Source organism: Pipistrellus hanaki (genome assembly GCF_964339955.1).
Source record: "Pipistrellus hanaki genome assembly, chromosome: 1".
Lineage (NCBI taxonomy): Eukaryota > Metazoa > Chordata > Mammalia > Chiroptera > Vespertilionidae > Pipistrellus > Pipistrellus hanaki.
Window position 1 is genome coordinate 44864070 of NC_140503.1, and position 72089 is coordinate 44936158.

The window sequence follows — 72089 nt, forward strand, 5'->3', positions numbered from 1 at the left end:
GTTTCACTTAAAACCCAGATTCCCAGGCACATCCTCTAACTCTCTGATTCGGCTTGTCTGGGGTAGGGCCTGCTGGTCTGCCGTAGAAGTCTATGAAAATTGTTCTTAGACCACTGAAACTTTAGAAAACATATAATCAGTGTGTTGGGCAGCTTTGTTGTATCTGAATGTTTTGAGTTGTGGGCAGGCCTTAGCTGTGGTCAGATCTTCAAGGTTAACTCAAGGTTAAGGCCTCTTCCACCCAGGAGAGAGAAAAGCCCGTTGTTTTTTTCCTTGCAGCTTGAGCCTGCATGAGGGTGAAACGATGAAGCACCTTGCTGAGACCCCCAGAGGTGTCTAAGTGCAGGGCACTTTGTCTGAGGCCTGCGCTTCCCAGACCTCTTCCTGGCAGTTGCCCAGGCTCCCACCTCTGCTGAGGCAGGCATTCCCTCCCCATGACCTCATCAGAGACATCCCTCCTCAGGCCAGGACTTTCCACCTCACATTCTTCATCAACTGAGAGAGGGTGCGTTACAGGTGGCGGGGGGCCTGCTTCTGGCATGAGTCATGCCCAGAAGCAGTCTGGCTCGGAACAGGTTTCTTAAATGTTTGGAGATGAAAAACAGCGATGTTTTTTATCCAGAACACCTGTGAAAATTTTCTTAAAACAAATTAGCAGAATAAAAAAGCAAAATGATTCTTGCTTCCACCTCTTCCCCTTCAAACTGGTGCATCTAACAAAAACAAAAAGGAATTTATTAAATCAAACCTTGCTAAATGAAGAGATAACATCGTCCCTTGTTTTACTAGGAACATATGTCTCGAAATTATTTCTTTTCTTACAGCATACCCGGGCATTGTCCTGGGAACCAGCATTCTGCTCAATGATAATTCGAAAACTGACTAGGAGGCAGAGTGATCTGGGACGTTGGTGTGAGTTTGTCATCAACGGGTCCAATGACCTTGGGCAAGGCCGTCCCTCTTGGTTCAGGTCCCTCCTCTGTGATAAGCGGTGGGAGGGTGACCCGGGTGGGTGTAATGGCTTTAGTTTATTGATTCATTTCTCTCTCCTTATTTATTTTCTAATTACAGTTGACATTCAATATTATTTTATATTAGTTTCAGGTGTGCAGCACCATTTAAATTCTATAATTTATGACGGGATCCCCCTGATAATTCTAATACCCACCTGGTATCATGCATAGTTATTACAATATTGTTGACTATATTCCTTATGCTGTACTTACCAGTACAGGGTGGGATTAGTTTAGAGGTCTGTTGTTCAATGCGGTACCACTAGATGCAAATGGATATTTAAATGTAAGTCCATTAAAATGAAATAGGATCCAACATTCAAAATTTCAGTTGCTCTATCGACATTTCAATGGCTCAAAAGCCACATGTGGCTCGCGGCCACCATGTGGGACAGTGCAGATAGAGGTCCCATGTGGGACCTCCATCACTGTGGAAAGTTGTACTTGCTGCAACTGGCCTAGGTTGGAAATACGCAATTCCATCCCACCACTCTTCTCCACAGCCTGCCCTTGACAGACCTTGCCAATCCATCACAGTATTCTTTCCAGCTGCATCCTTCACTAGCCTTCACAGGGATTCTGGAATATGTGTGCGAGACAAACGATGTGCCAGGGACTAGATTTGAGTTCTTAACCTTTTTTTGTGCTGTGGCTCCTTTGTCTGTTGAAACCTATGGATTTCCCTCTCAAAGAAAGGTATTTAAATCATAACCAAGACACCAAGAATTACAAAACAAACCAATTATGTTGTATAGTTTTCAACATATCAGAAAATGAATAAATGTTTGATATAATAATAGATATATTTCCTTATTAATATATCAAATAATAAGACCTGGTGGCAGGTGATTTTTACTTATAATGTTACTAGAGGCCCGGCTCACGAAATTTATGTGCTGGTACAGTCTCTAGGCCTAGCCTGCGATCAGGGCCATCTTCCTCAGCTTCCCACAGCTAGCCCTCCCCTCCTCCCCCCGACCCCCAGTTCCCTGTTTGCCATCGGGTGATCAGTGCCTGACAGCCAGGGGGAGGGACTGAGAGGTCAGCTGTTCCCACCCGCTTGCTGGCCCCACACCTGCAGTGGGTGGCCATCAAGCAATTGGAGCCTGCTGGCTGGGGAAAGGGACCAAGAAGTGGTCACTGCACCTCATAGTGACTGGTCCAGCAATCATTCCGGTCGTTCTGCCATTAGGGTCAATGTGCATATTATTCTTTTATTATATAAGATAATTTTACTGTAATTTTGAAGTAGTGTTGAAAGTAAATTATAATTTGAAAATTTTGCTCCAGTTATAATGAGATATAGAAATGAGTAATGAGCTCGGCCGGTGTGGCTCAGTGATTGAGTGTTGACCTATGAACCAAGAGCTCACTGTTGGATTCCTGGTCAGGGCACATGCCTAGTTGTGGGCTCATTCCCCAGTAGGGGGTATGCAGGAAGCAGCCAATCAAAGATACTCTCTCATCATTGATGTTTCTCTTTCTTACACTAAAATAAATAAATAAATAAATAAATAAATAAATAAATAAAAAATGATTTCTTTGGTGAAAGTTCACATATACTTCCAACACTACTGTGATGTGTTGCATTCATTTATAATTAAAGGGAATGCTAAATTTCAGTTAGTAAAAACAAAGCTATAATCTTTTTCCATGTAAATTCATGGATTCATTGAATTCTATTGACAGATCCCATTGAGTTTCATGAGCACTGGTGAGGAACTCTGAACCAGGTCATCTGTGAAGTCGCTAAGTTTACCATATTTCTCCAATTTGTTTATACATTTGTGGAGTGTCAGTGTGCCAAGACTGAAGTCCTTAACCATGATCCTCCTTCTTCAAGAGCATCCCATGCAGATAAGGAGACATAGTGTGGGATGATGGGGAGGTCTGTTAGGAATGAGGCAGGGAGAGAAGAGTGGAGAATGAAGAAGGGACCAGAGGATATTGGAGAAATCTCTGCCACCTCTGTAACTTCCTGTGGGGAAGATAGGAGGGGTTATTGTCACCACTGACTGTGGCTGACTGCAAAACCATTTCCTCCACAAAGAGTGCAAAGTTGATACCATGAACTCAATATATGACACTAGAAAACCAAAAGGTCAGCATTTGGAAAAACCCGCACCCCTCAGCCCCTTCCTAAAGGCCTTTTATATCATGACCTCAGTGCTTTTTGGAAAGTTTTATGTCTTTTTCAAAATAAATGGAATGCCCATTATTATAGAAAAAGGAGTTTCTATAAATATCAGCAACAGTGTGGGAATAAATATTTATAGTCTGGGCTCTGAGACCAACATATTTTCATTTCTTACAGAGCTTGGAGCCAGGTCTATGCCAATGAAAATTAATTTACACGAGAATTTCTTTTCAGTTTATAAGAAACATGTGACTGATACTTTCTTCTGGGAATCTTGACAGATCACAAACTCAGTGAAACTTACAAACTACTGGCAGCAGCAGAAATACCCAGTTCAAATGTGATTTGCAATGAATCAACATTTCATGATTTTGAAGCCAAGCAGAAATCTTCTACAGTTTTCCAAGCCAGCCAAGGAAAGGCCCTCTGCATCTCTGGCATGGCCACTCTCATGTGTTCAGAAGGCATTGTTTTATTCTTTCAGTCCTTTGTCATTCACTTACTCATTCATTCATTCATTCATTCATTCATTTCCAAATAATTACTTGGTAGTTAACTATGTTTTCAGCTCAGGATTAGATGTTGGGAGGATGGATGGGAGGAACTAATATTTATTGGGTACCTTCTATGTGCCACGCACAGTACAATGCTTTTTCTCATCTGTTATCACACTTAATTCTCATAACCACCCTGTAATGTTGGAATTATTATCCAGTCCTAGCTATAAAGAGTTTGCTGCTCTTAGAAGTAAAACAATTAACTAGTCAATAAGCCAGCTATTAACAAGGAAATATCTACTTAAAATAATTCCTTAAAAAGGGAAAAATGTAGAATCTGATTCTGACTCTCTGGGGGTTAAGTCTAGATGGGAAGACAGTATTGATATAGCTGGGATAGCTATAGTCAGAACTATAAATATGAGACATAATGAAATAGTAAGATAAGATAGGTTGATTACATTTTGAAGTAAGAGAAGAGATAAGAAAGGTATAGGGATCTCTGTGGACCGGGATGGTCAGTGAAGGTAGGCTAGGCTTACATCAAATGATGGAGAAGACTTGGCTATTGAGAAGGAGGTGGTGGGGTGGTGGGGAGCAGAGGCCCAGAATCAGAAATCAAATGCAATTTGGGAGGTGGGGTGGGACATGCCATGAGTGTACAGGCTTGTTTAAAGTGAGGACATTCCTTAGCACAATGCCTTATGTGTAGTCAGTGCTAAATATATACTTCATGAGGGAACAACAGATGCATGAGAGAATGAAAGAGTGAGTGGATAAATACTGGCGTGTGGGTGGGAAAGAGGCTGGCTGGATGTGGTCAGACAGGGTTACGGAAGGCTTTGATTGTCAGGCTGAGGAATGATGTGTCCACTCACAGGAACACCCTGGAATCCATTCCCTTGGAATCTAGACCACACAGGACTCTGGAGATAGATTTGGTTTGTATAAAAGGAAATCAGATGATTATTCCTGATTTTTTATTTACAAAGCATACCTTATAGTCAAATATATTAACATCATGACATTAAAATCCAATCTAACAAATAAATTTACTCAAGTAACCAATTTTTTTTTTAAAAAAAGTATAATCATGTATGAAAACCTAAATATCCCATGATGGAAGAGAGGTTAAGTTAATTATGGGGTGAGACTGTGGAGTGGGAGATTAGTTAAGAGCTGTAGAGTTGATGATAGTGAATGGTATTAGAGAGCTGACAACAGGAATGGAGGAAAGTGGATGGATTCTAGAGATGTTTTAGAGGTAGAATTCCCAGGACATGGTGAACAGTGGATGTGAGAGATGAAGGAGAGGGTGATGTCAAAGATAATTAATGCTTGGGTTTTAGGCTTAGACAGCTGAGTAGATAAAGGTACCACTCAATGAGATGGGAGGATGATGGAGGAGAAATGATAAATGTGTGTGGGGAAATGATAAATCCGGTTTTCAACAAGTTGAGTTAGATATCCAACTGAAGATATTCCTTCCATTGTTGATTATATGGGTCTGAAGCTCAGGAGCGACATCTGCACTAGAGACAGAGATTTAAAAGCACTAGCTTATCGCTGGTATGAAGACATGGAAATGGATAATATTGCTCCGGCAACATGTGTAGAGTGAGAAGTGGGTCTAGAGCACAGGCTTGAGGAATCCCAAACTTTAAGGAGTGGCTAGAAGAATAGGACCCCAGAATAGAGACCGGCAAGATGTGGTCAGAGAAATAAGGGAAAAACAAGGGAAGGGAGACTTATGGTCAACAGCATTAGATGGTGCAAAGAGGTCAGGCAAGAACAGGACTTAACAGTCCACCAGATTTAGCCACAAGGTTATTGAAGACTTTGGCAGGGACAATTGCCATGAAATAGTGGAGCCTGGAGCCAGACCAAGTGGTATGAGGTGCAATTGGAAGGTGAGGAGTCTCGCCGTGTTGTGAAGGAGATAAAGAAAAGGTTTCATTTAGAATTGACAGACATAACATTTCTACTTGTTAGGAGGGGAGCCAGTGGAAGGACATAAAAAAATCTGGAAGGACCTGCCAAAATGTTAACAGTGGTTATCTGAAGGTAGTGGAATCAAGAGGCCTCTGAATGTTCAAAAAAAGTCCAAAAGATTTTGATGGAGTTTTGGTATTATCTATACTAGTGCTACAAAATTCTCTCAAATGGTTCCAATTATTCATAGTTTCACTCAAATACGCAGAGATTTGATGAAGGGGGATATCCTGCCGCCTGCCTATGTTGGTGAGCAGAGAGATTAGCTTGAAGCTAATTCTCCGTTTGCGATGAAGAATCCTGGTGGTAGCAGCATCCAGCATGGCCTCTGTGAGCTACACCTCCTGGTACTCAAGCTTTTGTATAAGCCCTCCCACATTGCACCAGTGCTGCCTGTGTAAGCAATAGAATAATGTAAACATGACCATTAGGACCAATGCTAGGTCTTAAAAGGCATGGCCCTGTCAATTTGGTCTCTTGTATTGTTCACTCTGGAGGAAGCCAGCTGCTGTATCTTCAGAACACTCACAATGGCCGACAGAAAGGCCCACTGGAGAGAAACAGGCCCCTGGCCAATCGCCACCACCAGCGTGCCACTCGTGTGAGTGAGCCACTTTGGGTGTGGATCGTGTAGATCCAGTCATCTTCAGGTGCAGCCCCCCCGCTCACAATGGACTCCAAGTTCATGAGAGACTGAGCCAGAGCCTCCAGCTGAGCGGTTCCCCAATTCCCGACCCACGGAAATTGTGGGAAATATCACATGGATATTGTTGTCTTAAGCTGCTACATTTGGGGGTGACTTGTCATGCAGCAATAGACAACCAATGCGGGCACCTGGCATACCTTATGGGGCACATGAGAGGCTTCATTCACTAGGCAACAGTCTGGATGCAATGGTACTTCAAGACGATGGACCAGTTGTGCTTTCGACTGGGCTACGTGCTCAGACATCCTTCCGTGTGTGGAGCACAACCTCACAATACACACACACACACGCGCACACACACACACACACACACACACACACCACTGTTTGTTCTGTAGATAATATTTCGTATGTACCCATGTGTATAACTCAGATATGAGTCATGTATGTGAGGAGGCTTTCTGATGCCATAGTTTTAGGATGGAATTTTGGTGGAAGTTTCAAATTGTATAATTGATGATGTTCCATTTCTTTGATCACTACAAATTAATCATGCCTCTTAGTGTGGACTTTTAGCTTGTGGGCATTTAGGTCCTCCTAGCTCACATGGGAGGGAAAATCATGTTAGGCTTTCATTTTTAATAAAATGATTGGCGATGGAAGGTAGGGCTAGGGTGGGGGTTGGAATGTTTTCCATGGGAACCAGCTGAACATGAATTCAGCACATGGGCTTATCAAACCTCTGAAAATCATGGGTTAGCTATTTCACATCTGTTTTTTCTATTGCTGGCACAGTACCTGGCACATTATATTAGTTCATTAAATATTTGTTGAACAAATAGCAGTTAAATAAACAGTAGTTCCGGTCCTGCTCCCTGTCCCTGTCTGCACTCTTAGAGTTTAATAAAAACCCTTTAGAAGGTTTCATCCTTTGCAGAGGGAATCAAGGAAATGTGTTTCCAATGGGAATTGAAAGAGTTGACTGGAGCCACTATAACAGTATTCTCTCTTTCTCCCTTCCACCTCCTCAAGCCAAGGGGAAGGGAAACTGGAGAATATGAAATTGGGCTCCTCCCAGAGACCCCTCCCTGTGTGTGAACACAGTGCCTGGCACACCGAGTGCCAGATGCACAATCAGCGCCTGAATGAATGAATGGAGCATCAGAGAGAAAGTAGGCCAACAACAGTCATGGTGGCAGAGACTTGGGGGTGTCTGGAACATCTGAGGAAAGGTCTAGTGGACATCCAAGTGAGACCCAGTATCATCCAACTAGGCTCTCTGATTTGACTTTTGGTTTAGGGTAGAATGTGATGCTGGAGACTCCTGAGTTTCTCAAACAAGGTTGGCCAAGTCCCTCTCTGTCCTCCAAATGGAGGCAAATCTCCCTCAGAGCAGTCAAAGGGTTTGTGCCTGGCCAGGCAGGCCATTTCCAGAAGGAAACAAAAACATTTCCCCACCCCCACATCCTGGCCACTGTGAGGCAAGGAAGCCACTTGCCAAGCCAGACAAAGACATTCCTGGCTCACGCGGGCATTCTTTGAGTTTGTCACCTGGACCTGATGACAAGAGGCAGGAACTGTGGGGCTCGTGGGTCAGGGAGATCTGACCGCTCAGAGGAAGGATTCAGGGGCACCAGCAGCTCTTCCACTCCCACGGTGCTTTGTAGATCTGCCTGGGGAGGTGGCCGGCTGGAGATGGGCAGGAACACTTGTCCTGGATTGGGGTAGACTGGGGACACCAGGAATTGTTGCTGGAATATTTGTAGCAAAAACACTTGTTTCTGAAACGAGATATCTTGCAACAACCTTCTCTTGCCTCTCCACTTATAAATGATGGAGGCAGCTGGTCCTGAGAGAGGACAACATACGACAGGGATGGGAGCAACTCTGTCTGGACCAGAGGCTCTGGGGGAGTGTCTGGTGTTCTCAGGTGCTCCTCTGTAGAGCGCATGTTCAGCTCACAGAGGCTCTGTACTTACTCCTTCCTCTGCTCTAGCAAAATCTTCTCTCAAAAAGGATTTGATGTCAGTCATGTAGACTGAAGTGAGAATTAAAGCTGTGGAAGCCATGTCTCTGAATGTGGTTCCAGGGAGCTCAAGTCTCATTTGCAAGAGGTGGTCTACTTTGATTAATCCAAGACCACAGCACAAATCTTGCTTAATTCAAAGAAAATCTGGTCTTGGTACTTCAGAAAAAAAAAAAAAAAGTAAGTTAAACAGTTTTCACTTTTTCAAAGGACTTTCAAAGTATATTAATTAAAAATTTTTACCTTCTTGTAAATTTGAGAAGTAAGCTAGGTAATTATTTTTGTCCTTGGGTTGCAGAGGGGAAACTCAAGCAGAGAGCTTAAATGATGAGCACAAACTTTAAGATGAATTCATGGGCTGGCATTTGCACGAAAGGACTCCTGACTCAGGACAAAGGGCTCTCCAGGGACCATCCATTCCTGTGAAGGCCAAAGACAGCTCCATATTGGCTCCCTCTCTACCATGTGCTAAGTGCTTCACATCCGACTATCACAACCCACATGATGGTCCTAGGAGGTGGAGGTGTTGCCCAGAGAATTTAAGCAACTTGCCCAGTTTCTCACAGTCAAAAAGTGGCATCAACCCAGGTCTCTAACTCCTAACTTCTGTTTTTCCCTCTCAGTGGGCCATTTGGAGTCCCCGCTCAGAGTCTGAGCAAGGCGGTGGGAATGACACATGAGGCCCTAGCTCCCAGGTCTCTGGCTCCGATCGGGACAGTTGATGGGGGCTCCTGGGGACCTTCCCAAGTGTCCATGGAACTGTGAGTTCCCTTGGATGTGAAGACCTGCTGAGTCGGCTGGAAAAATAAATGCACCTTTGGCATTTTGAAGCCACATCACATTTCAGTGATTTGTCATCTAATAAAGGCAGAAACAAAAAATGTGAGAACAAGTGATTTCCTATGGAGAGAGGGGGCTAGTCCCTGCTGTGCTGTTTATTTGTATAGGATGGCAGATGGAATTCCTCTCCTGAATGCCTTGAGTCAGGGTCTCTGATCATCCGAATTCCTTCTTTGTGCTGTCACAAGACAGGGAGTCTTAAAAAATCAAGAAAGTCAGTGTCCACTTCCCCACAGCCTCTCCCCACTTGCATGAGCCTGTTAATTAGAAAGGAAAAGTCATAGCCTCTCTTTCTGGCAATTTATTGAAATAGTCAGAGCTTCTCCTATTCATTCATTCATTCATTCATTCATTCATTCATTCATAAAATACCCAGTGTGTATTTGTATGAGGTGCCATGTCATATACATATATATTTACATATATTATACAGTCATATAAGTATATGGATGCACATATCATATACAAATCATCATTGTCATAAGTGAATATTTGGTAACACTATATCTGCAGGCACTGTTCCAAGAAATTTACATGTAATAACTCATCTCATACTACCCCTATGAGGTAGGTATTTGATTATCCCCCATTTACAGATTAGGAGAATGAGGCACAGAGAGAAAATATCTTGGCCAAGGCTATCTACAGGTTTGAACCCAGTCCGCCTGAATGCGAGAGTGTACTCTTGCCCATCACAGAAAACCAAAACCATTTCCGCAGATAGGAAAGCCTGGGAAGTGCAGAGGGTGGGTCTTTATCGGGAAGAGACCAGCGGTGAGAGACGATTTCACTGAGGTGGTGGCCTGTGAAGTGAGAGCTCATCTCAGCCTTGAACATAAATGCTTTCCTGCCGTGATGATCAATGGCTGCTCCTTAGTTTCTCTCCGTGGACATGGAATAGCCACAATGATAGTATTAGAGGCAGCTTAGCAATGGCGATGGTAGAAATAATAATGGTGCGATACTTTTATTTGCTCAGCATTGTGGCGGGGACCCAAGGCCTTAGATCTGCAAGTTTCCTTGATAACTGAGACCTAATCTTTTAGGGCGATACCTGTGCTGGCTGCAGTCTATGCTGTGTCATGAAGCCACTCAACAATTCTGTGAGGCAGCTCTTACTGTTCCCATTGTGCACATAAGGAAACTGAGGCTGAGAGGTGATCGTTGCACACTTCGATGGCCTGGTTAGGATGGGGTTGACTTTAATACAGGTCTGCATGATCCCCCCACTTCACCTTGCTACCATTTATAGCTAATGTTTTTCTAACACATGCTTTACCCATACCTTCCTTAGGAAACATAGCACAACACAACGTAGCCTTTTCTAGTTGCCACAAGGCCATCCCTGTACACAGAGCCATTGTCTGTGGTGTGTGCTTACACACTAGGGAAGGACCTCGTCATTGGCTTGAGCCATCACTGACTTGGCTGGAAGTGCTCTGCTGCTCTCTACCTCCCCAGAGACACTTTAGAGGTTGTTAAGTTTTATGTGGCGAGGGAGCTTTATAGCCCTATAAATAGCTCAGCCTGTTCTGAACACAGAGTTGTTTTTTTTCAGATTCCCACCTTATGACCTTCTTTGTTCTCCGTCATGACTTTCTAAAGCCAGTTGCCTGTGCTTCTATTTCCATAACCTCCGTGCAGCCAAACCAGGCCTTCCCCACTCTCTGTTGGGAGTTTTGGGTGGAACAGAATAAAAGCAGCCCGAGGAGACCAAGGACTGTGTTTGAAATGAAGTAAAATACGATCTGTGCTCAAGGAAGAATGAAGTGCAGAAGCTCGGAGACAACTCTGAGGGCGCGTCCCAGAAAGCTTCCCAATAACACGTGCTGCAGGCGGACACAGCACGTCCCGTCCGCTGTGTGACAGAGCTGAAGGCAGAACCGCAGCTGAGTAGGTGGCTTGCTTAGGCTCACACAAGCTCATCAGCTGGCATCAGAAAGCAGGTCACTTTAATGCCGAGCTTCCTGATGTGCTCAGTCAGCGGCACTGTGCGACAATGATCAGACACTTCTAGCCACGCACTGCACGGTTGGTTTCATTGGGACAGTGACTTACCCACTAAGAGAGGGCTGAAAAGGTCCTTGGAATTAGGACCCATACATTTAAAGAGCCCCAACTAACTGCCTCAGCTCAAAAGTATCTCTCTCCCGGACCCTGAGGCCACTCTCTGAGACACTGTGGGTCATGAAAATGTTTTTTTTGGGGAGACACTAAGCCACTATCATCCATTAACATTTTAGCAATAATTAATCTATCATTCATTCGTTCATTCATTTGTCAGATACCAAGTATCCTGGCATTTAAGATTAAAATGAAATATCTTCAACCCCATTCCGTATGTGGTGGGAACTTCCTCCTCCCTTTCCTCTCAGTCCTAATTTTCCCATGGAGTCTGGTGGGGAGGGGTCTTGAGTTTCCCTCATTACTTTGGGCTCTGAGTGCCAGCTTCTGTTAAATCCATTCTATGAGTGGGCCCATTGCCCACACTTATTCTCCCTGGCTTCTCTCCAGATGTGCAACACAGCTCCATGTCTTTGATTTCCCACAGAAAACATGACTCATAGAAGGTGTAACTGCAGCATATTTTATTGATGATCGAGGATACAGTGAGAGATGGTTCCATCACACCCTATAAAGCACAGGTTCAAAGATCAAACTCTCCTGCTCTTAAAGGGTCCCTTGCCATTTCTATCTGCTTGGATTCCTGGCATGTTTACTAGCTCTCTCCCTTCCTCCTTCTCTCCTCTGTGCCTCCAAAATTGTAGTTTGTTTCTTATACTAAGCAAATGATTCTGTCCTCTCTAACCCGTATCTTGCCAGATAGCATTTTTGCTTTCCATTACTCATTCACTTACTCAATTAAGATGAAGTAACCTCCACTCTGAGACATTGTGACAGGTACTGCTGAGGATGCCAAGATGAGTTCCATATGAATCATAAACCCCTGGGGCTGATAATCTAGAAGAGGAGATAAGATGCATACTGGAGAACGGGAACATCAGGTAGAATGTACTAAGAAATGGAAGCAAGTGTGAAGAGAGGCCACGCCGAAGGTGACCAAGTGAACAGGGCTCAGGAGGGCTCTGAGTCTCCTTGGAAGAGGGAGGAAAAGGTCCAAGTCTGAGTTAGGGTAACCTGGGTTGAAGGGTTATATGCTGGGAACCTAGGAGAGCTGAGAGGGTGACCAGAAGGACCTGAGAACCTGGGGTTTCACAAGGAGGGAAGGGTCAGGCACAGGAAGTCCTTGGATTGATATTTCTCCCTTTCATCCCCCACCTCCAAATCCTGATTCTCATATCAGGCAGGGCTAGAGCAGGGTGAAGAGGGAAGTGGATACCCTCTCCTGGAAAGCATGGCTTGGACCACTTGAACTCTGATAACAGCAATGGTCAATAGCAAATCCCCTCCACCTCTGTGTGTGTGACTAGTAGGAGAAGCACCTGACACACACTCACCGTAGGTGCTCAAGTCTGCGTGTTAAATGCATAAATGAATGATGAACAGGACTGACAATGGCTATTTGGGTTTGGTACAAGATACAGTTTTTCCTAGAGGAAGGATACAAAGATACAAGGACTGGGATGGAGGTCATGAGATGGGTTTTAGTTCTGGGTTCAGCTCTCGTTTACCTTCCAGCTTGGTCAGGAGGTCACTGACCCATTCATTTATTCACTTACTTGTTTATTCAGTGGTTCAGTGACCATAGAAAGTACCACTCTATGTCCAACTTTAGGCAATAAGAGCTGGATAAGGAGCTCAAGTATTGTGGGAGAGAGGCATACTCAAATGATGAAATAATTGTATACATTTTAGATAATAGAGTTTATACAGATTAAAATAGAGAGGTGCTGTGAGATCCCCTGTGACTGTTGCAGGATCAGATAGAATGAAATGAGTGTCTCAGCCTCTCTTTGGCCAGCCTGTCCGGGCAGTCTAATTTAAAACAATATCCTTGGCCCTAACTGGTTTGGCTCAGTGGATAGAGCATCCGCCTGTGGACTGAAGGGTCCCAGGTTTGATTCTGGTCAAGGGCATATACCTTGGTTGTGGACACATCCCCAGTTCGGAGTGTGCAGGAGGCAGCTGATCAACGTTTCTCTCTCATTGATGTTTCTAACTCTCTATCTTTCTCCCTTCCTCTCTGTAAAAAAAAATCAATAAAATATATATAAAAAAAAACAAAACAAAACAATATCCTGGGAGTGCATTTAAATTATTTATGTCCCATGACACTGGAAATAGTGAACTCTGCTTCATTCTGACAAGTACAATAGCATTGCACCAAAGTGTAAGATGTAGGACATATGGGTCACATTTAATGAAAAAAACATAAACTAGGTTTTCTTTGATTCTGTCCACTAAATTGCCCTCAAGTGAATTTAGAAGGCACTTACACCTTAACGTGGGAGGAAGGCTCCAGTCTGATGGCCAAGGAGAGGCATGTGGTGCTGTGTGTGGGACTGAGGGTGCAGAGAGCAAGCCAAGCTCTGTTTCCATGCACTGGGTTGAAATAACGGCATTCACTTCTTATTCTAGATGCATACTGGGACTCAGCTTCCATTTTTGCCCTGGGTATTTGTCTGTATAATGTATATCTGATAGAGGAACAGACTGCCAGGACACATTCCAAAACGTTGTTAATAATAGCTGTCCACTGAGTTCATACTATGTATTAAATACTTTATAAATATTATTTCAGTTAATCCTTATAACAAACTTATGTGATTAAGTAATATTTCTGTTTTATGTATGAGAAAAATTAGGCATCCAAAGGTGGAGTTGCCAAGAATTAAAAAAATGAGCAACCCTGTTAAAAAATGGGCAGAGGACCTGCACAAACACTTTTCCCAAGAAGACATACAAACAGCCAACATATATGTGCAAAGATGCTCAACTTCGCTAGCTAAAGGGAAATGCAAGTCAAAACCACAATGAGATACCATTTCCCACCTATTAGGATGGCTGTTATCAATAAAACTAGAAATAACAAGTATTGGAGAGGATGCAGAGAAAAAGGAGTCCTCATTCACTGCTGGTGGGAATGTAAACTGGTATGAAAACAGTATTCCTAAAATATTAAGAATAGAACTACCACAAGAGGATTCTTCTTCTGCGTATCTGCCCCCCATGTTTGAAAACATTTATTCATAAAGATATATGTTCCCCTATGTTAACTGAGGCATTAACATAGTAGCGAAGACATGGAAAAAACCCACGTGACCTTGGGTAGTTGATTGGATAAAGAAGATGTGAGATATATATATATATATATATATATATATATATATATATATATATATATATATTACTACTAAGCCATAAGAAAAGATGAAATACTGCCATTTGTGACAACATGGATGGATCTTGAGAGTATCATGCGAAGCAAAGTAAGTTGGATGGAAAAGGGCAAGAACCATATGCTTCCACTCACATGTGGGATATAAAACAGAAAGCAATAAAGGAACAAACTCATAGACACAGATAATGGTAGGGTGATTATCAGAGGGAAAGGGGGATGGGGAAGGATGAAGAAGGTAAATGAGGTCAAATATATGGTGATAGAGGGATTCTAGACTATGGGGGAGGGGAGTAGTGAACACATAATACAATATATGGATGATGAATTATAGAATTGTACACCTGAAACTTATATAATGTTATCAATCAATGTTATCAAACTTATATAATGTTACCATTTAATTAAAAAGAAAGAGATAGAGTTGCTTGCCTGACATCACACTGGAGCAGGCAATGGAACTTGGTTGTTGACTCTGAGCCTGGGCTGCCATAGACCTCCTCCCTAGTGGTAGGGTATTGAGTGGCTTTTAATCTCTGGATAGTGGCATGTTTTTCATTTTTACTTATCCATATTTTCTAAATGTTGTTAAATGAATAAATGTTGCCTCTGTAATAAGGAGAGAGAAATGGAATCATCTTTCTTTTCCCAGTCCTTCAAAACTATTCGAGGGGACTACCTCAACAACTTTCCCTGCATCTTTCCTTTCAGTGTTTCTGGAATGCCAGCTGTGCCCGGTCGTCTCCCAGGCATAGGGAGCCAGAGTCCTCACCAGGAAGGAGCTCACAGCCTCCTGAATGCTTCAGCCACAGCGATGCTGTTATCTCTTCAGATGGAAGAGTCAGGACCACTAAGGAATGTGTCAATCAAGGTGAGTCAAGATGAAAGAGAGGCCGCAGTACTTCAGACATTAAAATATATATGTAAGATTTAAAATAGCATTTTTGAAAAAGCCCCATGAAAGTAGAAACAAATGTGACCAAAGAGAAAAAAAAGAGAGAGAGAGCAATTGTATAGAAAGGCAGTCTTGAGGAAAGGTGTAATAATAGCTATAGAAGGAGTAACTATAGCAACAAATTTAAAACTAGGAGAAATGGTGAAGCATATATAGGTGTACTATAGGGACGAAAAGTTTGAATAGATCACTTCCATAGACATATACAAAACCTGATAAATTTAGTACAAAAAAATAACCAAATCCTCTAACAGAGAACAGACACATCCTTAGATATTTGGGATAAACCTTTTGAGTCAAAGTGTATTATTGTTTTGATATACTGCTAATATTTTATTTATGTGTCTACTTCTGCATTCATTATATAAATGATCAGAATGTGATCAGATCAATAGGGATTAACAAGGCATTCAGTGGAACTCAGCAATCTTTCCTAGTAAAAGTCTTAAGAATAGGAGGAAATCGCTGAATATATAACTGCTATTTATCAAAAACCAACAGTAAACATTACAAATGGCGACATGTTACATTTCCATTTAAGTCAGGAACAAAGTGGGAGTGTCCACTATTCCCATTATTATTCAACATTGTTTTGGAGGTTCCAATGGGTGCAATAACACGAGGAAGTAAAATAATTTGTTTAAAAATTTGGAAGAGAAACAACTGACCCTTTTGCTGATGCTACACAACTGTATAAAAAAAATGCTAGTATTCTTAAGTTAGTAAAAATACCAACCCCCTCCCCCAAAACCCTCTCCAGAATTAATAGGGAAATTTGGCACTTGATACTGAAATAAATATTTCAAAGTATAGCTCTTTTTCCCTATACTAATAGTAGTCTAGCCATAGGGGAAAAAATGGAAAATAACTTATTCATAACAGCATCAAAACTATAATATATTTAAGAATAAATTTTAGAAGAAAGAAACAAGAATTATAGGACGAAAACATAAAATCTTATTAAAAGTCTTAAGAGCTGAACAAATAGAAAACCATCTCATATTCTTGAATAGAAAAGTTAATATTATACAATAAGAATGTAATAGAATTCTAATTCGAATCTCACTGGCTCATATGTATTCTGAAAAATAAGACTAGAGAACTTTAGTAAATATTAAAACACTAGAGGCCCAGTACATAAAAATTCATGAACTGGCGGGGGGTAGGGGGGTGAGGGGGTGGGGGGGAGGGGTCCAGCCTGTGCCCTCTGACAGTCCTGGAGTCCTTGATGTCCTACTGACAGCTTAGGTTGGCCGATCAGGGGACAGCGCTACCCCCATCATCCCGCCATTGCGCACCCCCCATTTCCTCTGCAAGAGGCTATTGGATGACTGATCAGGGGATAGTGCTTCCCCCCCCATCATCCCTCTGCTGACGCTGGTCACTGACCACCCCCCATCACCGTTCACTTCTTCTACCTGTTGGCACATGCCTTGCTGGCCTGGCGCTGCTTGCTTGCTGGCCCTGCCCCCACCTACTGATCGTTTGGTTGATTTGCATATTACACTTTTATTATATAGGATACCTAGAGTTTCTGTAGTCAAAGCCCGCAGAGCATTGATATAGAAGTAGATGGATAGAATCCTGGACCAAAAAGAAAACACCAGAATAGTCACATTGTTCATGTGACTGTAATACATGGCAAGGGTGGTATTTTATATTTGTTGAAAATGAATGTTTCTTTAATAAATGATGGCATTAATGGCTATCCTGAAAGAAAATCAAGTTGAATTTCTATCTCATATGTATTTACAAATAAATTCTAGATTAATTAAATGTAAAAAATAAAACAAAAATATTGATATCTAGGGAAACATATGTATAATCTAAACAATTTATTTATTTTTATTTTTCCCATCACCATTTATCCTCTCTCTATGCCCTCTTCCACCTCCACCCACCCCCTCAATCTAACAATATCTTTAAGACTAAGACAATAAACACAAAAGCTATCAATGAAAAGATTGACAGGTAGCCATTAATTTGAAATAAATGTATGATACTATAAGCAAGATAAAAAATAAATGTTAGCCCAGCCGGCGAGGCTCAGTGGTTGAGTATCGACTTATAAACCAGGAGGTCATGGTTCGATTCTGGGTTATGGCATGTGCCCAGATTTCGGGCTCAATCCCCATGCGGGACATGAAGGAGAGAGCTGATCAATGATTCTCTCTCATCATTTATGTTTCTATCTCTCTCTCTCTCCTCTCCCTTCCTCTCTGAAATCAATAAAATATATTTTAAAAGTTGGGGAATTTGCATCACATTTGACAGATAAAGGATTGAAATCTATACAAACAGGATTTTTATATTTATTTGTTCATTTGTTTGCTTATTTATTTGTTAATCCTCACTCAAGGATATGTTTCCATTGATTTTTAGAGAGAGTGGAGGGGAGAGGGAGAGACATAGAGGAAAATCGATGTGAGAGAGACACATTGACTGGTTGCCTCCTACATGTTTCCTGACCATGTCTGGGGAACCTGCAACGAGGTACATGCCTTTAACTGGAATCAAAGCCAGGATCCTTCCATATGCAGGCCAGTGCTCTATCCATTGAGCAAAATTGTCAAGGATGAGACAAAAAAATCTTATTAATTTAATTTTTTTTTTTAAAGACGAGTATCTCAATGGAAAAATAGAGGATCAAATCCAAATAGAAAAGTAGAAGAGCAAATCCAAATTGATTGATAAACATATGAAAAGATGCTCAGCCTCATTACTAGTCTAGACAATGCAAAATAAAGTAAAAATAAGATATTGCTGATGATGGGAATAGGGATTGGTGAATATACTGTGAATAAAAAATGTAAGCAATCAACTTTTTTATTTTTAAAGGAGAGGGATGTAGTCTGGCAACACCTATTACAAGTAAAACACATATATCTTTTGACCCAGCAATCTCACTGCTGGTGTGCATTTTACAGAAATAAAAGCACCAGAATGATAACATTAAATCTAGCTATATGAAAATATTAATGGCAGCCTGGGCTGCAGAGTAGTATAGTTATGTGAATGCGGTCCATGGAGGTATGTGCTTTGCACTGGCATTGACTGAAATGTGAGTAGTGGACGAACACAGGAAACCAAGCAACAGTCTCTTACTGGACAAATGGCTGAGTGAATAGGATACATGTATACCATGAAATATTGGGCCATCATTAAAGAGAATGAGTCATCTCTGTACTAATTGACTTGGAGGGACTTCCAGGGTGCATTATGAAAAAGAAAGGCAAGGTGCAGAGAAATGTATAAAAGAAAGTCCCAGTTTTTGTGAAAAAAACTAAGCTCCCACTCTTCTCATGTTTGAATGAATGTGAGGGAAGATACTCAAGGATACATGCCAAAGAGTGAGAATGAGGAGGTAAGCCCAATCCAACCAAACAAAATCAGGCCAGATCAGACCAGACCTGACCAGTCAAGATCATATCTAAGAAGATGAGACCAGATCAGATCAGATCAGACTAGACTAGGCCAAACTAAACCAGACTAGACAAGACCAGGCCAAATCAGACAGACAAAACCAAACCAAACTACTATAGTAAATACAAGTAAACCCAATCAAACCAACCAGACCAGACCAGAATGAGCCAAACCAAACCAAACTAAACCAGACCAGTCTAAACTAGTCCAGTCCAGATCAAACCAGACTAAACCAAACCAAATCAGTCAAGTCTAGAGCAGACCAGACTAAACCAGATCAGACCAGACCAAACTAAACCAATCTGAACAAGAAACAGATTGTCAAAGTGTCTGTGGTGAAGCAGCATGTGTGATATCCCATTTATGTTGAGATATCTATTATCTATCTATCTATCTATCTATCTATCTATCTACCTACCTACCTACCTATGTATCTATCTATCATCTATCTATCTATCTATCTATCTATCTATCTCTATGTGTAGATAAATATAATGATGAATGAAATGATAGTCACTAAATTATTAATGTTCAGCATGATGGGACCTCAATTGATTTTAAATTTCCTTGTACTTTTTGTGTTGCTTGAATTTTAAAAATAGAGAAAGTATATGTTATTTACACAATTAGAGAAAAATTATAAAGCTTTTCCACCGTGTAAGAATGCTTTTTGAAAAAAGAGTAAGGAGTCGGGGAGAGAGAAACCTTTTATTCTGCACGTTAGCAGTGTGCCGTCCTTGGTGGCTCTTCCTGCCTAGTAGCACACCGACCCACTGCCCCCTCTCGGAGATGAAAGCAGGACCACTGACTGTTAAGACCCCCGAGGAACCTGGGGCCCACAGTGTGCTTCTGGGCTCCCACTACATCTTCTACATCCATTTAGCTCCTGCTCTGAACCTCTTCCCAGCAATTTCAGGAGAGGAGACTCTGGGAAGCAGAGTGAGCTCACAGGTCCCCTTCTGGGGCAGGAAAGCAAGCCCCTTGGCGGCTTGCATAGAAACAAGAAGGGAAAGAAGGGAAGTGCCCGGGGCACAGGGCTCAGTCACGCAGATGGATGAGGAGGCCCTCTCTTTACATGGGCGAGATTACTCATGGGCTTTTCTCTCTCCGGGCCCCAGAACATGTGGCTTTCCAGGCCATGCGACTGAGAGTGGGCTCATGACCTTGTTTGCAGTTGCCTGATATCGAAAGACAACCCAGGCTCTCATCTGGATCTCTGTAGGCTTTTTTGTAAACGCTACCCCTCTCCCTCTCTCCCTCCCCCGCTCTGTAACTAGGGATTGAGTACATTCAAAACCCTCATTCTCCCCACAATGGTTTATGTTAGAAGGGAATGAGTCCCAAAGCCACAGCTCAGTGTTGTATCTCTCCTCCCAACCCCACCCCCACCACAAAGCTTGGGGTTTCTGTGTGTTTTTTTGTTTTATTTTTAAAATATATTTTATTGATTTTTTACAGAGAGGAAGGGAGAGAGATAGAGAGCTAGAAACGTCAATGAGAGAGGAACATCGACCAGCTGCCTCTTACACACCTCCTACTGGGGATGTGCCCGCAACCAACGTACATGCCCCTGACCGGAATCGAACCTGGGACCGTTCAGTCCGCAGACCAACGCTCTATCCACTGAGCCAAACCGGTTTCGGCATCTATGGGTTCTTTTTACTCTTGCCTCTGCTATCCTTTTGCTTGTGTCCTCCTGACTTTGAACCTGATGCCAGGAAAGGGTTAGGTCTAATGGCCAAAATATACAAACATTTAAAAAAAAAAAATCACAGACATGAGAGCTAGGCCTAGGGAATGCATTTTCCAATCTATTTCTCAAGTAACCTTCTCAGCATTGGGGTACACTGACAAAGTCCCCGTAGGGCCTTGTATCCAATAGCTGCTCAGTAAACACATTTTAAAGTAAGGCCCTGGGTCTTTCCCGACACTGTGCGTGAGAGGCCAAGGATGAACCACCTGCCTCACTCACCTACCAACACGGCTTTGTTTAGCTGATTCACTCGCAGAACCACCCATCCATTCGGAAAGGTCTCCCTTCACTCCCAGGGAGTCCTCAGGCTCTGATGGAACAAAACAGGGAAGCTATAGTGTGAGGCCTGGGCAGTGGGCAGAGGGGAAGCCAGGAGGGAGCGGTAGATCCAACGAGGCCCTGTTCCAGAGAGGGGTGGAAGAGAATGCAAGTGAGGAAAGGGGAAGAAAGCCATTCCAGAAAGCTCGGAAGACCTCAAAGATGGCCAGTAACAGTAATAGTATGACAATTGCCATGGGTTAAGTGCTTCCAAACGTCTTGGGAGGAAATTCACATTCCTCTTGTGCTGCAGGGAATGTTGTGGGGCTATTTTTATTTTACTTTTCAGCCCCCAGACCCAGGAAGGGATCGGTGGGCCAATGCCACCTGCCCTCAGCCCTGACTCTGAGCTGTCATGCCTGGAGTGCTGCCTCCTCAGCAGGAGATTGGTGGCCTCATCACTGCAGGAGGAGAGGCCCTTCACACCCAGCGGGCAGGTGGCTTTGTCAGCCAAGGGCAGGGCCAAGGGAGGGAAAGCTTTCAGGAGGGCTGGGGCAGAGGAGTCAGGTGTTGTAAAACCAAGAAATGGGCTCAAGCCAGCCCCACGCCCTAGGCCAAGTCCTCTCAGCACAGCTCTACATTGGCCTGAGGAAATGAGTTCACTGCTGGTTCCTGTCCAGGTCTGACCAGTCTAGGATCAGGGTGGTTCAGGATATACTGCCTGGTTTCCTGCCCTGGGCGTTCCTGGCCCCCTTCTCTACGCCCTACAGAGGCTCAGGCCTGCCTCCTCTGAAAAGCTTCCTGGGCTCCCTAGGGTCCGGGCTCCCCCAGACCTGTGGATCTCTATGCATCTTGTAAGCTGTTCCTGGGTGGGGCCTGACATCCATCCCTTTCCCAGTCTCCCCAGCACTTGGCAAGGCATCTCCCACACTGGGGGGTCCTCAGGGAATGTTTGAGAACCAGCTTTTTTAAATTGAAAAAAAAATTTTTTTAACTGATTTTAGAGAGAGGAAGGGAGAAGGATAGAGAAATAGAAACATTGATGTGAGAGAAACATTGATTAGCTGCTTCCTACACACTCCCTCCTGGGGATTGAGTCCACAACCTGGGCATGTGCCCTGATCTGGAATGGAGCCATGACCTCCTGGTTCAAGGGCTGATGCTCAATCATTGAGCCACACTGGCCAGGTGAGAACCAGCTTTGAGGTCAGATAGACTTGGGTGAAAGTCCTGCCTCTCCCTCCAATCAGCTGTGTGCCTCTGTGCTGGAGGCATTCTCTGAGCCTCATTTTCCTCACATGTAAATTGGTGATAAATATTTTTAGGACGTTTGTGAGGATTAAATGAAATAATACATGTGAAGTGCTTATAGGTCAGTGTCAGGCATGTACAGATCGGCCGCCATGTCTGGAAACAGGCTACCATATTAGTTTGCCATGCATTGTAATGCAACATCAATAAATTATTTATCATGTTTTTCCCTGGGTTTGCAGACTTGATGCCCACCATGTTGAAAGCTTCAATCCATAGTCTTCCATCCACAGTGTTAACTAGGGACAGTGGTGCCCAGATGCTTGCTGTCTCCTGGAACCAGGATTTCCTTTGGTGGTTCTCCTTTAAGGTCACCCTTCCCTGCTCCCCACATCTAGGATGGGCCACCTCCCAGATCTGGTATTGGTGACTAAGGAGAGTGTTTAGAAGCAGGCTGGGCTACTGGGATGCCCCAGGGAAAAGCCAGTTCATGGTGTCAGCTGTTTTGTGGGGGGACAGGCCCAGAGTTCATTAGAGAACAATCGAACACCTGTTACTAACTTGCTGCCTTGAGACCCCAGAAATCAACATTTGGACCTAATTGCTATCTGCCTCCTACACACAGAGGCTTTTGAATGCTTAGGAGAATCAGGAAAGTGGGAAGACTATTTGTGTGTGCTAAATCATCAGTCCAACCGTCCTGCACACATTCACTGAGCACCTACTGTGCTCAGGACAATATGCTACAAGGAGTTGCGCAGGCACAGAGGTCTAAGAGATGGTCCCTGTCTGCAGGAAGCTGCATGCCTATTTTGGAGGGCCAGGAGGAAGTGCCCAGAATAGAAGCTGGAGGCATGCACAGGAGGAAGGGACTACCCAGATCTGGGGAACTCAGGGACAGTTCCCAGGGAGGCACCCAGGTCTGACTTAATGCTTCATTTTTAGATGGAAACATTACATTTGGGATCATTTGAGGGGACACTTTTGGCTTCTAGAGCGGTGGTTGGCAACCTTCTATAAAAGGTTAAATAGTAAATATGGTCTTTCCTCCTCCTCCTCTTCCTCCTTTTTACAATTCTTTTAAAATAAAAAATCATTCTTAGCTCACAGGCCTTACAAAAAAAAACAGGCCAAGGGCCAGATTGGGCCTGTAGCAGTCATTTTCCAACCACTGTTCTAGAGATCACCAGGAGCTTGTATCAGGGTGAGCACTAACAGTAACATCTCTGCCCCTGGCTTAGTGTGCGGGGCGGAGTTGTTTCTATGCTATGCACTTGATCTACATTATCAGATGTGATTCTCACAACAGCTGGCTGAGGTGGGTACCTTTCATTATATGTGAGGAATTGGGGCTCAGAGAGGCTAAGTAACTTTCTCAAGGGCACTCGGATAGGAACTGGCCGAGGCCAGATTTGAGCTGGGTCTATTTGACTCAAGCTCCCATGGTATCAACCCAACCTCAGCATAGGAGGCTGGGATAGTGCTTTTCCTGCTGGTGGCTGCAGGGAACATCCATGTGACTCATGGAAAAAATGCAGGAAAAGGAAAATGCCTGAAAAGTAGATCAGCATTGAGGAGAAGGGAAGGTTGATCAGAAACCCAATCCTGTCTTTCCAGTGGCTTCCCTGGGCTTCCAGGTCCTTTTGTGTCTGGAAACCTCATTTGACCATCTTTGAAATGGATGTACCATGGCGATACCTGTTTCTCTGGCCCGCCCCCCCTCTGCAACTATGAAGAGGGCTCATTTTCAGGCACTTTGAGGAACTTCTGGGTCATTAATTAAATGAGAATCTGGGTTTATTCATTCATTCAATCTGCACACGGCTTCATTCCAACAAGGATCCGCTGGGTGGAACAGGCAGCATGGCTCATTCTTCCCTCAGAAGGGGTGGGAAAGGAGCCACCAGCTCTGAGAGCACGCTTTACACATTTTGTATGCCATTGTTTTCTTTGCTTTTGGAACAAACTCAGAGAGGAAATTAAAACGCAGAGAAGAAAATAAATACATTTGCTACTTCCTAGAACGAATTACTTTGTAATTTAGAAAGCCCAATAAACTAAAACACACACACTCACACATCGCTCAGGCGCAGCATGAAAGATTTCTGGATTGTTTTCCCAGGGACAGGCCCTGCCTTCGCAGAGACCGTGACCAGCGGGGAGAATAATAGAGAGCGTGTGAGGTGACGTTTGAAATTTCTTAGCACAGAATAAGGAATCAAGAGGTGTTGGCTGTTATTATCCCCATAAATCCTTGTAGTTGGGTCGAGCCAAAACGGTGCACAGTTGCTGGGGCTGTCTCCTCAGGGACCCCGAGACTTGGCTTCAGAGGCAGAAACAGAGTGAGACACCCTCCGTGCTCACGCTGCGGGAAGCAAAGGGCTGGGAACACTCATTGTGAAAAACAAGGAGCAGATCAAGAAGGTTGTACCATCCAGAGCAGGGCTGTTTCTCTGGGGCCCTCGGGCCTGACAAGCCCGTGGTTTGGGGTTATTTGGAATAAGCAGCCCAACTACCGTGTTCCCCCGAAAATAAGACAACCTCCGAAAATAAGACCTAGCGCATGGAAAGATAAGACATCCCCTGAAAATAAGACCTAGCGCAACTTTGGGAGAAAAAATTAATATAAGACACTGTCTTATTTTCGGGGAAACAGGGTAGCAGATCTCACAGAATGTTCTACAAACCCGTTGGGCGGGCCCTGAAACTCGAGGGTCTGAGAGGCCAGAATGACACTGTGGCTGCGTTGACATCAGCACCATTGGTGCAAAAGCAAAGGCGGGTATGAAACATCTGGTGCCTGAGCAGGAGCGGGTGCCCCAGCCATCCCTTCTCCAAAGCTGAGCGTTCACGGGAGAAAAGAAAGGCCAGTCGCTGCTAGGAGCATCCTCGAAGAGGCCGGACAGTTACTCATTTCATTGAGTCTCAGCCCTCGAAGCGATGTCCTGTGTGATGAAAAATGGGACGCATGCGGAAAGCACTTGAGCTACAGACCGAAGAACAGTGGTTGTTGGTCTTGAGGAAAAGCACTCCTTTGAGTCACCACTGAACGTGCTGCTTTTTCTCAGAACCCCGATTGTACGGCTCAGGATGACACACAGACCCTGGCTCTTGACACTTGCTTTGGGCAGACAATTCTGAAAATGGGTCAAGGGCTTGTCCGCTCTTGGCCAAAATGGGGTAATTTTGAACTGTGCCTATCTTCTCACCTTAAACAATTAAAAAAGCAAAGCAAAACGAAACCAAAACCCCAAAGCCAGACAAAGTAGATACTAGTATAGCAAGCAATGATCTTCAGATCCCAGATAAGAGGCAGGGCCGGGCAGTGATCCCCGAGAGAAGGGTCACAAACGAGGTGTCCAGCTCACCGGCTGGAGTCCCAGGCCACAGTGCAGGGAGGGGCCCCAAACAGAGCCAGTGGTCTCCCTGGGCTGAGAAAAAAGAGCTGACCGTGCGGGAGGGAGGCCCAGGAGGCGCAGAGGGGCCTCTTCCGAGCAGCCAGCTGAGCACTGGGCGGCCTGCGGGGGATTCTCCGCCTCCGGCCAGGGGGTCGCGGGAGCAGTGGCTGTCGGTGAAGAGGTTTGGAGGGGCAGGGAGGGTTCCCTGAAATGACTCTGTGTTTTACCCTTCACCCCTGCATCTCTAATCTCTCCATTAACCAGCAAAGCTCCGGAAGGGGAGGGCCGGGGAGAGGGTTTGCTGGGGAAACGGTGCCCGCACCTTACACCCCAACGCTGTGCTCCAGCTGGGCTGTTCTGGGGTCACTCTGGGTGCTCCTCACGCGCAGACAGAGGGGGCGGAATTGCCAGGGAGCCAGTGAGGCCTGAGCTACGGGGTCCCTCACGTGCAAGTCCTGGGAGTGCCCTGGACAGGTCCTCTCATGTCACGTTTCTGTAAACTTTGTATTATTTTCCTCCGAAGGGGCCTCTAATTATATCGGCTTCGAGATTCACAAACTCCGGGTCATCCTCTGCTAAGGAGGCTCCTGCCTAGATCCCTTCCTGGGGACTGTGCGGTGACACCTTTATGTCACACAGAAAGTCCCACAGAAAAAAAACACCCCAGCTCATGTTCCTTCACTCACCTCCCCATGGCTCTGGGTGCCTGCTGCGGGCGGGCTCAGGCCAGCCCCCCGGGAGAGCACCAGCCACGGGGCCTCTGTTGTGAAGGGGCTTTCAGTCTGATGGGAGAAGGGCGGGAAGTAATTACCCAAACAGGGATGCAGCAACAGAGGCTGCAGGTGCTACGGAAGGAGCAGGGTGAGCAAGGACCATGGAGCCCAAGCTCTGTGGAGGGTGGTGGTCAGGGGCCCTGCCTGGAAAAGCGACGTTCATGTGAAATTTGACAAGAGCACTGGCTTCCGTTATTGTAAGCCTGGATGCTGGGAGGGGTGCCTCCAGGCAGAGAGGCACCGTGTGGTAGAGGCTGGGAGGGGCGGGGAGCCCTGCCGGTGCGAGTGGGGTAGGCATGAGGGCGGGATGCGGCTGGGAGCTCAGCAGGGGTCAGCCCCACAGCTCGCTGCCAGCTGGTGGCGAGGATTTGCCCCCTCACGTATTTCTCAGCAGAAAGACCCAGGGCTGGGACCAGACTGCTCTGGCAGGGATTCAGCCCAAATCACAGGCTCTTTTCACAATTCTTTATAATTCTGCTCACATCAAAGTTAAAATGGTCTGCATCGGGACCGCCACTCTCTCCAGACCGAATTACAGACCCTGCTATTGGAGTGTCCAGCGGCCACTCACTGCTTCCGCCCACAACGCCAACCCGTGGGCTCGGCCAGCGCCCCGCCTGACCAGAGAGTCAGTGGGATAGGGGTGTGGGCTGATGGATGGCGGCCACACCCCTCAGCCCTCTCGCCCGAGTAACCACACCTCGGAGGAAGCCATCAGGGTCTGACCTTGCCAGGAAATGTGTTGGCACCTAGAGCAAATGCCCCCCAGGCCTCCTGTGACAACTTTAGCTGTGTGAGTGCATCCCCACCGCCAGGTCCAAACTGCCCGCCAGCCATTCCTAGGGGCCCACAAAACCCGCAGCAGCTTCCAGAACCCGAATGGCTCACGATCAGAACCACCCCTTAAAGTGACACATCCTGCGTTGTGCAGTTAGGCTGAAACACAGTTCTAGGTCCTCTGGGATCAGCTCAGGGGAGGATGGATATGGGAGGGTGTAGTGGGACCAGCACTTAGCGAGCGCCTGCCTATTTGTTTCAAGGCACTGTGCAGATGTGTCATCAATTCAGTCCTCTCCCACACCAGCGGATATCTGTGTCCCAGGATAAGGACTCGGTTGGAACTTTAGCGTCCATTCACAAGGGGTTGCATTTGGAAATAACACCAGTCCTACATCCAAATATAATTGAAAAGCAATTTAAATTGTTTCTGTTGTCTCTTGAGCAACCCCTAAGGGGATTGTATATCCACAAAGCAGAGCAAAATGTTTAGAATCGCGTGCTACCACATACCTGCCCCCATCCCTCCATCAGAGTATGGCGGCTGCTCCAAGATTGCTCATCACCCCGCCCCGCCTCCCCCAAACTCTCAGGGAGCTTCCTTCTCTCCACCGACCTCCCAGGGACAATCCATCTAGCCTTCCCTTCCCACTCAATTCTAAAGGCACAGCCTTCTACCTTTCCACAGGTCTTTGACCCCAGAGCCGCACAGTTAAGTTTTGTGGTCCTTTGATGTTTGGGGGAGGGAGGAGGAGGAGAAGGTCAGGGCCTTGTAACACTAGAACCATCATCCTCTGACTGGCAGGCCGAGCTACCCCTGGAGTCCGGCTCTTGTGTTGGTGCCATACCTGCCGCTGAGTGACTGTGGGAAGGGAGGGGACAGAGCTCGCCTTCCTACTGGGAGGGGAGGCAGATGGCGGCTGGGGCAGCCTTCCCTTCACCAGAGTGTGCGGGCTGGGCTGGCTGTAGTGATAGCAGACAAAGGTCCCCACCTCTGTGAGGCCTCTGCTGAGACAGTCAAGGGATCAATCAAGATAAAAACGGACAGGAAACATCCAAGTCACTCATTCTTTTTCCTCCGGGGATCAGAAGAAACACTAAAATCCTTCCCCAGCTGGCAGACAGAGGGAGAGGGGCCGGCACCACGCGGTCTGCCTCTCTCCAGCTCTGACTGCCCTGCTCCCTCCATCTGATAACTCCTCCCTGTCAGTGGCTGTGGCTCCATGTCTCTCTTTCACTCTTCTCTGAGAGGACTGGGCTTAACGCTACTCCTTGATCTCCTTATCAAGGCCTGGACATTAGACTCACCTGGGGAACTTTTACCAAAAGGGTCCCCCAATTCCAGGCCATTTACATAAAAATGTCTGGAGTAATAGCTGATGCATTAGCAATAAAAAAAAAAAAAAAAAAAAAGTCTCCCTTGAGGTTTCTGAGAAGGAGCCAGTGCTGAAATCATGAGACCCAGGAGCAGTTAGGAGTTGGGCGGAAAGGGGGCCTTAGTGCTATCGGAGTCCGGGCTCCTGGGGTACACTCTGGCGCTGGGGACCCTGCTCCCGGATGTGAGTGGGGCTGGGCCTTGCTCAGCAGAGGAGGCTGGTGTGGGCAGGAGCTGTAGGGCCTCCCGGCGCACAGAGCAGCACTGAGGGCCGGGCTAATCCCCCAGTGTTCCCTTCTCCACTCCCTGCCTTTGGAATTCCGCTGTCTCCTTAAAAGTGAGTGGAAGGGCCGGGGGCTCAGCCCAGTCACCCTCTCCAGTTCTCCCAAGGAGCTTTTCTGTTGCTCTGAGCTGGGTTCCCAAACCCAAGGGGGTTTTGGCAAGTTATTAATCCCTAGTAAATAGCCAGCTATTAATCTCAATTACCTTGATTGCTTAATTAGGCAGTGCAAAGAAAGAAGGAAGCCAGTCGAAATGGAAATTGCTCATGGCACACGGACAGGCTGTGTGGTCTCTGAGAAACGACAGGAGTCTGAGGTCTGAGTTCTGTTTGCCGTCTTGCCAAGACCTGTGCTGAACATAGGGTTTCACGTTGCTAACCCAGGGGCCGATGAATGGGCTGCTCCAGTTCCAGGCCATTTACATTGCTATGAATATGTGCAATGTTCAAAGCATTGGAAAAAATCGAAATACATCCAAAGTTAAAACCACGCTGAATACTCTGTAATTTCCCTTTGCTACAAATTGCCTTTCAGACTTGTGCCCTATCATTAGTATTGCATTGCAAACACTGATCAGAATCACACCGGTGTGTAAATGGTAATAATAGGCACTCAATAAATAGTTATTAAATGAATAGAAATGTTTCTTAGATCCTGAGTTGGCACGTCAGTGGTTTAGTTTGATTGTTGCTTTATGCTAATGCATGTTGATTGCAGCAAGCTTGAAAGAAAAACAGAAGTCGACATGAGACCCCACTGTGAACAGGTTTGTGTCTATAGTTCCAGTTCTCTTTTCTCTGTGTACATACACACAGCTTTCCAAGATAAAATCTCCGATATGAAAATCAGTGTGGATGGGGCAGTGGGCCCGGATGAGGTCTAGACCTTTGCGGTAGACTATTGGGAGCCTGCCCAGATCCCCTAGACCACATATGTCAAACACAAGGCCCACGGGCCAAATCCAGCCCGCCAGGCCTTGCAATGTGGCCCGCACCGCGCTGTCATCACTGCACTCCGCTGTCAGTTTATGACATTGTCAGTTTATGACTGTTCAGTAAACCATTCGGCCCGCGATTTAGGCTGGATTTTAGATTTTGGCCCCTTCTCTGATTGAGTTCGACACCCCTACCCTAGACGGTGGGGATACCCAAACCCCAGCTGCTGTGGAGTTGGATCGGATGGCTCACAGTTGCATACCTCTATGGAGACTTGCCCTTGACCAACTAGGAGCCACCAAAGCTGGAAAATGGGCGGTCACTCAGGGGACTTATGCCCTTCTTCCAGGGGCAGCCAGTCAGTGACTGGCTGATGCTGGGAGCAACCACCTGTCCCCTTTGCCTCTGGGAGGGACAAGCAGTGTTGTCACTTATGTTCTGGAGCTGCACGTGGGATCAGGTTGAGGTTAGGTTTCTTTTTTTTTAATTTCTTTATTGATTAAGGTGTCACATAATTGTTCTCATCTTCCCATTCCCATCCCAAACCCCTCCCCATGCATGCCCCTACCCCCCTGTTGTCCGTGACCATGGGTTAGGGTTATATACATGCATATAAGTCCTTTGGTTGATCTCTCTCTCTTACCCCCACCCTTCCCTACCTTCCCTCTGAGGTTTGACAGTCTGATTGATGCTTCCCTGTCTCCGGGTCTGTTCTTGTTCATCAGTTTATGTTGTTCACCATTTCCCCTAGATAAGTGAGATCATGTGATACTAGAAATACACTTATAAGAACCGGAAATGAGACAAGCCATAATGGTTATGCTGAGAGGCAAATGGATCAGTCTGTAGTGAGTTTCTTTCTGGGCCAACAGTTTTTTTGAGTCCCAATTTCAATGTCAAACAGTTCCTTATGTGTACATGTCAGGAATGATACTTCAGTTCTGAATGGTGGACAAATGGTGGTAATGCAGGTCCGACCCTCTCTGGTTTGGTCCTGCAGGTTAGGTTTCTAACTGATCCACTGCTCCCCTGCCTCTTCCTGCATCCTTCACAACTTCCCCTGGAGCTCAGGCTCTGCTTCCAGAGAACCTGACCCCTCAGCACTCACCCTCTAGGGCCAGAGTATCAGTCTAGAGTAGGGGTGGGGAACCTTCTTCCTTCCAAGGCCCATGTGGATATTTGTAACGTCATTCTCGGGCCATACAAAATTATCAGCTTAAACATTAGCCTGCTACATTAGGTCACACATCTCATTAACTCACCGCTGATGCCTTGGCAGGACCGGACCTAATGATTTCTAGGGCCTTATACGGCCCAGGGGCCCGATGTTCCCACCCCTGGTCTAGAGCCTCGCTGCTCAAAGTATGGTCCATGGGCCTGTAGCCACAGCATCGCTTGGGGTCTTGTTAGCAATGCAGAGTCCCAGTTCTCATGCCAGCCCCACTGTGCCTGCATCTGTAATGTAACAGGATCCCAAGGAGCTGTGCATGCGCCTTGCAGTTTGAGAGGTTAGATTATTAGCGATGTAGGGAGAAAGAGAGGTCTGAATAGAGAGAGCAGTGGGGGGAGGTGGTTCTTCTTTGGCCTGACTTCCCCTGGAGCCTGGGAGATTGGCTAGAGAGGGAAGGCTGTGTTGGAAGTTCTAAGTATCTGAGCTGCGTCTCTGCAGACAGGGTGAAGAATTCCTTTTGGCAGCGCCCAGAGACAGTGGAAACGTGGGAGGAGCTGACCAAAATTGAGGGCTCGCCCTAGGCCAGGAGGAAGCATTGTTTTGGGCTAGGGAGGGTCTGGGGTGCCAAAGTCTCTAATTCCTTCCCTTCCACCGAGTCACAGGAGCCTCTGCGGCTCTCTAAGTTCTTGTCTTTCCATATATAACATGAGGGGTTTGCGCACTCTGATTTCTAAAGATGCTCTGGAGATTGTACCCTGTATGGGTCTAAGAAGAAAAGAAAATTAAAAAAAAAAAAAAAAAAAGATCTTGAAACTGCAATCACAGGCCTCAGGCAAAGATGACAGACACATTAATAGAGGAGAGGCAGTTGCTAGGGTAATGGGACTCAGGGGCAAAATTTAGAGCTTGTAAATAAATTTCACTTCAGCCTGGCCAGCCAGTGTGGCTCAGTGGTTGAACATTGGCCTATGAACCAGGAGATCACGGTTCCATTCCTGGTCAGGGCACATGCCCAGGTCGTGGGCTCCATCCCCAGTGTGGGGCATGCAGGAGGCAGCCGATCAATGATTCTCTGTCATCATTGATGTTTCTATCCCTATCCCTTTCCCTTCCTCTCTGAAATCAATAAAAAAAAAAACTCTTTTAAAAATAAATTCCACTTCACTGTATCAAAGCTTTGTTGTAAAAGGAAAAAGGAAGGGAGGGAGGGAGAGATGGAAAAGGATGGAAGGAAAGAAAAAGAAAGTTTGAAATCAGTGTGGGTATTTATAGGAGCCATGTCTACCTGGTCAAATTCCAGCTGCTCAATGAATAGGGCTGTTTTTTGACACGCTCAAGTTGGCAAAGCTGTCTTCATACTTTCTTCAGCCGCCCTCCTTCCTTTGGAATTTCCTTTCCTTGCCTCGGACACCCAGAGCTGCTTAGGAACACCCCAGTGCAGTCCTGACCAGGGCTGACTCCCTGTAGGCATAGACTGTGTCCCAGAATTTCCCCACCACTTTCCTTCCTCACACTTTTAGGTTATTTCCTCTCCTTTGCCAGTCAATCTGGGAGCCACTGGTCACATATGGCTATTTTTAAATTTAAATTTATATTACTTTAAAAGAAATAAAAATATAGTTCCTTAGTCACACCAGCCACATTTTCAGTGCCCAACAGCCATGCGTGGTGAGCAGCCACCACACGGGAAAGCACAGAGAGAACACATTTCCATCATCGCAGCAAGTTCTATCGGATACGGAATGCTGTCCTAATCCAGTCCTGAGCTCCGTTCACTTGGCAACATGTCTGGCCAGTACATGAGCACGCAGGAGGGGGAGGTATCAGAATGCCTTCCCGGTTCTCCCTTCATGGGTCTCCTCCTTTGGCAAGTCAGAAGTTCACCCTTTGCCTTCAGATAATCTCTGCTGTTCTGAGTATTCTGGCTCTGGAAAGCTCTGGACCCCTCCCCTCCGGGCCCCTCACCAACACAGGTCACTGAGTAGTCTACCTTCTACCGCTGAGCTGAGACCCCCAACATGGCCTCAGAATTGCTTTCAGAGCAGCTGCATGGTTGTCTTAGTCTATTCTGGCTGCTATCCCAAAGCGCCACAGAACAACAGACATTTAGTTCTCACAGTTTTGGGGGCTGGACTCTGAGACCAGGGTACCAGCACGGTCAGATTCTGGTGGGGACCCTCTCTCAGGTTGCAGACTTCTTACTGGCTTTTTAAAAGTCAGAAAGAGGGTGAGAGAGCCCCTGTGTCTTTTAGAAGGGCACAGATCCCACACAGGAGGGCTCCACCCTCGTCACTTATTTACCTTCCAAAGGACCCACCTCCTAATACCAATACACTAGGGGTTAAGATTCCAACATATGAGTTTTGGGGCGACACAAACATTCAGCCCATTGCCATGTCCATTGCTAATATTAAGCACAATAGTTGTAATTCTCTGAAACAGAGAAATGGAAAGTGAGAGTTAAAACAGCCCTGGGCACCAGGTCTCCCACACCATTTCCTACTTGCTCTTCCTACATTCAAAGCTTGGCTAAGATGCCTCAGTCTTGGAGTCCTCGAGTGCTAAGGCCATGGGGCAAGGTTTCAGTGGCCCCGCCTTTCACCTCGCCAGTGGGTGTGTCTCTTCTAGGCCCCGCCCAATTCTCTTGAAGTACAACAGAGACTGTAGGAGTGTTCAATGACAGCAACTCTTGTACCTGAGGGGAACTGGTTTATTCAACACAATGTGTAATGAGGCTCCAGGATGTTCCCTCCTGGATGGATGCCTCCTGGGACCCTTAATAAAAATGTTGATTATTCAAACTAACACTTGCTCCAAGCTGCTTGTTCTGATTTTGTTATGGGTTAAGATCTTTTTCTGGTTTCCCACTTTCCTGAAATGTGCTGGTGAGAAGAGGTGATATAGTAGAGAGAGGGTAGAGTCAAAATTGGACAGTTTGGGTTGAATCACTGCATAAGCAAGTTGGGAGACCGTGGGCTTGCTCTGTCATCTCTCTGAACTTGCTATCGCACCTGCCAGAAGAGTACAGAAATACCTGCCTCAGTGCCCTGTCGGTGAGGCAATGCACATGAAATTGTGCACAACGTGGTGCACTGCCTCTGGCACAGCACAGGGACTCAACAGATATTAGCTTCCCTCTTCTTGCTCCCCTTCTGCTGACATTAAATCAAAAAAATCAAAATTATAAATTATTTTCTCCTCCTAAAGCTTTGAGCGCAGTGGCTTGCCATTTCTTCTTTGCCCACTGATATTTGGAAAGAGGAGGCATTTGCCATCCACAATTCTCTTTCCCAGCTGTGCCAATTTCTCTACAAGATACCAACCCTGTATTTTGTGGCTGAGCTTTGTAATTCACAAGTTGGTGTTGGTATTTCCCACTCTTGAAAATGGTCCAGGGATCATCTCCTCTGGGGGGTTGATCAAAACTGCTGAATCCTGACTCTTTTTGCCAAAGCCCTTTCGATAGGCTGGGAACAGATGGTGGGTTGGCAGACACTGTCCTAGCAGGAGATGTGTGCCCATAAAGCGAGGGCTCCGATGAATGTGCCAGCGGGATGTGCCCACGTCCCACAAAAGGGGATGCGCAGCATAGGCTGACAGGTTGGCTACAACACCATCCCTCCCCCCCTCCCCCAACCAGGTGATGTTGTCAGCAATTCTACACACACACACACACACACACACACACACACACACACACACACACGGAACCCTCTGTAATCAATCAAGGTGTCCGTACAGATGGCCTGTGACGAAGGGATGGGGGCCGCAGGTGGACGGGTAGGTAATGAAGCTCTGGCAGCGCGGCCCCCGGGCATGGTTAATGCATGAGGCGATATTCAATCACCTCTCAGGGCAGCAGTGGGGAGCAGGAGAGCAGCTAACTCTGAACCAGTCACCACCTTAAGGCCGCTAGAGTCTGCAGCTAAGCAGTGGTCCCGAACTGGTTCCAGTACATTATTTACAGAATGGTGGCCAGAGGGGATTTCTTGGACCGGATTGAATAAGCCCACACTCATCCCTCAATCCGAAACTGGTGGCAGTAGGGTTTCTGTCTTGTGCCACGGAGTGATGGCACGGGGGTATCACTTTTCATCTGACACGACTTTGAAGAAGGCTGGCACATGGGAGGGAAGTCAGCAAGAACAAGACTGACAGGGGCACAGTTTTTGGCCAAGACTGGGGACCAGAACCCAGGGAGGGAGGAGAGGCAGCAGTCATCCTGTGTTTCATGGAGAAGTAACGGCATCAACAAGAACTGGCCGCAGTGGCTGCCTTGGTCCTGCCTGGAGGCTGTCCAGCCACCCAGCCTGGTCCCAGGGGCCTAGCTGACAACTCCCCTCCATCCTGGAGACTTCTACACCCACCTGGGCGGGGGAAGCAGTTTTGTGCCCACAGGGCAGACATGGAAAAAATGACCCAAATTCTCTGGGTTCTCTTTTTAATTTGTTCTCTGGGTGAGACCAAGGAGTGGTTGATGAAGAGAGAGGAAACACTATCCAGGAGCAGGAAACAGCATGTGCAAAATTTCATTGGCAAGGAGAAGCATCATATATGTGGGAGCTGTGTGGAGCTTAGCAAGACCTGGGCATGTGGAATAGGCATGTCAAAGGCCATATGTCTCAAATTCCAATTACCTGCCTCTCCCCAGGTCTGCTCAAGTCCTCAGACCTCCCCACTTGAGACTGCCATCCTTCTAGCCTCTAGTTATTCAAGCCAAAACCATTTAAGCATCCTCATTCCTCTTCTCTCAAGCCAACATTCAATCTCTCAGCAAGTCCTATTTCTCCGCCTTCAAGAACCCCACCATCCCTATCTTCCAGCTGGTCTCCCTGCCTCCGTGTGGCCCTTTCCAATCCATCCACCAACCTGCACCCCACGTGATCTTCCAGAGCATCACTCCCTTTTGAAAATCCCCAGTGGCCTCCTACACTGCACAGGATAAAGTGAAATCTCCTTTATAAGGCTTATAATGCCTTATGTGATACTACCCTTTCTTACTTTTTCATCACTGCCCACCCTCCAGTCCTAATGTGTACATATCACTCAGGCCATTCATTCATTCATTTTATTTATTTTTTTAAATTTAAATATATTTTATTGATTTTGTACAGAGAGGAAGGGAGAGAGATAGAGAGTTAGAAACATCGATGAGAGAGAGTCATCGATCAGCTGCCTCTTGCACACCTTCTACCGGGGATATGCCTGCAACCAAGGTACATGCCCTTTACCGGAATCAAACCCGGGACCTTTTAGTCCCCAAGTCGATGCTCTATCCATTGAGCCAAACCAGTTTCGGCCATTCATTCATTTTATTGGTAACTCATTCATCAAATATATATTGAATGCTTACTATGTGCCAGACCCTCCAGGTACTGGGAAGACAGTAATGAGCAAAATAAATGGTCTGCCCTCAGAAAGCTTACATTCTATAATGAATGGATAAACATATCAACAGGCAAATACAGTAAGCCCCTCTTACAGTCAGCACTGGATATGTTCCAAAACCCCCAGTGGGTGCCTGAAACTGCAGATAGAACTGAGTCCTATATACGGCAAACAGTAAGTTTTTACTATACATACATACCTATGATAAAGTGTAATGTATAAATTAGGCACAGCAAGAGATTAACAATAATAATGTAATAGAGCACAGGAGGTGGCTGCAGGGCTGAGGGAGAGAAGATGAATTCAGTGTGGGGCATGTGGAATCTGATGTGTGGTTGATGGAGCCATCTCACAGGTCCTGAGATGTATGGGTCAGGCAGCCAGAAAAGGGGTTGGTGACAAGTGTACAGACTAGGGGGTCAGTGAAAGGCAGGTGGTCTTGGAAGCCATGGCAGTGGCTGAGATCACCCAGAGAGGGGCCAGAAGGAGAAGGAAGAGGGCAGAGGATCTCTCAGCATTAAAAAGGGAAGGTGAGGGTAAGGTAAGGGAGACTGAGCAAGAGTAACCAGGGAGCTACACAAAGAACGGGAAAGAATGGTTTAGAACAGGCTACTCAGCCTTCAAGGTCCACACAAATCACCTGAGGGTTTTGTAAAAATACAGTAAGTCTGGGCTGGAACACAAGATTCTGCACTTCCATTAAGCTCCTAGGTGATGCTGATGTTACTGGTCTGCAGACCATGCTTGGAGAAGCAAGTGTGTAGGAGAAGTCAAGGAGTAGACTTTTTGGGAGGGTAAAGTGGTTGGCCATGAGCTTTTTCTGTGCAATGCTTGTCTGTCTCATGCAGGAGCAGCCAGTGGGGAAGACTGAGCCGTCCAGTGATGAAGGAAATCCTGCTCATAGAAGCCAGGTTTGCTTGGACCAGGTGATACCATGGGTTCTGGGCTCCATCCTATGGGTTTTGAAAGGCATGCTGTCTCCAGGTGGCTTCTGTGGAATGTGCACATCCCTGGGGCCCTCGAGCAGAGCAGGAGTGTCCCCTCCACCATTGGAGCAGAGCCAGAACTGTCTGTGATGACTTTCAATAGATGGAAACGGACATTCTCCGGTTGATGAATCTGCACACAATTCATACTGCCTCTCTTCGTGATGTGGCCATGCTGACACTCCACTCAGGGGCTTTCTTGGCTGTTTTAAAGAGCAGCTGAGGCCCCCTTTGGAAGGTCTCAGTGTGAACTCTTCTTGTAAGACAATCCCATTTCTGAGAAAAACCCAGGATACCTAGGTCAGAGGGTTGCACCAGAGTTTGGTGGGGATATGTACTGCACCGTGCTTAGTTGCGCCTAATTCTATGTTCTCATGAGTACAAGGGGTACTCAGCATTACAAAAATTATAGAAGGGGTACACATATGTCAAAAGTTTGGGAAACGCTGCACACCATATATATATTAGATAAAATTCATAGAACATAAAATGCACCATTTTAATGTGTATAATTCAGTGGTTTTAAATGTATTTACAATGTTGTACAACCATCATCAGGATCTAATTCCAGAATATTATACCAATGTTGTTGTTTTTTATACCTACAAGCCTTGATCTATTGGTGGGTTGTGAAATCAATTTAGTAACCATTATACATTTTTTCTAAAAAAAATAAAAAAAAAATAAAAGATGTAGACATATAATAGATCACAGCATTGCAAAAGGTGAATAGGTAAATATTATTTCATGAAACTTTCACTTCAGTTAGAAGTTTTCGTATATTTGTGTGTTCATAGTGTAGGCACTGGGTCACTTAATTTAGATTAATTTCTTACTATGGGTCATGCTTTTTAGAAAGCAAACTGGGAAAACTACCAGGAGTCTACTGTGTGACTGCTGTGTAACTAGAGTGACTTTAAATTATAAATCCGAGTATGTCACTCCCCTGTCTAATGCCTGTCATAGGCTCCCTAGCTTAGTCACGGATTAATAAACTTATGGAGAACCTACTATGTGCTAGTCACTATTCTAAGTACTGGGGATAAAGAAGCTACATGAACACATTTGCTCTGGTCCAATTTATATTCTAGTTGGAAGAGACATAGTAAAGAAGAAATTCACACGTACATTAAAAGGTATTAAGTGGTCTGAAAGAAAGAAATTGGACAGGGGAAGGGATTTTAAAAGTGTGAAGTGAAAGGAGGGCATTGACATTTTGAAAAGGATGGCCAGGGCAAGCTTCGCCAAGAAGTAACATTTCAACAAGACGTAAGGGAGGTGAGGGAGTGGGCCATGATGATATCTGGGGAAAAGAGCTTGTAGGGTAGAGAGAACAGGCAGTGCCAAGGTTCTGGGACAGAAGCTGCCTAGCTCGCTTGAAGACTGGGGATGAGGCTGTGAGAGTGTGCAGGGGCGGGCATTGGAGGAGATGAGGTCAGTGAGGCAGCTGGAAGGCAGGCCATGCTGGGCCTACAGGCCCCGTAAGCACTGGGTGTTTACTATTGGGAAGTGGGAGCCAGTGCAGAGCTTTGAGCAGAGAGGTGACATGCTCTGGGCGCCATTTAAAAACGCTGCCTATGGGATTCAAACTCCTTAAATTGAAGACCCAAGTCCTTTATATGTTGGTCCTGACTACAGATCTAGATTCATTTCTTGCCACTTCAGCGACATCACAATGCTCTCACTTTCTCCATGTGCCAGGATGTGTTTTTCCTGAGCCTGGGACTTTGCCTCCACTGTGCCCTCTGCCCACTTCTCTTTGGCCTGGCTTTCCCTCTACTCATCCTTCAGCCCTCAGTTGCCTTCTGCGCCCCCCCGCCCCAGGCTGTGCGATGTGCCCCCTCTCAGCCCCAGCTCCTCTGTGCATTTCTGTCAGTGGTTTGCATTATGGCCGTAGCTCCCGTGCCAGCTTTCTTCCACATCTCTGATGCCCACAGACAAGGGATCTTGCCTTTTGCCCATTTTTACCCCATTACCTAGAATAGCAGTGTAGTAGGTCAAGGTTGCAAAACACTAATGAATCGGTAGTTGCTGATAAGGGCTCAGTGAAGTCTACACCAATGGCCTTGGGCCATGCTGCTCATTGCTCCTTCCAGTACACCACGACATGCCTTTCCTGGGGTTCCCTGAGGCTTTCCTGGGGAGTGGGGAGGGGGTGATTCCCCATTCTCCCTGGAGGAATGTAGTAGATGAGAGGAACTGCGCGGTGGGAGGGTGGAGGTGAGGAAGCAGCTCAGGGCAGAGGCAGCCTGCCTAAGGTTACACCATGCTCACTGAGCTCGGGGGTCCCCTTGCAGTGTCTGGCTCCGTGCTGAGATAAGTGTACACTGATACATCGCCGGGTCCATCTGTATCTCTTCTCGGCGGCAGATCCCCTTTCACCCACAGCGCTTCATCAACATGAGCACAGGAGGGGGGGGGGGGGGGGGCGCCGGCATCCCTGCGGCCCAGGGTGATCCGGGGCTTGGCTATAACTTGGGACCAAATGTGGGGCCTCAGATCTCTAAGTGAATCCAGCCCTGGAATACCCTGCCAGAACATGGAGGTGAGGAAGGGAGAGCACCGGACTGTCCCGCTAACTTCCCCTCTCCTGTGGGGAGAAAGACTCACAGACACCCGCAAGGACGGGCCGCTGCTGAACATGACACAGCATTTCACACACCCTCTCTCTCCACACAGAATCGGCTGCTTTCTTTTCTATCTGCCCTCTCTTCCTGCAAGCAGCCATGAATCAAACTTCCCAGACACTGAGAGGCCTTCCTTCAATCATCTTTGCAGCTTGGACCTGCAGCTCCTCCTTCCCAGGTCCGTGTCCTTATAAATATTCCAGGGCGAGGCTGCCAGCGGGTGATTTATTTACGAGGGGGTATCATTCCCTGCAGCCGCGCGTGCCCTCCAAGCACATGGCCGACTCCGGCGGCTCGGCACACCAGGCCTCCTTATCTATTTTACATGAGCCACGGGTGAATCACTCCGTCTCTGGTTTCAAATCCAGCCACGTTAGCACGATTTCTGCTTAAAAAAAAAAAAAAAATGTTCGGAATGTGAAAAAAACAAAAACCTATGAAGATGACACACCTGGCAAGTGGCTATTCTGACCGTCACACTGCCTTTCACATCAGAATGCTGTTCTGGGAAAGGTACATGCAGGAGCCACCACCGGGAGCCTCTTCACAGGCTCCCCACCCAAGGGAACCTCGCAGGAGAGACGGCGGAGAACCCCTGCACCCCACAGGCCAGCCCTGCGGAAAGGCAGCTCTGCTCAGAGCCTTCCCAGGCCTCCTCTCCCCTCCTGTTGGTTCTAAACCGTTTGGGGACGCAGGACTCCTGTGAGATTTCCCGGAAGACGACGCCTGTGCCCACATGCAGACCGTTTCTGCCTCTGATTCCAGGAGGGGCAGGGGAAGAGGGGCAGCAGATACAAGGCAGCAAGTGCCAGAAGCCCGAGGGACAGCAATGCCAGGCGACCAGCGGGTTGAACTGTGCGAGAGTTTGGCTGGACCCAGACCCTGGGCTGGACTTGGCTACAGAAAGGAAGTGAGGAGTCCTGGGCAGGAGAGATGCTTGAAGGGAAAGCAGAGAGCAGTAGTCCTGACATAAAGCTGGCGGCTGCAGAGGGTCCACCATGGATGGGGACCACTGCTCCCTAGGAGTTCTCATCACCAGGCAGAGGGCTGCTGCCTCTCTCCAGGGAGGGGCTGGTCACCAGGGGGGAGGCAGGACCCTGGGTTCAAATGGGAAATGCCTCAGTGAGGGCTTTCAGTGGTCCTGGGACCCCAGCCAGTGCCAGCCCTTCAGACCAGGCACAGGTGGGCTCATGTCTTGTTTTCTGATGAGGGACTCAGCTGACCAAAACAACTCATGCCAGCAGCAGCTCTTCCTGCCTGTGGAGGGAACAGGCATAGTGGGAAGGCTAACACTGCCAGCCAGTGAAACATGAGGACTCCTCCATCTGACTCAGCCATGGAGAGAAACAGAGAGAGAGGCAGATACCAAGACTGACAGAGACACTCAGAAAGACAGAGACAGACACACGGAGATATGGAGAGAGAGACACAGATAAAGAGACACATACCAAGACTGATAGAGACAGAGACAGAGACAGAGACAGAGACAGAGTCAGAGTCAGAGACAGCGACCCCTTGCAAATGACTCCTCCTCCAGCTGGTCTAGAGGGGGCCAGCTTCCAACTCTTACCTGCTCCAGAAGCTCCCCCTTAACTTGGCTCCCAGATAATCCTGAGCACTCTGCTCCCAGACTCCCCTGTCTCGGGCCTGGGTGCAGGGTCTGAACATGGCCCTTTCTTCCAAATGCCTCATTCTGAGAGTGGTTGTTAGATTAATTAAAACTTTGGTCAAGCGGGAAATCATAAAACAGGACACAAAGCATCTTATTTCCGTGTGTATCCTTTAAAAAGTCCCCTCGGAAGACCTCCCCATCTCATCTGCATTCGCTGTTCTCATAATCTCCATCCCTGTTTCGTAAAGAGAAGGGAGAACCTTGGAAACACTTTGAGTGCAGAACCTTCTAGATTTAGACACACTCCTCCTGGGTTTGTCTTTTTAACAGTTACCACATCCCCACTCAATCCATTTGATCTTTCAGGGATACAGTTTGTCAAGTTTTTCCAAAGCAACATGTTTGTCCTGACACAGCAACACGTTTCTTTGTTCCACACTCTTCTCTTTTGGTTTATGTTTCCTTGGGTTAAATTACATGATTACAGTGCTAAGCATCAGTGGCATACATAGATTTGGGAACAAAAATAATTGATTCTTGGTAAACAGTGGTGGGAGCGGAAGTACGGAGGCGTGGTGTAGATAAGCTTCCAGTTGGGAGCGTCAGCTGGTACGGTTAAGACACAGAGGGGGCTGGTTGACCTGGCCCGTCAATTAAGGGGCAGCGGGGTTTTGCACAGGACTTGACAGTGCTCGGAGGTAAGGATGACTAGATACTAGGCATAAAAAGATTTAGTGGTGTTTACCTATAAGCCAACTCCGTGATTACTAAGCCTTCCCTGATGCTGTATCCCACATGGACCTCTCCTCCCGTGAATCCTTCTTTCCTGGGGAAAATTGGAGAGCCCTGGCAAGTGGTCCAGAGGCCCAGACATAATCCCAGCTCTGCCACTAACTGCCTCTCTGGGTTTGGGCATAAGACTCACTTTCCTCACCTGGGTTTTCTTCTTATAAAGGTCAGGGACTGCATGACATTGCATGAAAGGCTCTTCTGGGCCTGTTGGTTCTGACCATCCCAGGGCCAGGTTTCCTGCTCACTCTTCTCCTCTGGGGTCCCAGTCACACCCAGGGACATTGCATGCTTCTCCACCCACACTGTGTCACCATCCTCTCCTGTGTCCTGCATTGAGAGCCAGACTCATGTGTCCTGCTGTTTATCTGGGAGGCTACAAGTCAGATGAGTTGAACTCTCATAAATGTAAAGGTGAAACTGTAGACCTACTATATACAAAAGCATATTATCGAATAATAATGGTTAAGATAGCGTGGCTCTGCCCTGGCTGGTGTGGCTCCAGCGGTTGAGCATTGACCCATGAGTCAAGAGGTCACTGGTTCAATTCCCGGTCAGGGCACATGTTAAACATACTGATTCTCAGTGGGATGGTCTTTGGCAAGAGCTGCCAGGGAAATGTGCCCACATGGAGCCAGCTCCTATCTAAAGAGGTCCCTGCAGAAACATTACATAATGACAATAGCTCCAGGGTTTGTTTGCAATTTATGGTTCCCTGCTTTGACTCAACATCAAGCTGCTGAGCCCAGCTTCCTGGTAGATGATAGCAGTTTGTCTGTCTTACATGAGCCCCAGGGGACAGAGGAAAAGGAGGAGAGAGATCAGAGAGTCAGATAGTCTTTGGCTGAACAAGCAAGTTGTGGTCTCGTGGTCCAGGCAGAAAGTCTGCATTTCAGACTTCCTGCCTCCATAGTCTTGGGATCTGTTTGTTGACTAAGTCTGAGTCAAATGAATCCAGACGTGGTCAAGTCCTAAAGATCTAAGGAAGTTGGGGCTTGCACATGAAACATTTTACTTTGGGTCACAGGGTGTGTACTTGGTGTTCAGTCTTTCATGCAGCAGGCAACATTGAGACCGGTGGTGGGAAGGCGCTGAGCTAGGCACAAGGGCTGGTGTCCAAAGAGGAAGTCATGTCACCCTTTCAGACTAGACTAATGTATTATAGGTGTTATTCAGTGAGGAGTAGAGATGATGAGATTGATAAATAGTCTCAAGAAACTTGGTCTAGAGCAGTGTTTCCCAAACTTTTGACCCCTTCTATAATTTTCATAATGCTGAGTACCCCTCGTACTCATGAGAACGTAGAATTAGGCGCAGCTAAGCATGGTGCAGTGCATATCCCCACCAAACTCCGGTGCAACGGGTACCCCCACCAAACTCTTCCTGTACCCCTGGGGGTACGAGTACCACACTTTGGGAAACACTGATCTAGAGCAGTGTTTCCCAAACTTCTCTCATGATGAGAATCACCTGGTGGAGTTGTTAAAACACAGATTCCTGAATCCCAACTAAGAAGTGCTAAACTAGAATTTTTGAGAACATATAGGTAAAATTGCATACCTAACTTAGTGCTCTGTATATAAAATCTGCCTTAGACCACTAGTTAAGTATACAATTTTACCTATATGTTCCCAAAAATTCTAGTTTAGCACTTCTTAGTTGGGATTCAGGAATCTGTGTTTTAACAACTTCACCAGGTGATTCTCATCATGAGAGAAGTTTGGGAAACACTGATCTAGAGGATTCTTCTTGAGATTAGAAAGAGGTAAAGACCAAGGAAAGGAAGCACTTGATTACATCACCAGATTTCTCATGGCAAGTACTGAAACAGGTTGGGGAATGTAAATGCTTATACCATAAATTTGTGGCTATCAAAACTGTAAAAAAAGACACAGATGTTTGGGGAAAACTCCCAAACTTTTGAAGTTATGTCAGGAAGAGTAACTGCTCTTTGGAAAGAGCTGTGGCTGGGTATCATTGTTAGAGATAGCATGCTTGGCTGTTCAAACATTAGCACTGGCCCTCTCCATGGCCCCATGGCATTTCGGGAGCAACCCCTAAGCCCAAACTGTACTTGGGTGGTAGGATACAAGCTGAGCCCGTCATCACTGAAATACACGGGCTCCATGCTGTGAGGCGGCTACATGAAACACTGTGTCCTTTTTCTCAGAGTTCATCTGGGCACATTTTTTTACTTGATCATTCCTGCCAAAGAATACAAACCACTTAGGGATCATGTGAGAAGCATGTCTGTTAATTTATAAATGCTGACACTTATAACTTATGAATGTTGAGAGGTGACAGGCAAGTTTGGAACTGTTTATAAAACTTGTTCGCATTTCTGATCATTTATGTAGTTAACCCCCTTGAATTTAAACACAGAATTCCCACTCCCTGTGATGTTTTTTTGAATAGTACATGAAAGTGTCTGTATGAAATGCAGGTATTTCCGACTGTATATTTACTTAAAGAATTCTATGCGTTCTGAATTCTTATTTGTTTAATCATGGATTTGCAAGTTTTACAAAGTATAAAAATAGTTAAATTATGGTAGAAGCTTTGAGAAACCATGGAAGAAATAGTAATTAAACATTAAAGGAGAAAACGGATAGACCACAAGTCGGACTTGAAACTCTACAATAAAAGTGATGGACAAAGAACTCTGTAGAGCCCGGCTGGCATAGCTCAGTGGTTGAGCATCAACCTTTGAACTAGGAGGTCACAGTTTGATTCTTGGTCAGGGCACATGCCTGGGTTGTAGGCTCAATACCCAGTGGGGCACATGCAGGGCACAGCCAATCAATGTTTCATTCTCTTTCTCCCTCTCTTCCTCTCTAAAATCAATAAAAATATTTTTTAAAAATTAAAAAAAGAAAACTTACATCAATATGGTAATGGTCTTTAAAAAAAAAAAAAGAACTTTGAAGAAAGAGAACAACCCTTAAAATTGAAAAGATTGAAATACTTTGGGACTAATTTAAAAAAAAAAAAAGCAAAAAAGCAAAAAGAAATACCAGATGTAAATGTTGAACAAGCTGTAACCAGTGTGAAAATTATAGTTCAGGATATCCATGTTATGATGGTGAACCCTCACTGTGGAGGACTCCACGAATGCCTCTAATGATTTTGGATTTTAGCCATAACAGATTGGGGAGCCAGGGTGGGTACCGTCAGACCTAGGATTTTATAAGCAATCATGGCAGCACGGTGATATCGGATTCAGAGAAGAGTGAGACTGGAGCCAGGGAGCCCACATTGAAGAAGACTGCAATAGTCCAGCAGACAGGATGAGTCTGCAGCAAGAGGGGCAGTGGGGTGAAGAGAAGAGCCAGTCTGAGAAGCATGTTAGGGTGAGAATTAATAGGCCTGAGTGCCATTTGGGTAATGGAGGAGAGCCAGTTCCAACCAGGATTCTGGGAGGTTGAGGCTAAAGTAGTAGAGGTCATACACTGAGGGTCAGGCCTGAGATGGATTCCATATTGAGCATGTTGAGGTACTTATGGAAATGTCAAAAGAGTCACCCAGGGAGAAAGCTTAGAGCAAGAAGGAGCTCTTAAAGAGGGCAGAGAAAAAGGAAGAGAAAGAGAGTAGAAGAGATGGAGATAGATTAGTTAGCCTGGTAAGATTGTTCTTTCTTATAACCTTAGCAATGAAAATAAATCCCCTTATTGAGAGCCTCCAGTATCCTAATCCTTAGCCTACATGACCTCTTTATTTATTTTTTAATCCTCACCTGAGAATATTTTTTCCACTGATTTCCAGAGTGGAAAGGAGGAAAGAGAAGGAAAGATACAGAGAGAAACATTGACATTAGAGAGAAACATCAATTGGTTGCCTCCAGCACGTTCCCAACCTGGGGTAAGGAACCTGAAATGGAAGTACATGCCCTTGACTGGGAATAAAACCAGCAACCCTTTGGTCCAACACTCTAACCACTGAGCGAACCTGGCAGAACAATAACCCTTTTTCTTTGCCCTTTCTCTACATTACTGACCTTTCTGTGTCTGTTCCCACATGGCCTGGTATTGACTGTGGCCTCTTAGAGCTGGTGGGGAGATTAGCTCTGGGGCCCTTTCCCGTGATGCAGGCAGACAGGTCAGCAGTGATTTTTGGTTCAAGTGGTGGATAAGACGGAATGATCTCTGCATAACTCCTTGTGCCCTACTCAAGTTCTTTTGACATTTCAACTCTAAAGAACAGCTAGGGCAGAAGAGCACATTCTTGATGTCTTAGCCCATGGCTGAGTGTGTGGTGTTCATGATAAGAATCTGGGCAAACATTTGCAAGTGTCTGCTCTGTGTGAGGTGCTGGGTCTTGGGCATGGGAAATGTCCTGGTGGTCATTATCTTTCTGTCTGCTCTGAGGAGAGGAACGGCAGAATCTTAGTGTTAAAAGGCAAAGGTAGTCCATCTTATTTAAGTCCTAAGTGGAGAGTACAGGAGGCAAATTCATTATGGAGAAATGAAACAGCAAAAAAGAACACCATATGAAAGAAGTTTGGTTGTTAACTTTCCCTAAAACCCTCAAATTTTCACACCTTAAAAATAGGAATATTTTTAGAAGATTATTTTACACCAATAAAAGGTAAACCAGAGAGGTAAACAAAAATCTGTTTGATTTTGAGGAATAACATATATTAAATACTGCAGTGAAGGAGAAGAATCAAAGATTAACATTAAGCCACACTGCTCTGAAGAGTTTAATTTGTCATAAATTCATATGTGTTTAAGTCTTATTTAAAAGTATATATATATATGCGCCTAAGCGACTATTACAACCAGTCGGCCAGTTGCTATGATGTGTACTGACTACCAGGGGGCAGACACTCAATGCAGGAGCTGTCCCCTAGTGGTCAGTGTGCTGCCACAGCCAACCTCCTGCCATCCCTCCCTCTGGCCCAGCCAGCCCCGATTGATCCAATCGACCCTGATTGCTGGCCAGGAAGAGGGACCTCACCCATGCATGAATTCATGCACCAGTTTTATGTAATAGAATCAAATTGATTTTTAATTTGCTTTTTTGATATTTTGAAATGATCTTTCTATAAAAACACAGGTAAGTAGAAACTTTAGATTCTCCCTTCAGAACTAAGGAAAATCTATCTGTGAGAATTCAAGATTAGATGTAGGCACATTATTCAGCTGGCAGTAGCTTATATAAATAATAGGAATTAGAAAATAGACAACTATGAAAGCATATGCATAAAATGATTAATTTCACAATATTGTTTATATAGTAAAAAATTGAAAACAAGCTAAATGTACAATAGAGAACTGAATAAACTTATTATGGATATAACTATAAAGTAGTCCTACATTGCTAGTAAGAATGATAATAAAAGTATATTTCTGGGGTTTTGGGTGGAAGGTTGGGTACACAAGTCTTATCATTTGCCTCTCTTTCCTTAGGATAATGGCCAATAGAAAATTACTAGAGAAATGGGTATCAAAATAACAGTGTCATTACTAATAAGGCAAGCATCAATGACCCCCAGTGCAGGGTGCTCTTGTATCAGCTGGCTGGGAGAACAAGACTTAGGACTTGAAGCCAAAGTAGAGCCTCCTACTTCCCCTGAATAGAGACCTAAGTACTTGACTGTGGGAAGCGTTGGATCACAAAATTGACTGTGAGTCCAGTTCCCCAGATGGCTTCATGGACTACTGGCTTGTCTCACTGGCTCAAATACTGCAGAACAGAGAAAATAAAAGAGGCAGGTGCTAGGCCTTGTCCTATGAGAGTTTACCGCATGGAGACAGGAAGCTCGGAAGAGATTAAATGAGCCCATCCCACAAAAGCTGACCTTTATAACACTTTAAACCCTGCTCCCTAGCAAAATATGGCCCAATTTAGGCCTCACCAGAACAACTGTATCTCCCAACTGAGAAGAGTGGGTGAGTGGAGAGAGAAAAATACAGAAGAATGTGTTTCCTCCAACACCCTCCAAGCAAGAAGAGAGTGGGAGAACAGTGCCCCTCCCTTCCCTCAAATGCATTAACATGAAAAGACTATTCATGATATGTGATTATCGTGTTTTTCTATTTTCATTTATAAACTATAACTCACTTTAAACATGTTCTTTATATCCTTATTTCCTATCATTAGCATTAATTACTTGTACACTTAAAAATAAATATAAAAAAGACTAACATTAGAGGAAGCTAGTGAAATTCTTTGTACTATATTTGCAATTCCTTGGTAACTTCTAAATTATTTCAAGATACAAAGTTAAAAATATACCAGCCTTGCAAACACTATAAGATTGTGGAGAAAACATTTGAGGTCATAAACATTTTCAGACAAATTGGGTTTATGTATACCAAGATACAGTAGTAGGTACGAAATTAATCTTGAAATAACTAAAAAATTGGATAAAATATATGAAACAATGTTTTGTTTTGTTTTTTCCAAGACATTGGAAAATAGGCAATGAAGGAGACTGACCTCTGAGACACGGGAAACAATTTAGGTGAAGCCCAACAATTATCCCAGCTTTCTGCACGGGGAGAGTTTTCAGGCTGTGGCACAGGGAGAGGGGCCCATGTGGAGCCTTGGTGGTCTCCCTGAGTTGAAGAGATGGAGCTGGGAGTTCAGGGAGACCAAGGTGACTAGATTTCACAGGACAGAATACTGGAAAGGAGAATGCTGTACAGAAAAAAAAAAATTCCAGAGCTCTCTAAATCAGTCAGCTGGACACCAAACAAAACATTCATAGAAAGAAACTACCCAAGGCCGGAAAAAGACCCACCCTAAAGGATTAGAAGGAACAATCTTCAGAGGTCACACAGAGCTGAAAATAGTGCCTGTTCCCATAAGCCAGACTAAAAAATTCATAACTCACAGGGCTCTGGGTAGAATACACAAGGATGTTTTGCCTCAGTAATAGGGAATAATTAACCCTAGATAGAATCCTGCTCCAGATCCACCTCACAAACCATAAAAACAAGTAACTTAAATGTGTCCCAGAACAAAGCTCAATAATATTTATAGGATTATAAAAATATCCAGGACCCAACAATGCCTGTCATCAAATAAAAAATTCTTAGGCATGCAGAGAAGTGGGAAAATAAAACTTATACTGAGGAGATAAATTGACCAATTGATAAATTGAAACTGACCTAAAGCTGACACAGATATTAATTGTGTTAATTAGAATTAGCAGAACTGGACAATAAAAGCTGTATTTCATATGTTCAAGAAGCTAAAGTAGGGGTGTCGAACTCAATCAGAGAAGGGGCCAAAATCTAAAATCCAGCCTAAATCGCGGGCTGAATGGTTTACTGAACAGTCATAAACTGACAATGTCTTAAACTGACAGCGTAGTGCAGTGATGACACTGCGGTGCGGGCCACATTGCAAAGCCTGGCGGGCTGGATTTGGCCCACGGGCCTTGTGTTTGACACATGTGAGCTAAAGGGAAGGCTAAACAAGTCAAGTGGTAACATGGAAGATGGAAATCAAACTTATGCAGAAATAACCAACAATCACTGAGTTTGAGTTAAAGAGTAGACACTATAGAAGAAAGACTAGTGAGCTTTATGATAGCCTTATATATGTGCAATAGGAATCTTTGATGACAAGAGTTAAAGAGTAGACACTATAGAAGAAAGACTAGTGAGCTTTATGATAGCCTTATATATGTGCAATAGGAATCTTTGATGACAAATGGGAGAAACCTGGGAAACAGAAAAATTATTTGAGGAAACAATAGCCAAAAATGTTCCAAATTTGATGAAAATTATAAACCACATACCCAATAAGCACAACAAACTCTAAACACAAGAAACATAAAGAATGCTATACCCAGACATGCCATGAATCAAATTGCTCAAAACCAATGATAAAGAGAAACTCTTGAAAGAAACTAGAGAAAGAAGACAAATTATGTACAGAGGAACAAAGATAAAAATTATAGTAGTTATTTTTCTTTGGAAACAATGCAAGAGTGGAGCAACATCTTTAAATAACTGAAATTAAAAAACCAAACCTGTGCTAGAGGCTTGCAGGAGTTCCAAGGGTTGCTCAAATCAGAGTTGTTGGGTTTTTCTTAGGCTGGTGTGGGAAGACACAATAAGTGGGAGTAGCCACTTCTTATGGCTGAAGGCTCAGGGATTCTGCCCAGCTTAAAAACAAAACAAAACAAAACAAAAACCAAACCAAAACAAAACAAAACAAAAACTTGTCAATCTAGAATTCTATACCTAGCAAAAACATTTTTTAAACTGAAGGTGAAATAAAACCTTTTCAGACATACAAACAGTGAAAGAACCCATTGCCAGTAGAACTGTACTATAAGTAATGTTAAAGGAAGTTCTTTAGGCAGAAGGAAAATGACACAAGATAGAAATATGACTCTAAGCATAAGGACAAACAGTATCAGAGGTGTTAACTTCATGGCTGACTAGTAAGATTTTAAAATTATATAGTTAGTACCATATGGATTTCACTTACATGTGGAATCTAATGAATAGAATAAACTAACAAAATGGAGATAGACTCATGGATATAGAAAACAGACTGACAGCTATTAGAGGAGAGGGGATTGGGGGTTGAGTGAAAAAGGTGAAGGGATTTAGCAAAGAAAAAAAAAAAAGGAAGATTTATGGATACAGGCAATACTATGGTGATTGCCAGAGGGAAGGAGGGATAGGGAAGGTAGAAGAAGGTAAAGGGGGGATAAATGGTGATGGAAGGAGACTTGAATTGGGATGGTAAACACACAATACAATAGACAAATGGGAGAAAAAGACATTTGGCAGGTTGAAACAAGATGATATATTATAGAATTGTATACCTGAAACCTATATAATTTTTTTCTTTTCTTTTTTTTTATTCTCTAAAGTTTTACATATGTCTTTTTCCCCAGTTGATCCTCCCACCCCTGACAAGCCCTCACCACCCCAGTGTCTGTGTCCATTGGTTATGCTAATCTGTATACATACAAGTCCTTTGGTTGTTTTCTAACTGCCCCTCTCCCCTACCATTTGTCTCTGGATCTATTCTTGTTCATCAAATTATGTTGATCATTATATCCCACATATGAGTGAGATCATGTGATATTGATCTTCCTCTGACTGGTTTATTTCACTTAGAATAATGTTCTCCAGTTCCATCCATGCTATTGCAAATGGTAAAACTTTCTGCTTTTTTATAGCGGCATAGTATTCCATTGTGTGGATGTACCACATTTTTTTAATCTACTCAACTGTTGATGGGCACTTAGGTTGTTTCCAAATCTTAGCTATTGTAAATTGTGCTTCTATGAACATAGGTGTGCATATATCCTTTCTGATTGGTGTTTCTGATTTCTTGGGATATAGTCCGAGAAGTGGGATTACTGGGTCAAATGGGAATTTTATTTTTAATTTTTTGAGGAAATGTCATACTGTTTTCTACAGTGGCTGCACCAGTCTGCATTCCCACCAACAGTGCAGGAGGGTTCCCTTTTCTCTGCATCTTCGCATCTTCGCCAGCACTTGTCAACTTGCCCATTAGTTGATGATAGCCATTCTGACAGGTGTGAGATGCTAGCTCATTGTTGTTTTTATTTGCATCTCTCGGATGATTAGTGACTTTGAGCATGTTTTCATATGTCTCTGGGCCTTCTATAAAGTGTCTATTTAGATCCTTCACCCATTTGAAACCTAGATAATTTTATTAGCCAATGTCACCCCAATAAATTCAATTAAAAAATAATTCTCATTAAAAGGCATTTGGCTGCTTGAAAAAGAATAACAACAATATAGTATAGCGTTTACAAGCTATACTGAGATAAAGTGTATGACAAACACAATTGCACAAGGCTGGGATGAAGACATGGAACCAGTCTGTTGCAAAGTTCTCACACTGTGTGTGAGGTGGTATGATTCCACTCGAAGGCAGATGTGACCAGTGAAAAAGTGGACCATGTGCTTTCTGTTGGGACAGTTAGAGGAGAACAGATGGGAGGGAAGAAGATACAGGTCAGGAGCATCCATGGCCAGAGCTGCTGGGAAGGGACCTGGGCAGGAGGTGGTTGGGCAGTGCTGCAGGGCAGGGGAAGTGGGAGGAGAGCAAAACCGGCCTTGAACAAGGTTTTTAAGACTTAAAACTGAACTTGAGAATGTTTTAAGGGGGTCCATTTCAGAATCCCTTCTCATGGGCTCCACCTTTAACATTCTGTGGATTATTCCAGAACATAACCAAATAAACTTCCATATTCCCAGAGGGTGCCATATTCTATTGGATATTTTTGAGGTCAAATACCATAATGTCATAAGGTAAAGCATTCAGATTGAGGGACTGTTTGTAAGACGAGGGACTGGAGAGAATAAACACAGTGAAAAGAAGGCATGATCCAAAGTCAGAGCCCATATTGAAAAGGCCCTATTTCATGAAATACATTTTAATCAAGAGCAGGTTTCCAAACATACAGTGAAATAACACAAAGAAGCCCACAATCTCCTCTTGATATGCTGGATTCCCCCACGCACAATAAGACATCTAGCTGGGGCACACAGAAGAGAGCCTGCTCTCCACTTCACTGGTGAAAACTCTAAGCATACAGAGAATGATCTGTCCCAGGAGCTGATCAGTAATCAGAATCAGGTGTAAGACCCAGGCTTCTTGACTTGTGATTCAGAGTTCTAGCTAATTTTAAATGAGTGGATCTTTGAAAAATTTTAATTAAGTATAATATCTAGGCAGGTAAATGAACAAATACAGGATCAGAAACTAAACACACCAATATAACTAGCAGCCAGACCAAGAAAAAGAATAATCTCCACTCAGAAGTCACCATCCCTGCAAGTAATCACTATCCTGACTCTTTTTTTAAAATATGTTTTTATTGCCCTAGCTCAGTGGTTGGCAAACTGCGGCTCGTGAGCCACATGTGACTCGAGAGCCACGACTAATGAGTTTGCCAACCTCAGCTCCCGCTGTTTTGGTTCAGTGGATACAGGATACTGGGTTCGATTCTGGTCAAGGGCGCATACCTTGGTTGTAGGCTCCTCCCTGGCCTGGGCCTTGGTTGGTGCTTGTGCAAGAGAAAGAGATAAAAACATTGACGGGAGAGAATCAACATTGATCAGCTGCTTCCTGCATGCCCTATACTGGGGATTGAGCCAGAAACCCGTGCATGTGCCCTAACTGGGAACCAAACCTGTGACCTTTTGGTGTGTGGGTCAATGCTCAACCACCAAGCAACACCGGCTGGGCTATCCCAACTTCTAAGAATATAGAATACTTTTGCCTGTTTTTGCACTCTCTAAAATGGAACAATAAAATACTTTTTTTTTTTTTTTTTTGCTTCTGCTTACGTTAGCTAAACATTATTTTTGTAATGTTCATTCTAATTATTGCACACTCAGATAGGTTGTCCATTCTCATTGCTCTATAGTACCCCACGACTTAATTACACCATTATCCATGTATTCTTCCACCAAATGCCAAGGGCATTTGAGTAGTTTCCAGTAAAAAGCTACTACAAAGAATGCTGTCATGAAATTTCCTTTAGGAGCCTTTTGATAAATATATTTGTTGGAGATACATTCAGGACTGGAATTGCTGAGTCTTGGGGGATGTATATGTTAAGCTTTAGTATGTATTGTAATTTTCACATTTAAATTTTGGGTACCAGAGGTTAAAAATCACCTGCCTATGAAATTTTGAGTTTATTTGTATCTGGGCATTCATCTCATATTGCTGAATAATTGCTTCACTTCTCAGCTAGGCCACTGGGGAGAGGCTCACGACTTGAACATCCGTGTATATTGCGATGCTGGGTATTTGGCGCTGGATTAGAGAACCTGTTATGTAAATACTTCCTTATTCAGAGAAAAGCATAGACATGGTTCTGCTTCCAGGAAAGAGTCACTGACTTAGACACACATGGAAAAAGCCACAAGGTTTAAGTACGTGAAAACAGAGATCATGGATCGTAGATCTTTGTATCCTCCCCAGTATGTAACATAGTGCCTTCTTTGCACATAGTAGGTGCTCAATAAATATTTTCCAAGTGAATGGAATCAAGATAGGAATGATTATCACTTATATCACATGTAGCTCAAATGTCAAGTGCATTTTGAGATGGGGAAAAAATATGAATATAAAATTGGGTAAAAGTCACAGGAAAGCATGCATCAATCCAATTCTTGGAAAACATTTATATAAAGAAAGCAATGAAGTATTTTATTAGATTTTTGGCCACTTTTCACAGAGAAATCCTGGCTCTCTTACCCTGACCCTAAACAACGTAAAACGGAGGAACAGACATGTTTTAGGTTACACTTTATTCCTCAATAACTAAATGCAGCGGGAGAAGCAAGGTATGAAAAGTTTCATTAACATCAAAGACAAATGTATCTCTCTAAGACACCCCAACTTCAACGACTCAAGGTAAGACCTGGGGAGGTGGGGGCACACGGGCTTTGGTTCCTAGGGATGAAGGCTGACCTCTGTCTATGCAGTCACAATGTTCACTAAGGCGGGCGTAAGTGCCAGAAACAAAGATGAGACACTGGGGTTTTGCTGAAAGGGACTTTTGGAGGAAAGGGGAGCCTCTAAACTTGGCAGCGCCTGGCGCCCCTCAGTCCCACGCTGCCTCGGAGCACATCTCACGATGTGTGCATTCTTCTGAGGGAGGCACAAAGGAAGCCTCTTTTGTCCATTTCAAAACCAGATCGAGTGAAATCAAAACCTCTGCAGCTTACGCTCACGGCATGTTTTGACATCTCTCAGGAAATCACTTTTCTGCCAAGGAAAAGCCAACAGTTTCTGGTTGGGACCCAAAGGACTTTTCAAACTTCTCAAGCGAGTGAGTCATCTGAGGTTCCTAACCCGCTCTGCAAACCGCAGCATCTCCCTTCCTGAACCCAGAAAAGGCCAAGCATATTTCTAAACGGACAAGGAGCTCCACGTGGATGTCACAGCGCTCCTGCAGGAAAGGGCCACGAAGTCAGCGTGCCAAACCCAGTCTCATGTGGGCTTTGGAGAGAAAGGAAAAGAAGGAAAGGGGATGAGGGTGGGAAGATGGGTGGGGTGGGTGAAGAGAAAGAACAAGGAGGCTAGGGGAGAAGAGCTGGGAAGGTCAGACACAAAGCAGAAATTGAGCGTTATGGAGCACTTACACTGTGCCAGGTTTTTCTTATAAAGAATCTCAACTGATCCTTAAGCAAGTCTACAAGATAGGTGATGCCATTCCTATTTTTTTCTGGGCAAGAACATTAACGCTTGCCTAAAATCGCATGGCCAGTCCCCCTTCCTCCTGGGCACGAGGGCCCCTGCCGAGGGCTTCACTCTGGCCGCACTAACTTCCAAGAGCAAAGAGTCCCAGGGGCGAGGGCATGTGCCTCCTCAGAGCCCTGTGCCCCCCAGACAGTGCTCAGGGTGCCTGGAGCCCTGGAACTCCCTGCCTAGATGATCCCGGCTTCTTTCAAAGCCACAGCGAGCTCTTTTCCTGGGCCCATGCTCCTGGGGGTGCTGGGGATATTGACCTGTGAATGCTCAGGTCTCGGGGTGACCAGGGCTCATGGGCTAGTTGTCTTCACATGTGCACATGAGGCCTCTGGTGATGCAGGACAGAGCTTGTGGGGAGAGAAGGAGGGTCAGGCCTGGGCAGGGGAGGCAGCTGGAGGCCGAGTCTTCTCACCGGTCATCAGACCAGAACTCCAAGGGGTCTGAGGTTTGAAACCAACGCTGGCCTACCAGGTCACTATGAAGACATATTTGTCAAGGTTGGAGGATGCAGCACATATATTTAAGTTTGTTATTTATATGTATGCGTTTTAAAACTTTAATGTTGAGACATGCGGTTAGGGCCTTCATCTGTGCTCCTGCCCAGGGCCTGCAAATGCTGGGGGTGGGCCTGCCGGCAGGAGTGGAGCTGGTGTGGGACTCAGCTCTGTCGTCTGCCAAGGGCGAGTGCTTTCGACTGCCCCACAGAGAAGTCAGGAGCAGGAACAGAGCTAAGTATTTTATGGAAATTATCTCACTTGATAGAGATTATTCCTGACAATTTCCCATCACAGGTCCTGAGCTGCTGTGGACGTGCTATGGGAGGAGCCACCGCTCCAACTCCCCCACTCCACCCCTTCCCATGCCCCCACCCCCACCCCCACCGGGCCCAGCTCCCTCTGGGCCTGGATAACCTCTCAGGCTCATTCAACCTGAAGATACTAAGAGTCTAAACTTTAGACTCTAAAGAATAATAAAACATGCTTTCCAACTTTACTGAGGGTCTCAACAAAGGTCTTTTAAGATTGTGAAATGCTTTAAAGAATAATAGCAGTAAACCCTACATAATAAAACCCTAATATGCAAATCAACCAAACAATGGATCTACCAGTAGAATGACCAGTGGAATAACCGGTCACTATGATGCACACTGACCACCAGGGGGCAGACGCTCAATGCAGGAGCTACCTCCCCTGGTGGTCAGTGCACTCCCACAGGGGAAGCACAGCTCAGCCAGAAGCAGAGCTCACCGCTGGTGAGTTCAGCTGTGGTGGCAGGAGCCTCTCCCTCCTCCGTTGCAGGTGGGCAGTACGGAGGGAGGGGTCCCAAACTGTGAGAGCCCCGGACTGTGAGAGGGATGTCTGACTGCCAGCTTAGGGAGGGGGCATCAGGCCTAAGCCAGCAAGCAAACATCCACTGAGGGGTCCCGGACTGTGAGAGGGCACAGGCCCGGCTGAGGGGACCCACCCATGCACGAGGCCTCTAGTAATAATATAAAGACCGAGGTGAGGGGAATAACATGGATGAATTGACCAGACATGAGAGCCTGGCAGGTGACTGGCAAACAATGGGCAGAGGCCAGAGGCAGCAGTAAGAGGAAGGGTTGGGACACTGGACATCTCTGAGCCATGGAAACAAGAGGAAAAGGAAAGTGAATGCGTGGCCAGCAGGGCACAGTCCCACAAATCAGCCAGTCTTATGTGGCTCCTGCCTGTTCCCCTTGTCTCCTGAAGGAGAGGGGCAGGAACCCTGACTGGCTCACCACGGGCCTGTCAGATAGGAACTGTCCTAGGATGGGCCTGGGAGCAGACTTCCTGCTCTGAGCCTCCATTACCCTCTTCTTCTCTCGCTCTTGCTCTCCATAGAGAGTCCTGCCTCTCTCTTCGTGCATGAAGTCCAATCAGCTCTCTCCTCTCATTTAGGCTGAAGACACAGGTTGGAGCTGAGCTCCTTCCTGGGAGCCATGTCTCCCGTGCCCTACTCTGACCACTGAGTCAAGCTTGGGTGAGATATAACCCAGTCTCATTGCTTAGGTCCCCCACGGCCTGTGCCCTGCCTCTCAGGTATGCCAGAGAGGGGTGTAGAATGAGAGCCAGGGAATGGAAGGAGCCTGGCTCTACACCTTCCTGAGCCTCAGTTTTGCTAACCCATAAAATGGGGATAGTAATTTTTTTCTCCTATAGTGTTGTGATGAGGCCAGGATAAAAAAATATATATATTCAAATGTCTAGTCTGGGGCCCAGTCTCAAATGGGAACTCCTGTAATATGATTGCATATTTTAAGCACCAACTGCAAAGGAAACCTTCCATCTCGAGGCTAGTCCTGCCCCTTAGAGGTTTCTCTGTGACTTCTGTGAACCACACAATTCAGCACTGAATTATACATGCATTTCAGTTCTGAATATTAAGTCAATATTGCCTTTGAGAAACAAAATAACACCATGCACATGGATTTTCTCTCTCCGCACTGTCTGACGTCACTTATACTTGTGTGTCTCCCACAGAGCAGTCCGGATGAGCGGCAGGTGAGTGGCTCCTGGCCTCTAGGCACAGGCTCTTGGCCTCCCGGGGGTTCTTACCTCTCACCATCCCCCCTCCTCCACTGAGCCTGTGCATCTGAGCGTTATTAGCAGAGAAGAGCCAGACAAATTCCCCGTGTAGAGGCAGGAAGTCAGGATTGGTGTGGGGGGAGAAACGCTCCTGGCTCAAGTGGGGCAGGTCCCCGCCTTCTCTCAAGCAACACCCACCCCTGGGCTGCAGCCTTTGCTAAGGCAGCTGAGTCAGACCCCGCTGACACGGAGCAACCTGGAGGACCTGCGGGGGGGAAGGGGGGAGGGGGCACTGGGGTCAGGATATAAGATAACAGTTGATAGAACAGAGAGATATCGATAAGTCTGAGGTCACCAGGTATGACTGTGTAGGTGTCCACTCCACAAGCCCAGGCTCCAGTCACCTGGAACGGTGTGTATTGGGGCTATGCAGCAGTCCCTGGTAAGGGCTGTGCACAGAGGGGTCAAGAAATGTAAATGAGAGAGCCATTCATATTCTCTCTCTCTCTCTCTCTCTCTCTCTCTCTCTCTCTCTCTCTCTCTCTCTCTCTCTCTCTCTCTGTGTGTGTGTGTGTGTGTGTGTGTGGCACAGGGGAGATAAATATCAATATTTATTTCATCAAAACCTCCTCCAGGCCATAGCCAGTTTGGCTCAGTGGATAGAGCATCAGTCCACAGACTGAAGGTCCTTAGTTCAATTCAGGTCAAGGGCACATAGTTCGGTTGAAGGCTCGATCCACGGCCCTGGTCAGGGCAAGTGCTGGAGGAAACCAACTGATGTTTTTCTCTCTCCCCCTCACTTCCACTCTCCCTAAAAGTCAGTGGAAAAATATCCTTGGGTGAGAATTAGCAACAAAAAAACCTCCTCTAGACCTTCATTCTATACCTCCCTCCTCTTTCTTTGGCAAAAATTTCCACTTTTTGACAGAGCATAATCTCTAGAATAATTCTTGGCCCTATAATTCTTTGACATGCACAAGACTTGGCAGAGTCACAGTAAAATGAGGTCATTTCACAAAACCCTGCAATGATGAAACCTGTGCTTTCTGTATGGGCGGCAGGAAGAGTGGGGGAGGGGAGAGTCACCCGGGGTGGGATTAGTCAGTGGCAGGGACTCAGGTAGGAGCGGCTCCTCCTTTCCCCTTCCTCTTCCTCCCTCACATCCCCCTCCCTCCCCCCACCTCCAGGTGTGATGACAGGAACCTGCCCTCCTGTGCAGTGGATGACCGGGCGGCCTGTTCTTCCCAGCTGCTTTGTACATCCGAGCTGTGCAGCCTGATTTTAGAAAGACATTTAACACACTACCCTCGGCCCTCCAAGGGCCACTCTGAGGCTCACACGTACCTGGGAGCAGGGCTGGGCCAGCCCCCCCCCAACCTCCCCAGGCAGGAGAGCAATCACACTTGTCCCCAGTAATGTAGCAGCTGGGGCAGGGGTCCTCAAACTTTTTAAAGTGGGGGCCAGATCACGGTCCCTCAGAGAGCTGGAGGGCTGGACTATATGAACTACTAATTCCTACTGTAACACCTCGGCTGTGCTCACTGCCTAAAAAACCTGGCGGGCCGGATCAGACTCCTCTGCGGGCCGCATGTGGCCTGAGGGCCGTAGTTTGAAGACCCCTGAGCTGGGGAATGAGCTGAGAGAGCACTCACTCTGCCTCTGGCATCGCCAATTTGCCAATTCACTGCTCACAGGGCCGCAGATTCTGCTGCAGGGCCTCCCAGATCTGCAGCTGCCTACTGCCCGGAGGGCCTTAGGGAAGCAGGGTTCCCAGCACCTCAGAATAGTCTGTGCTCTTCAACAACTGCTTCTTGATTTAAAAAAGAAAAGAGGAAAAGAAAAGAAAACTCATTTCCCTGGGGTTGCAGCCCTTCTGCATGTAACGTCTTTCTGGTGCTGTTTTTTCTTTAAATTATTTTTAATTTTTATTGATTTCAGAGAGGAAGGGAGATGGAGAGAGATAGAAACATCAATACTGAGAGAGAATCATTGATCGGCTGCCTCCTGCACACCTCACACTGGGGACTGTGCCTGAACCTTGGCATGTGCCCTGGACGGGAATCGAACGTGGGTCTCTTCCGTCTTCAGGCTGATACTCTATCCTCAGAGCTAGGGCTCTGATGCAGTTTTTAAACACAGCTCCACATGAAACTGCAAAGATGTGCTGGGAGCATGACTGTGGTGAGGATGCAGAAGGGAGACTTCTCTTTGGTCTGTCTGAAGCTTTTCTGTTGTCAGGGTGCAGGGGTCTGCCTGGCCTAACGCAAACCGAGAGGAGAGTGTGGGTAAGTGTGGGTGATGGGAAGGACTGAGGGCACCAGTGTCGGAGTTGTTCAGCCCCTGATGTTAGCAATGGAGATCAAAGCACGTCTCTGCTTTAGCCTTTTTGTCTGTTGACATGGGAGTGATGCGTGTCTACCTCTGGGTGTCAAGATAAATAAGATAAAGTACCTGAGGAAAGCTCAAAGCTCAAAGCACAATAGGAGTGAAAGCTAAAGTGCAGTAGGGTTGTTCATATTTTGCTGGGTTATCCCTTCTTGTGAGCCCTAATTCCATGAACATGATACATGTGAAAAGATCAATACATTTATCCGACCACTGCACGTTAAGGGCCTACTATGTGCCAGGAATTGTATTAGCTACTGAGAATGTAAAGATGGATATTACATTTCTATTCTCAGATTTACTGAATCTTAAGTGTTTTTTATGCACATGTGGGTTGAATCTATCTGACTTAACAAACTAATAGACATTCACTTCCACCTGACTTTGGAACCCAGACTTGTTATATAACTCTCTCTCTCTCTCTCTCTCTCTCTCTCTCTCTCTCTCTCTCTCTCTCGTACAAGTGAAACATTTAACAACAACAATGATATCACGTCAGGACCCCCTCACTGGCTGTGTGTGGCCACGTTGCTCGCTTTCCCTGAACCATTCCTTTTTCCTGGAAGAGAAAACGGAGCCTACAAAGCCGTGCTCTGGGACCAGAATTTAGCCAGTTGCATTGGCAACTCTGCAAACTCTGCAAAAGATGGTGGAGGGAGATGAGGAAATGGGTGGGGACGAGGAGAAGAGAGACGTGCAGCTTTTGCTCCTTGCTCTAAACCCCCAGACTTCCTTGTGTAGGAATGCGGTGAAGCCAGTCAAGCCAGAAGTCAGTGCAGCCTGACCCTGATGAGGCCAGGGTTTGCATCCAGCCTGGGAGGCCTGGAGGACAGATGACTGTCCAAGGTAGTTGCCAGGAGGGCCTGACCTCCCCCTGGAGCCTGAGGGGCCCCAAGGCCAGGCTGGGGCACAGTGGGGTGGGGTAAGGGCTTGTCCTCCTGCAGGGCTCCTGATGTCCTAAAGGCAGGGCTGAGCCTGTAACATTCAGCTTTGAGACAGTTCAGCCACGGCCCTCCATGTGGGGGCTGGGCCAGCTTCCCACGCTGGGTGAGGTGGGTACTTCCTGCCCCTCTCCCTTTCTGCCTCTTTGGTTAGGGAGCCATGGGGGAGGATCTGTGATTGGAGGGCACAGAGGCAGAGCCTGCTGAGAGCTGGACACAGAAGCCAGTGTGTCCTGAGTGCATAGAAATCAAAAGGAAGGCAGATAACACTTTTTGGGTGACATTGCATTAAGCACCTAAACTAGGAGCAGGAGAGGGTAAGGGTTATGCATCCTGAGATTAGCTCGGTTCAAATGCTGGTTCTGCTACTCAATTGCTCTAGGGCAGTGTTTCCCAACCTTCTCTCATGATGAGAATCACCTGGTGGAGTTGTTAAAACACAGATTCCTGAATCCCAACTAAGAAGTGCTAAACTAGAATTTTTGGGAACATATAGGTAAAATTGTATACTTAACTACTAGTTAAGTTGGAATATATGCAGGAAGGGGTGGGGGTGGGGGGCAGTTACCTACAATATATGTTCCCAAAAATTCTAGTTTAGCACTTCTTAGTTGGGATTCAGGAATCTGTATTTTTAACAACTCCACCAGGTGATTCTCATCATGAGAGAAGTCTGGGAAACACTGCTGTAGGGCATTGAGCAGATTGCTTTACCTCTCTGGGCCTAGTTTCCTCACCTGACAACTGAGGAGCAGCAGCTGGGGTGTGTGGGGTTGAAACAGACTCTGGTTCACCGACACAAAGGGGACCTAGGGGCTAAGGCAGTTCTCAGATGAGGGGAGCTTCTGCAGGAAGGGGGGCTCAGAAACCACAGGCCCCAGAGTGATTCCAGGGATCCCAGAACTGAGCCAAAGTCAGAGCTGGGGTGGGGATGTATCAGGCCCTCTCACCCATCCAAACCCTGGGGACAGATCCCGACTGGCCTCACATGGTCACATGGTGGAGAGAGGATATGAGAATACCCCCAGCAAACTTCACACAGGAGGACAGAGACTGTTCCAGAAGAGCTGATAGAGCAACAGGAGAGCGTGAAGGGCTGCCAGGGCCAAAAATATAAGAGGAATCCAGAGCAGCGGACAGGGACCCCATGATGGTCTGTGAGGAACAAATGAGACCAGACAATAAAGCCCTTAGTGAGGTGCCTTGTCCCACTCAAGGGGCCAACCACGTTCAGCTGCCCTAACTATTACCTTAATCCTCAACAACTCTGTGGAGGATTACCCCATTTTCCGGATGGGAAACTAGGACTCGAACTGGTGAGAAGAGCTGCCCAAGGCTGCCTAAGTGCCAGGCCAGATTCTGACCCCAGTGGCCCCAGAGAGCCCACTACACAAACTGCAAAGACCCATGAAAACGAAAACAAGGAACCCCTGTTCAAAAGCAGAAAGACAACCATTAAAGAAGCTAAAAGATAAAGCCTTTTCCTTTCTTTCAGCATCTTTCTCCCTTTCTCTTCCTCTCTCACTCTCTTGTCTTGGTGGTTTTTATTTGCTATTTAATGTCCTTCTATGTAAAGAGAAATTTTAAATGTAAACTATTAGCACTCATTTGACTGGTCTTTATAGGTGCAATGCCAGTTTTAAACGCAGACAAGCATTTAACTCCCATGGGAATCACCAAAGCACCTAGCTTTTCTCAGCGCTGGGTTTGGAAGTACCAGGTGTAAGAAAGGCTCCTGGATGCTCATGCTTCTTCAAATATCACTGCCTTCTTTCTACAGTGGAAGTAAGTTCTGATTTGGTTAGGAAGTGTGGCTTGGGGTTTTCAGTGTTATACACCTAACACACTTAAATTGTACTCATGTTGAACTTTGAGTTCCCATTCAACGTGGGTCCTCTGTATTCACGGGGCACATCCAATGCTATATGCACATGGAGCAGCTGACACACATGTTGTTGACATATCCCATGCTCACATCTCCTCTGCTCGCGGGCATTCCCTGTTGACCTTCAGATCTCACTTGCAAAGCATGAGTTGGAAGACAGAATTATTAAGTGCGGGGAGCAGCCACAGTGTTAGGACAGGTTCAAGCCTGGGACTAATGAGAGGGCATGGTCTTCTCGTGGCCACGTGCGAGTCTCAGCTTGGAGGGCAGAGCCCTCCCAGCACGAGTATAGCCAACAGCTATAGTTGTAAGCTTGAACCTCTGGTCCGAACACGTGGCCCCACGTGCCCGAGTGATGTGGGCTTGGTAGAGTTCAGGTGCATGTAATTGAGTAGGATAAACCCACGAGAATGCTGTAAACATCTTGACCATGCCCTTACTTTGCCTCTGGTTATAAAATAAAGTTACGGTTTGTTTGTAGTCCATGGTCCTGCCACTAGCTCTCCATCAAAGAGGACAGCGTCCCACCCAGACCCAGCTTTCTTCTCTTGTCTGTCTTTTCTCAATCCTTCACCACCCCGTCTCAGGCTCACTGAACCTGGCTGAGCTGGCATAGCACATAAGGCATCCCACGTGGGGCTCAGAATGCCATGGCCGTGCCGGCTTGCCACAATGAAGCACTTCAGGACAGTGACAGCAGAGCATGAGACCAGGGGTGGCCCCCTCTGAGCCAGTCCTGCTCATCTCAGAGCCTTGACTTTCAGAACACAGGCACCCCTGACCCCAAGAGTCAACAAGCCCCTTTCTCAGTTGGGTTTGCTTTTTTGCTCTACTAAGGCCCTCGGAACTGAGGGAAGCCTGGGCTAAGGGGAAGCAGCCGGGGCAGGAATGTGTGCCCAGGAACCTGGGGCAGGGGACTGGGTGCAGGACCAGGGTAGTCTCTCATAGGCAGTGGTCCCGCCAAGCACAGTATGGGGAGGGCCAGATGCGGAATGCAGCAGAATCCTCACTCTCTGAGTGGACAGCTCAGGTGTATTTACGCAGCCTAGCTCACAAAGCCCGAGGGGTGAAAGGATAGAGGTGTGACAGGCAGCCACATCACCAACAAGGGCCTTTGGGCTGCAGGTGGCCCCCATATGTGCTCTCCGGAAATACTGAGCACTCCCAGGCTTGTCCTGGGCCCAGAGCTCAGCTGGCTGCCCTGCCCGCCTCCCTTTCCCAAAAGCCCAGGTCTAGCTCTGTGGGCTGAGCTGCCCCGTCTCCCAGAGCATCAGGCTCTGTAAGCTAGGATCCCTCCTTCCCCCATCTCCAACCTCCTTGGGGTGATTTCCAGAGGTGAGAGGAGTCTCCCCCTCCCCACAAATCTCCACCTTACCTGGTGCTTCCTGGGGACTTGACTGGCAACCCAGCCTGGTGCTTTTTGGGTGAGAGCCCCTGGAGCGACCAGCAGGCCCCTGGATGGGGGTTGGGAGGCAGAGCAAACAGACATTCTTCCTTTGACTCTAAAGGAAAGAGTGAAGAGGCCTCAGATTTGTTTTCCGTTTCAAAGAGCCAACAAGGACATTGAATTTGTGGCTGTTCTTCTCTGCAAAACTGAGATGATGCTCTGCATTTCCAGAGGAGGGAAAGGGAGGGATCAAATGAGAAGAACCTGTAATGGCCATAAAGCCCTTTGACATCCCAGCTCCGACAACGACTGTCTGCAGGACCTGTGGGCACCCTGCTTGGCCTCCACTCCCTGCTTGGCCTCCACTCCCGCCTCTGCGAAGTGGGCTGGGTACCCTGCAGCCTCTCTGAGCATCAGGCAGTATGGGATCCCCCATAATGGAGGCATTGCATCGCTCCTATTGTCAGGGGATTCAGAAGCTCCGACAAACAGCCTTGCCTCCTTTTAAGAAAACAATTGATAGAGACAATAACCTTTGTCCTCACCAGTTTCAGTATTTTTGCTTGAAAAAGCCATTGTGTAAGAAAAGGAAGGAAGATTTGACCCACAAATATTTCACTTTACCAGCTCTGCCTCAGGGAAACGTCTTGGTCAACACCCTCCTCCCTTCTAAATAGGGGAGCTCTGAGCTCTCCCGGACCCTGGAGAGCCTGTCTTCACGGCAGACTTGGCCCCGCCCAGACCTTCAGTAAATCCTTCTACTCCGGAGCCCAGGGGGCGGGCGGGGGTGCAGTGTGAGGGTTGGTGTGGCTGAGAAGGCATCTGGCACATCAACTTTTAGGATTAGAGGCACCTAATAAACCTCCCTCCTCTGCCCACACAGAAACACCACATACCTTGCATGAAAGCCACGCTCCCATGCTCCTTTCCTGCTGCTTGCTCTCAAGTGTGTGCTTGGGGCCAGGATAGCCTGCATTCCCCGCGGGCAGGTCTGCATGGTCCAACTGCGGCAGCAGCAGAGTAAATATTTTGAGAGCTGCAGTTTGGAACCATCTGCAGTGGAGTCAGCTCTCTGGCTTGGGTCAGAAAGTAAGACGAAAAACCCGCTCTCCTGAGCACCGTCTCCGCTTCCCATCCAGGCCCTGGAAACATGCGGCGCTGGTGGCTGCTGGGCTAGACCAGGTGCAGGGCATTGTCATCTAATAAAGTACATATTTAAGTGTTGCCTGCCCCGCCCTGCCCCTCGGGGCCCAGCAGCACACAGGGCAATCTCATCAGGGGGCTGTGGAAGGTGGAGAAGTGGAGGCCATGTTTTCTGCAAAGGTGTAACCAGCAGAATCCTCTTTCCTTACAGTTGCAAGCCACTCCAGGGGCAGCAAGGCTTGCTCATTACTCTAAAAACAGAGACAAAGGAAGGAGGGGCACAGACCACCTCCTAGCCCCTTCTGACCCTACCCACAACACACACATTTCTTTTGGTAGGCTCTGGGATTGGGCTGTGGGGCAGGGCACTGGGATCAGTGAGTTGAATTGAGTAATGTGTTAAATGTAGCAACCACTGCAGAAGACAAATCCATCTGGTACTCTTGTGTGATGTTATCTGATTCATATTCCAGCTCCTCCAGGAAGCCTTCCTTGATTTCTTCAGAGAAGATGAATTATTCCTCCTTGGAAACTCACACAGTATGGCTAACCCAGACCATAAATGTACTCATGGTTAGGAACACAATCTGCCTGGCCTGAAACCCTAGCTATACCATCAGCTAGGTATGTGATTTTGGACAAGTTACTTAACTTCTTTCCACTTTATTCCTTTCCTATTCTATATAATAAAGAGGGAATATGCAAATTGACCATCATGTCCTCACCAAGATGGCTGCCTGTGACCAGGCTGGCAGGTGGTGAGGGGTGACCAAACTGCTGAACAGCAGGCTGCATGGAGTGACCAGGCTGGCAGGGTGGGCAGTTGGGGGTGACCAGGCTGGTGGAGGGGCAGTTGAGGGTGATTAGGCTGACAGGGGGGCAATGAGGGGCAACTAGTCTGGCTGGGGGCAGTTGGGGGCAACCAGGCCAGCAGGGGAGGCAGTAAGGGGTAACCAGGCTGGCAAGAGTGGGGTGCATTTGGTGGGCAACCAGGTTGGTGGTGGTGAGGGGACAATTAGGCTGGCAGGGGGGGGGGGCAGTGAGGTGCAGCTAGGCTGGTAGGGGACAGTTGGGGGTGACCAGGCTGGTGGAGGGGCAGTTAGGGGCAACCAGGCCAGCAGAGGTGGGCAGTTGGGGTTAACCAGGCCAGCAGCGGAGGGGGGGGCAGTTGGAGGTGACCTGGCCAGCATGCAGAGGCAGTGAGGGGCGATCAGGCCAGCATGGGGGGGGGCAGTTAGGGGCAACCAGGCAGGAAGGAAGGCAGATGAGCAGTTAGGAGCCAGTGGTCCAGGGGATCAAGCCTAAACCAGCAGTTGGACATCCCTGAGGAGTTCCAGATTGGAGAGGATGTAGGCTGTGCTGAGAGGACACCCAACCACCACCACCACCACCACCAGGCATCTAGTAATATGAGAATAGTGAAAATTCTATGGCATAGAGTTGTTGTGAGGAAATACATGATTTTATATACATAAAGCGCTTAGAGCAGCACCCGGCATAGAACAAGCCCTGGACAAGAGGCTGCTATTAGAATCATACAACTTTTTGTGATATACATAACATAAATTTACCATGTCAGTGGCATGAAGGACATTATTATTATTGTGCAACCACTGCCACTGTCCATCTCCACAACCTTTTTATCACCCCACCTGAAGCCCTGTCCTGTTACACACTCACTCCCCATTCCCTTCTCTCCCCAGCCCCTGGCAAGCTCTACTCTACACTTTGGCTCCAACCATAACTTTAGATTATATAATTATTTCTTTATTCAACATAAATTTATTGACCCCTTACTTTGTACCTGGAACTGAGGTAGAATCTAGGGACACAGTGGTCCTCACGATGGACAGCTTAAAGCATTCATGGAGCTTGTATTCCAGTAGGTTGGGACTGTAATAAGCAAACAACACACAAGACAATCTCGGATAGAGAGGCACGCTATTGTTGAGAAAAATTATGCAGAACTTAGGAACAGGAGAAAGAATACAGTGCTGCGTTCTTTCAAAGTCAGACCTGGGCTTTGTTTAACAGCACCACCCAAAGGTGACTCAATACTCCAGAGGAGGAAGCTGTGTTTGACTTACCCATTGTGCTATTGGTCAGAGGGCCCAGCCACCAGGAGGTACATGTTAACTTGCCAATTTCTAGCCAGTAGAAAGGATTACCCCAAAGACCATGGTTGTATTATCCTGTAGGACAGTAACCACATTTGTATCGAACCTAGAAATCCTATAATATTGTTTTTCTTTATAATGCCCGTAAACAATTCTCAAATACTCTTGGAATCAGCGTGAAGTAATCTTACTGGTTCCTCCATTGGATCCCTCCCTATGTTTAGCTCAACCAGACCAATTATCCTGGCTCATCTTGCCTGTTTACCTCACAGTGCTTCACGCCTGAAGCCCTTTGCCCCTTTCTCCAGCCCTTTGTCCCAGCCCTGGCTGGGAGGCTGGGGATGGGGAAGAGGTGCCCTCAGGAAAAGCATGGAGAGGGAGGGGGCAGCCTTGGGCAGCTGGCCAGGAGCCAAGGGGAGTGTCCATTTCTTCCTGGAAGTTCTCTCAGGGCTCTGCAGTTGGCTGTGGCCACCAGTTATGTCGGACTCAGGGGACTTGGCCTTGGTCCCTGCTCAAGGGCTTCTCTGGTAAATGTGAGTGATTCTGTCCACCTCTGAAACCCTCCAGGACTCCCTGAACAACCCCAACATTGCCCTTCAAACCGCCCCTTTGCACAGAAACCAGTGCTCAGGGCAGTGCTACTGAACAGCGCCCTCTAGTGGAACTTTGTGTCCCAGTCTTAACACCTTAAAAAGCCTGCAGAGACCAGCCCACTCCTCTGAGCTCCTACTGTGTGCCAGGCACCATCAGCTTGCCTGTCTTGTTCACCACTGGGTCTCAGCCCATATTCCATAAATGGTTTTGTTTATTTGTTTGTTTATTAAATGAATGAATGAGGAAACAAACATAAATATGGAGTGTCTGGACCTTAATGAGACCAGTGTGGGGCTTGTTCTGTTACTCTAGACCAGAGCACTCCCATGAGTGGGGTTAGTTGACTAGTATGTCTTTTTCATTAAACTCACTCCTACAGGCAACTGGATATAGTGTCAAGTTCAAGAATTCTGGAGTCAGACTGCTGGAGTTCCTTCTTGGCCCTGGCCCTTACCAACTCTGTGATCTCAGGGACGTTACTTAACCCCTCTGTGCCTAAATTTCCCTTTTGTTAAATATGGTACCTCACAGGGTTGTCATGAAGGTTAAAATAATTAAAATTTGTGAAGTATGAAAGAGACTGCCTGGCACCTACCTTGCAATGTGTTGTATTTGTTAAAGAAGTAAGGAAGATTTGCTAACCACTGGAATGATGTCCAACAGTGAACTGGCTCCTTACTGCAGTAATGAGCTGCCCAGGCCCGGAAGTATGAGGAACGCATTAGCTCTAAGATCATTAATAATAACTATTATCTATTGAGCACATCACATTACCCAGCACCATGCTAAACGCTCCACATTACTCTCCTGTTTTGTCTTCATAATAACCCTGAGAGGCAGGTGTGATTGTCACCAGTTGAGAGAGGAACTAGAGGCTTCGTGACAAGCTGAGGTCCCTCTGTGGAGTGACAGCTGTTGATTCTGAGGTGAGTCACGTCAGAATCCGGGGAACACCTGGCGCCTGAGGTCACGCTGGGCCTGGGAATCTCGGGGAAAGGCAGGTGAGCAGCCTGGGGGCTGAAGTGGATGGACTCCGGGGCTGGCCCCAGCTCAGGGCTGGGTGATAAGGAACCTTTTGTGCCGGGGCCAAAGGCAGAGCGAAGGCGGTGGGGGCGGGAGGGCAGAGGCAGCCTTTTCGGCAACCAATGAATCAGTCAAATGACCGACCCACGGAGGCTGAGACACACTGGATTTGGCGAGGATGGGAAGGGCGCTAAAGGCCCAGGTGCAAGGCAAGGTCCCAGCCGGTCAGGAGAGCTCTCCAAAGCAGGACCCTGTCCCTGGAGAGAAAGAGCTGGGAGCTCCTCGGGAGAGAACAGCAGGCAGACAGGTTGGAAGACACAGAGGGGACTTTCCTTGGAGAAGAAGGGACATACCTCCCATAGCAGCTGCCAGAAAGAGAAGTGAACGTGGAGACATACTGAGAGGCAAAGGGCAAAGCCGAGGGCGTTTTGGCTTCGTCTTTACAATAAAAAAGGAGCTGAGATCATCAAGTGGAGGGAGGGAGTTAGAGGCATGGGGCAGGCAGAGTTTGGAGTGAGCCTCAGTGGAGTGTGCCTGAGAGCGAGAGAGGCAAGAAGTGGTGCTGAGCCACAGGAGTCCTGGCGGGAGGAGGGGCAGGGAGGAGGCCAGGGTGAGAGTTAGAGTTATCAGTATGTGGGGAGATCACTGCCAGGCCACTCACTCAGCCTGCTCCTCAGCCTCCAGGCTTTCCCATGAGAACCCCAAGTTCTGGGGGCTGTGGTACCCACCTAAGAGTGAGTCTTTCTCTTGTTCCACCTTCCAGAAACTCAGGGCCATCAGAGCTGCATCCCAAGAGCAGGCGGAACCCCCGGCCCCACAGGGCTCCTTTGGCTTACGTGTTTGGCAGTTTTCTACCCAACGCATAGAGCCTGTTCCTGCTCCACACCGACTGTCAGGAGGACATGGGTGATCACAGAGGGGCCTGGCTGTGAAGTCTGCTCACGTCCAAAGCATTTCTGTATCTCCCAGGTCCCTGCGCGGGCAGAGGGTGAACACAGAGACTTCGTTTTCCCGGGGGGAAAGTTGAAATATCTGCATCTGCCATAGTCATCGTGAGCAGTGTCTTAATATTAAGGGAGGAAGGGTCTGGGTTTGCGGCCATTCCCATCGGTACCCCTACTGTGGGGTTCCAGATGGGTACGGGAGAGGGATGGCAAACACCTGAAACGTGTCTCACATGCCCACCTGGCCCCAGCGGCAGACATCAACAATCCATCCCGCCCTGTTTCTCAACTCTCTGCTCCAGGCAGCAGCATAAACCAATTACAGCTGGAAGGCCAGGTGAGTCCTTTTTGTGGGCCCACGGGTAGCATCTGGGGCTCCAGCACCATTTCCCTACTGTCCGTGATGTGAGGTGGCCTCTGTCCGTGATGCGGGGTGGCCGCAGCTAGAAAGGTGCAGGGGTGAGGTGTGCCTTGGGCCTCTGAGCTTCTTGCCCTACACTCGCCCCCTCCTAGAGCCCTCCGGAGGTGGGTTCCCTCCCCACAGCCATTCTTGTTCTGTCCCAGCCATGCTCCTCCTCATGGCCCCGGGAGAGAAGCACCTAATGTAATCACAGATGGCGGTGATGGAAGGAGCAGTGTCCACTCCTCCCCCGCTGCCTCTCCCAGCAGCCTCTCACCTGCAGGGGAGGCACATTATACCCCCTGTGTGCGGGTCCTCAGCCACAGGAGGAAGGGCCAGAATGGAAGAGAGGCCCTGTATTCGCAACGATCTCTTATTTATAATCACCAGCACCAACCCGCCCAGACAGGTTAATGGGGGTGGGGAGGGGGGTGGCGGGGGTTCAGGGGCACACACTTTCAGTCTGAAAGGGCTGATTCTCATGGTGGGATTTTGAATTTGTATAGATAGTTGGGGGCAAGCCAGGCCTTGGGTCCCCTCTAAGCCCTACCTCAAGCCGCTGCAGAGCTTGCATTTACACAGCGCTTAATAGTCGATAAAGGGCCCGTCACTTTCTCTTAAGAGCGCTCTGCTGCTATTTTAGTGGCATCAGCGTTGCTATTCCAGTGAAGCTTTGTAACTCCTACCTGGTAGAAACGGCCAATTCTTTTCTCTCCCCCTCCCCTTTTAATCAAGGGCTCACAGTGGAGGGGGCTAGCTGGGCAGGGGACTGTGGTGGGTGAAAGTGCTGTCCAGGCTGAACCCGGTCACCGTCATGCTGGGCTCATCTCTGCTCCAGGGCAGGGAGAGTGCAGCCAAGCCCAGTGGAGGGTTATTTTTAATCCCAAAGATGCAGCGTTTGAGGACAAACAGCCCAACCCTGGGAGGACCTGCCAGGAGTGAGGGCCTGGAGGTGTCAGAATGCGCTGAGTCCTGTCACCCCAGGCCACTCAGGATGGGGTGTGGGGGGGTGGAGGGAAGAAGAATGGGGGAGGGGAGACTGGGGAGGGGGAAGGGGGGAAAACAGGGTGGGCAGTGCCTACTTTCACATAAGCTGACTGGCTGTGCCCTCTGAGAGCTCCAGGGTCCTGTGAGGATGGGGTGAGAGCCCCACACCATGACCTTTAAAGCCAGTCTGGGCCTCACCTACCCTGATGCCCACTGTCCACCTCTGTCATGTGGTCAGATGGCTCCCAACCTTTCTACCTGCTGGCCTCGTCCCCACCGCAGCCCCAAACTGCCGGAGGCCACTTGAGAGTATCATTTCT